Below are 72,089 nucleotides of genomic sequence, written 5' to 3' on the forward strand. Positions count from 1 at the left end.
GTCTTCCATGATCACGTCTTGTCTTCCTAGTCATTCTCTCCTAGGATTTTTTTTTATAATAGAGATATTTATATATACACACACACATACTCACACACAAACACACACTACCTGTGCTACCCATCTATCCATCCATTATCCAACCCGCTATATCCTAACTACAGAGTCACGTGGGTCTGCTGGAGCCAATCCCAGCCAAAACAGGGCTCAAGGCAGGAAACAAACCCTGGGCAGGACACCAGCTTACTGCAAGGCGCGCTCACACACACCCACACACCAAGCACACACTAGGGACAATTTAGGATCGCCAATGCACCTAACCTGCATGTCTTTGGGCTGTGGGAGGAAACCAGAGTACCCGGAGGAAACCCACGCAGACACGGGGAGAACATGCAAACTCCACGCAGGGAGGACCCGCTACCCATCTAAAACAGTTTAAAATTAAGTAATCAATGCAGACCTCAGTGTTAATGTTTGCAATGCATCATTTATTGGAATGTACTTTGTCACGCACATAGTAATAGAATGCATTGCATTTGTCATTTCAACAGATGGCGCATCACATACATTTGAAGAAATATAATGTATTACTACAAATGTTTGTGATGTGCCATCTGCTGGAATGACAGAGAGCAACAGGAAAGGCATATTAATATAAATAAAAGAATGTACTGTAATACACATTATATACACATACAGTATATTACCGTGTCTCGGCTTCTTTTCACTATAATTTATAGTATTTTCAATTTGAAAATAAAATAATTAAACGGTTAAAAGAGCATGATTAACCAGACAAAAAAAAAGATCATATTTTCAAAATATTAAATTCTTTAAATTGATTCTTATTATTAATACATATAAACTAATATATATCTTTTTTGTTAATGTGTCAAATGTTAGGTACAAAGTAAAGACTAATTGGCTTAATTCTGAGTCAAATTCAGCCCTTTAGGCAATCAGAAAGTATCCCAATTGCAAGTAGGTGTTAGTTAATTTTCATCTTAGATTCTTCTGTAATAGAAATTACTTAGTAATTAATGTTACATCGCTGGATTACTTACAAACCAAAAATAAATATTAAGCATGTCCAAAATTATAACTTTCAGTCCTGTATGTTGGGAGAATAAACTGAGTTTTTTATATGCCTGATGTCACGTCATTGGTAGTCAATGAGAGATGAGCAATATATCTTTTAAAAACATTGTGGTGAAGAAGAAAAGCCTCTTTCTCCCAAATGAGATGGACTTTTTTCATTTTCATTTTTGACTATAAAATAATGAATACACTATCACAGCATGTCAAGCTAGACTGTCATCCACCACATTTATTTTGAAATCACGTTTTTGTTCAGGTCAGGAGTCAGGACTCTCTTAATCAGGAATATAAACTGTTAACGTGCAATGTTTTTTGTGGACACAATCTTCTAGTGTATGTGACAGATTGGTGAAGTCTGTCATTACATACGTGGTCTCTAATTTTTCAACATTGGTACAATTTCAAAAAAATCAGGCATTAGTAATTACATTCTTAACTGTAGTCTAACCCAGGAGATATGCACACAAGAACTGAACTCATTTAATGTTGCATAAACTGTATGTCTCTGGGCTGTATAGAGAACCAAAAGCACCAAGGGAGAATAAATAAAGTTCATAATGTAAAACTACACCAGGATTTAAACCCAGCATTCTGAAGATTACAGACAGCAGCACTAAACTGTGCACCACTGTACTGCCTCCAAATGCATACAAAACAAAATTGTAAAATCAGTATTTGTGGCTTGTGGGGATGCTGGAGCTTATTTCTTCAGCATAGACTGCAAGACAGAAGGCTACCTTTGATGAAATGCCAGTCCAGCCATTCTCATCATCACATCGGGACAAGTTTGAATGATTTTTTTCACAAAATATTTTGACTGTTCGAGGCAAACAAAAAACATACTCACTCAGGCACATTAAGATTCTGTATACAGACTGACCACAGTATTATAAATTTCAGGTGCATGAACAAAATGTGATCAAAATCTTATTTTAGCCAAAAGCACAGGTAAACATTTTTTCACTATTTCATTTTTGGCAATAAGCCCTTTTTAAGTTTTTTCATTCAGAAATTTAAAAATGTATCTATAGTACAACACTATTTAATGAATAAGCAGAAACCTATGGCATGATCATGATACTGGCAATATTTTCCAAGCTTGATTAAGGGATATCTGAGAAAAGTCTGTTTGTCATGCACAACTAACCGAATGCTCCCAGTAAAACGAAAGAATGAGCTGGAAAGCCCACACTTTGCAGCCTGTAACATTTCAGTTCCTTTGATGGAGTATTCCTGAAGCACCTGAACAAGACAGGTACTGAGACTGAGCAAAATTGGACCTGTGTAGTAAATGATTTGTTCATATGAATGGCAGAAGGTCCCCAATTAAAAGTAAGTGACTCAATTCTTTGGTGAAAGTTTGATACCTGTAAGAGTAAATACAAAAAAAAAAAATCACATTCTTGCATCTGGAAGAAAAAGTTAAACTCTCCTGGTAAACTGCGTATCAGTAATGCAATCCGAGATTAACCACCAGATCATAAAAAGTGAAAAAGATTACAGTTCAGGCAGCGGAGGAGCTATACTCTAATAAAAACCATGACTAATTTATCTTACAACTTACCACAGAGTCGGTTCTTTGGCATGATCCCCATATGACAGGGGAGGGCAGCTCTAGTCTGGGAGGGCCACAGTGCTTTTCTTTCAACCAGTTCCTTCATTTAAAATCAATCTTGCTGTTCATTAGGGCCACTTACATTACTGTGTTAAGTTTAATACGAGTTATATTTTATATACTTGAAACTCTGAAATAATAAATGTTCCTCAAATATTTCCTTTAGTTTTAATAGTATTTTTTGCTTAATTTTACTCCACTTGTCAAAAATAAGTATATTTTTTTAAATTTTATTATCCAGAAAGTAATTTACTAATATTTGCAAATAAGACAGAAAACAGCTAATTAGCAAAACTGCTTTCATTTTCACATGTATGTGTGTTCATCAATCAGTAGCAGATTTCAATAAAATATTCTGAAGGAAAAAGTAAGCAAAGTTGAAGGATTAAAGGACTTAAATTCTCCTGGGTTGAATTAATTTTTCCAAAAAAAGTATGGTGCAGTCTGGAAGGAAGCAGTTACAAGAAGAAAAATATCTAATTAGACAGCATACTGCAAAAACAATTGATTCATAATTTAAAAATTGGTTTTAAGAAAAACATGCAGATTCCCTTTAAGATTAGGATTGGATTGCCCACCTCTGCTTCACCATAAAGCAAAGTTGTCAAACTCAGATCCTGGAAGGTCACTGAGACAGCAGGTTTTCGTTACTGCCAATTTCTTCATTAGTAACCAATTATTATCGCTATTCAAACTTACTATTTTACCTTAACTTTAATTGACCTGCTTTGTATGACTGGGACTGCTTAATGATTTTCCCATTAATCATCAACCAATCAGTATAAGATACAACCAACATATGAGCAGCTTAATCAGCTGTTTTATACTGTGTTCCTATTAGCCCAACATTTTTTCCCCTATTTATTAATTCATATCCAAATCCTGGATATTAATGAAACATGTTACTGAATTCTATGGCTTGCCTTGTGTAGCATAATAAGAACCTTAATGTTTCCAGTTGATTTTCCAGTGAACAAACTGGTGCAAATGAGATTAACTTTCCTGGTTGTCATTAAGGTTTCTGAATCTTAAAAAAGAAGTGAATTAAAATTAAGGCAAAGAGTATGTTCCATTTGCAGCAGTAATTGTTAAGAAAGTGGTAGAAATGAAAACCGGCGGCCACTGCTGGCCTCCAGGATCTAAGTTTGACACTCCTCCAGTAAAGAAAGCAACACAAAGATTCTGCATGATAGCAGCTAGGAGTGCTCACTTTTAATACCAGATGTCCATTTTAATTGCGATACAGAAAAATACATGATTCTGCACACAAAAAAAAGTGAAAGAATCTATGGACGTTCATACAAGTACAACAAAATGCAGCAATGGAATAACTCAATAAATGGCCCTGTTTAAACAATGGTTAACATTCATCAGCAGACTCACTTAAAAGACTGGTATTATCTCTGTCTGTCTGTCTGTCTGTCTTCATAATTATGCAGCTCAATAAATTTAACACATCAATCCTGATAAACACACGTAATAATTACTGTTTGACCAATCATTATATTAATCTAGCGAATCAAATTTTAAAATAAAATCGGAAAACGTATCATTGTCCTCACTGTCACTGAATTCTTTCAGTGACCATGCTGCATTATAATGAGGACTGTGAGCGAGTTGCTTCCTGACTTGCACAATATGTTATCGGGATAGTCTCCGGCCTCCGCGATCCTAACCTGTATTAAGCGAGTTTAATAATGGAAGGCTGAATCGTTAACATGCCAATCGCCCCTTTGTTCAACACTTTTGTTTGACTCTGTAATAATACTCTTTAATTTAACTATTTTCTGCAGCTATAATCAATTTTGGTAAAGTTTTGGTAAATCTGATTCTGGCGAAATAAACAATCGTAATTATTTATTTAACACCTCATTCAGTAGTTTAGTGAAAGGACGCTTCGGAACAAACATCAGGATATTAAATCATCTTATTTCTCACCTTTAATAGGTCGGGACGAGTCCATCTTAAAATTATATAGATTTTTTAGAAGCAACTTCAATAATTCAACTATAGAGACATTTCGTATATTATTATATGCACTATAATTATTTGTCTATTTATACGTATTTTAACAACACTAATTCCGCTTGACCACCGCACGCAAAAGCCCGTGAGGCGGATATATCCATATATGGCGCTAAGGCGCCTCCCACAACGTTCCACCTCAGTAGGCGGGGCTGAACGACTTCTAAATGAGGTGTCTCTCACTTTCTTGTTCATAGGTAAATCAATTGAGGAGCTGAGAGTGGTTTACAGGAGGGAAGGAGATACGCAATCGTTCTCTGAGTGTTTGTGTTTTTTTGGACTTATATATTGGAGGTTTATAGGATTTTTTCATCGTACAGCATCTGGGAACCAAGATTAACTAAAGATGAAGAAAATTAGAATGTTTAATGGAATAGTAGTTTTCGTCTGTTTGGCAACGATATGGATCCCTCTTGCCTATTCGGTGAGTGCTTCTTCAGTATATCCCCTGTGTTTAAAAGTTAACGTACTCTGATTTCCTTTGTTAATAGGTTGCTAACACTAAATGTGTATGAGTTGGGCCAGCACGCGCTACGTGGTTTCGGTAGGAGGCTTCTTAACCCGGGAAAAGAAATGTTTCTCCTATTTAAACGCGTGTTGTGTTAGCACGTCATGTTATTTAGTAACATAAAAAGCAAAAAAAAAAGAGAGTATAGTGGGATAATCGGGCGAGAAGGCGCAGCCGGTGGGTATAATGTATACTGAACGAGGAGAGTGTGGTTCCCTTGTCCTTCCAGTTATCACTTTTTCATGTGAATTAGCTCTTTTCCCACTTACTGCCTAAGTCTCTATCAAGTCCGCACGATAATGAGGCTAGCGCAAACGTGTGAACCTGGGCAGGGTCGCGCCTTGCGGACATGACGCGGTTGGCAGGTAAATATTTTGACAGAAACCAATTTGTGAGGCGCTTGTTAAGGTACCCTGATCTGGGTTGTGCTTTTTTTTTTTTTTTTTTTAAGCCAGTAGGGGGCAGGAGTAGTCCCCTGTTCCTCTTCATAACGGAAGGACAAAGTGGGGAAAAATCGTCTCTCTTCTGGATTTTTATGTGCTTTAATGGTTTGCCGTAAATTTCGGGCTCCCAAGTCTTCGCGCCTTAACGTAGTGCCGAGTTACTTTTTTTTCTCTCGTTAGGGATTGTGAAAGACTTGTCTTTGGGATTGATGTAGGATGTTAGTCAGTAAATGATGACAAGTTTGAGTTTAAGATCCATATACTTGTTTTCTTTCGATTGAAGCCTGTTTATCCACATCCTGAATATGCTTAAGCCAGCACCGTCCTGATTTTTTTTGTGACGTTTTTTCCTCCGCTTGTTAATTCTGAAAAATGTATGCTTGTTTTGCAGATTTTAAACAGTTTGCCACATTGTATTCCTGTTAATATAGTATGTGTTTGGTGATTTATGAGCGTTTTCCTGATGGGAGTTAGTCACTATTATGCATCATGTATTTGTCTCATAAATGGCAAGTCTACCCAGTGTTCCTAGTAAAATGTACGTGTCCGATTCTAGTATCGTAGGTACTGAATTAATTATTCAACCCTGATTTACCGATTTATATTACAATTATACCTCACAATGAGTTGAGTGAATTGCATATCTGGGAGTCACGTCTGTTACAGGTAATAAGCATACTAGATTGTAGTGGCTCAGGGTTGCCGTTTTGTTTTCTCCGGTTCATTTTAAACTTGGGTAACTAATGATGTGTTGTTTAATTTCTGGAATCTTGTGCCAAATGGTTTATCTTTGGGCAGCACCAAAGTAAAGTTCATCAAGACAAACTAAGTACAAAACTCTGGAATTACACAGCTTGGCTCAAAAATGTGTTGGTTGATCTGAAAGGTCTTTGCACTTTGTAGAGTCCAAAAGCCCTTAACTTGGATGAATATGTTTGGGTGATTGTTTTGGCTGTAGCACACAAGGGAAAAGCATAGCCGTGCCTGCTGTAAAACCAAAAAAAGTTTCATACTAGCTGACTAATGCTTCCAGTGACTATATAGCTTTGTTGTATTTATTTGCTTTCATAATGCTGAGTCAAGGACGTGTGGAAAGTCTTTAGAAGGATTTTTTTTAGCAAGATTTACTTTTAGGTTTAGTTTGTGCCTTCTGTACAGCTTGCTGGAAAGTTGCTCTCTCTCTCTATCTATCTATCTATCTATCTATCTATCTATCTATCTATCTATCTATCTATCTATCTATCTATCTATCTATCTATCTATCTATCTATATATAATCTATATATATATAGATATATATATATATATATATAGATATATAGATAGATATATATATATAGATATATAGATATATATATATATATATATATATATAATCTCAAACTAAATTTTGTTTGCAGACATGTTAAATGTAAAATTGTTAAACTTTTTTTTTTTTTTTTTTTTTTTTTTTTTTTTTTTGTAGTGGTGTACATTTGTTCACATCAGAACCTTGTGTTCTTCTATGAAACATTTTAAAAGGGAGCTGGACTTCTGTGAATTTCTCATTTATGATTTTCTTAGAACAATATGGATATGCACATTCCCAAGTTGTTCATCTTTGAAGCCTAAATATTACCAATGTGTATGCAGTTCCGATTAGACATTACTGGGCCAACCACATCCATGGAAGGCTTTATTTTTTTTTGTTAGGCTTTTTATATTTAAAAAAAAAAAAAAAGGCTGCAGGTGTTGCCTGTTCAGACTTTGTCCCTTAAAAGCCTGATACATCTTGTATGATTTCACTAAAATAGATTTTCTTGCCATTTAAGTGCACAGGATAACTGATCCATTTTTCAGACTTTCTTTAAAGGCCAATATTCCTGTCTTTCTCTTGTAAAGTCTGCCTGTTCTTGGTCTGTAGCACAAGCTACATAGCTCAACTACCATAATTGATCATCCATCCTACTTTAATACTGATTAGGAATGGTTTCTTTTAATGTATCTGATATGAATGTTGCGACTAAACAGAAATACCAGAAGTTCATATAACCTGTGCTTAGAAGAGTAAGTGGGTCTGTTGTGATGGTGATCAGTTCTCTTGGTGAAACCAGAGCTGATATATGTGGTAATAACATGTGGCATAACTGAGCTTCTTAATTTGATGCTTTCTTTGACCAAAACACTATCCTGTTTCTGTAAAAGCTATACGTATACAAACAACCCCCAAAAATCTAAAATTGATGTGTATATTTTGACCCTCAATGCAATATTTGGTGTTTCCTAATGTAATCAAAGCATTATATAGACCTGTTTGTTTACACACTTTCTATATAGAGTACAAAACCTGGTGTATAGTTTTCTTCTGTCAAAATTATATGAATATTTGTGCCTCAAAGAAACTGCACTGTCCAATTTGAATATACCACCATTTTTTAGTTGAGTGCTCAAGTAAAACTGTTGAATATTTGACTTCCTTTTAAATAACCTGAACAGGTTGAAAGATCACCAAGACAAACTGTACTTGAATGTCTTTTACACTGAATATCAAATTATTGTAAATAAGAAGCTCAATACAGTAAGATGCAAAAGTTGTTCTGTCCTTCCACCGTGTTGCCTAGTGTAGAAGCAGACAACAAAGCTTTGGTGTAAGGGGTGGTGAGGAAATTACAAGTATTGTCAAAACATACAAATAGTGTCCTTTCAGTTTAAACTACCTTTTAAGGCAACTTGGAGGCATTTTATGATGAATATCAAAAGAAGTATTAAAGTAAAAGAGATGCAATAACTGTTGTTTTGTATTTGGTGTTCAAGGAAAGATTGTTTAGGGTGTGTGACAATTTTGATAAATTCTAAACAAATTCACTTGCTTTGTTTGGCTGTGTTAATGTTGTAGCATTTCTACATTTAAACATGTGTTTTTGTTTTTTTATTCAATTATTTTATGAAACTTTGTTCAAGGGCCCATTCTGCAAAGGAGGCAGTGGGCATGTTCCAGGCGCTGCACTTGTATTGCCTAGGTGGCCCCTTGACATGCAACTTTTTGTCTTTCAATGCTGTACTGTATGCTCTGTCATCCAGGTAAAACCTGTAAACGGCATAGCTAACCCTATCTGTTCTAAACTTTATCTACTGACCCTTGCCCCATTTGTTTTTTTCCCTCTTTCATCACCATTGAACAACCTGGGTGGAGTCGATTTTAGATATGCTTAGAAACCAGATTTGTGGTAATTGGTCTAACTGCAGCTAAAATGTGTCCGTTACAATCTCTCTAGGTGTTTTACTGAAAGATTCTTATGGCTTGGGACACTTAGTTTTTTGATTGGTGGCTTCATTTTAAAATTAAATGGATGAGTAAGTTTGCCAATGTATTGTGCGTGCGTGTATTTGTAGTATAATACATTTTATTTGTAGGTGCCTTTCTAAACCCTCAAGGACACCAAACAATAGATGAAACAGATTATAAACAAAACTATAAAATACAAAAATTCAGACAGACCAATTGTAATCCGAGAAAAAGCAGTCTTAAACAAATGAGTTAAGTTTAGATTTTGAAAATGATTCAATATTTCTAAGCTCGGTAATGGTAGTGAGTTCCAGAGCTGGGGAGCAGAGCAACTGAATGCTCTGCTCCCCATAGTGGTAAGATGGACAAAGGGGACAGTCGAGTGGATGGAGGAAGAGGATCTAAGGGTGTGGGAGGTAATGGCAACATGGAGGTCAGACAGATATGGAGGGGCAAGGTTGTAGATAGCCTTAAAAGTTAACAGAAGAATTTTTAATTGAATGTGGAACTTAACTGGAAGCCAGTGAAGCTGCTGCAAAACAGGAGTGATATGGTAAATAGAGGGGGTTTTTGTAATGATGCGGGCAGCTGAATTCTGGACCAGTTGAAGCTTATAGATTTGCGAGAAAGACCAAAGAAAAGGGAATTTCAATAATCCAGGTGAGATGTGACAAGGCTATGAACAAGGATAGCAGTGGTGTGGGGAGTGAGGGAGGGGTGAGTACGATTGATGTTACGCAAGTGGAAATATGCAGACCGGGAGATGTTATTGATGTGGGACTGAAAGGATAATGTACTGTCAAGGATGACACCCAGACTTCTTAACCTGTGGGGAAGGGGAGACAGAGGAATTATCAATAACAAATGAAAAATGATCAATTTTGGATAATGTTGATTTTGTACCAAAGAGGAGAACCTCAGTTTTTGTCACTATTTAATTTAAGGCAAGTCTTTGCAAACATTTATAGACTGTGGTGCAGCTCCAGAGTTTATACAAATACAATCTTGAAGACCTCCTAAACTTTTATATATTATTGTGGTAATTTTCTTTTAGTTGCTGTTTTTTCAAATAGGGGTAAAAAGAAAATATCTGCTGAAGGTAAGAGTGTAGTTACTGTCATTTCATTGTTGGAAGTTACACCCATGACATGGCTGACAGACTTGAAGCGGCTTAAATTTTGAATGTGTGGAAATAAAATTAAATGCTAAACCCACTGCTCTCTTGATTAAATTGTCATGGTGGTAGTGAACCCAAGAATAGGTTGCTGGTTTTCCCAGATTAGGTTCTGGGGTTGGAGGATTGGCTTAGTTTTGTATTTTAATTGTAGATATGTCTTGATGCATATGTCAAAAATTGCACTTAAATGACATATCTAGCTTAAATGAGCTGCAAGAATCTTTGTATATGGCAGACATGGTATAGAAATAGATGATTTTCAATGTTTTGGATATCTTATAAATGTAGCCTGTTCTTGTATAATCTATAATACAAAATTTTTTAGCAGGTTTACAGATTCTGGCACAATGTGAATGAACATGTCTGCAGTGGAGTAATGAAATGCTAATTACAGTAGGTTTTTCTTTGCTCCAGTAATGGTTCTGTGGAATTCCTGACCCCTGCAGGTAGTGCCAGTTTTAAAAAGTATGAATTTTTATTTATTTATTTTTTGTTTATAAATTAAAGTCTGACCGCCTATTCTCATACCATGTAGAATAGGATGTTGCTTGTGACACTCTGGAAGTAAATTTGCTGATGAAGACTGCAGTAGCAGGTTTTGTTAAGTCTGTGTGATGTGGTGTGTGTTCTTGCTGTTAAATTTTCAGCTGAGAGGTAATGTGAGAGGATTGAACATTGGATTTAAGAGTATGTGAATCCTAGTACGGTATGCACCGAATGGTCTTAGTGCAGTGGGTAGCTCAGAATCTGGAGTGTAAAGATCTGCAAATGTTTGAGAATTTGTATGTTTGTACTTCAAGACAGTTGAGCTGTAACTGTCTTGAAAAATTAATTCTACTGTGTGTGTTGCATGTGTTCCTTTTTTAATTTCATTAACCTGTAAGCAAAGCACTTGTAAAATCTCTTGTCCAAATATTTTCATGACCTTATCCTATGTGAAACCTTTCATTTTTACTTGGCACAAGTTTTATTTATAAATAAAAAAAGGACAATCTGTAGTTAAAATGCAAATTGCAGTTTTAATATCAATGTTAAACTGGTTTCCTCCTGTTTTAATGTAGCTTTAGATCATTTCAAAAACTTTGACTTTAAAAAGTTTGATCTTATTTATTCAACCACAGCTTTATTCATGTGGATATCTAACTCTTGTACCCCTCTTGTAAGTGGCTGTAACAGGCTTTTTGTAAGTCTTAGTCCTGGGCTTGTCCATTTATTTGCTTATTTCAGAAGATGTTACATATTAACTATTGAGCTGTTTATTTACTAGATAACAATGAACCTGGTATAGCCTTGGTCATTTCTCTGGACTGACAGACACTGCATTTGTGAGAGACCAAGGTAGTGAAAGAATATTTTATTGAGGTAGCGGAGACTACTCTGCTTGTTGAATGATTTTTCCAGAGTCTGTTAATACTTTGTATGAAAAAGTTGAATAGGTCTGTTGACTTGTACTGACTTTTAACATTTTGTTTCTTTTCAATTCCTTGATATCTGAATATGCAGGTGGGCAAAAATCAATACACTTGCAACATACTAATCTCCTGCATAGTTGGCAAAAATGGAAAGACTGACTGTCTTTTTGTAAATGAAGCTTAATTCAAGAGCTTTGTATCGTGTATATAATTTTTAACCTAAACATGTCACATTTGAAAATGTGGAAAATTGATTCAGTTACACTCTTGTAACACAAATTTAAACTTTTTGTTTTCCTCATAGACAAATGTTAATTTTATACCCAAACTTATGACAAAACATGTAGTCATTAACACCGATTTCCCAGCCATAAACTTTGGGGTGGCTGAATCAGGATTTCTCCACACCACCCACACATCCATTTTCATTTAGCATTTTCTGAGGAGGGTCTTGGAGGCTTAATAGGCCTCCCTGTTCTCCAACCTCCTCCAATCCTTTTGGAGAATAGCCAGACACTCCCAGGAGAATCAAGAGATTCCCTCATCATATCCTGGGTCTGTCCTTGATCTCGATAGGCCATGTCTAATACGTAAACTAGGACTCCTTGTAACCAAATGGCCAAAGTGCCTCTGTTCACTTATATTAATCTGGTGAAGCAGTGGGATAAGCAGAATTTGTTGTGAGGGAAACTGGTGGCAGGGCAAAGTTACGCTGGCATTCAGTTTCTCAGAATTATGACCTAACCCCCCACCAAGAGTTACATATCCAAGAGTTAGGAAGTCTACTAGTCAGAGGGCTTCTCTAGGCCTGAACCAGCACTGCGCCAAGATGTGTGTCTGATGTCGCTATATTAACGAGAAGTGCATTCTCAAGTTGAAGAGATCTGACAGCAAAGCATTGCCTGAAGCTGTTGTGGGAAGATCGGACCACTGAGCTTTGCAGGTTGCCGCCAATAATGATATGCACATAAATAAAGGATGAAAAGTTCACTGCATAACTTTCCCGAGTAGTGAAAGTGTAGCTGGTGCAATGTAATTTGTGATCAGTAGAATATATTGTCATTACTAGCACTCGCTAACTCCTTTATCAAAGCCATACAAATAGATTGGTATGCAGCTATAAAATGAACCATAATCATGATTGTTTTTTACTGAAGTAAAGTAGCCTAAAGTCAGGCTTATTTATAACATCTTAATGCTGGCATTGAATAAAATGCTGTATCTGTGTATTTAGTTATTTGTCAGGTGCAGGGATTTTTGGCTGTTGGTCTAATGCGATAGTGTCCATGGTGAGAATTTTTAGTGCAGATTCTAAGGTGGTCCGAGAAGAGAAAAAGCAAAACTTCTGTGACCAAGACAGAGAAGTATAAGGGGTGTGGGGTTTTTTTTTTTTTTTTTTTTTTTTTTTCCCTCTTTTCCTTCTCCATTATAAACAAGTGTTCTAGCAATTTAAGGGTACAGCCTTCAAAACCCTTCCCTTTAGATATGTGGCCAATTATTTTAATGATTGCACATAGATGTAGAAAGTGAAATGTTAGATAAATGTTGTTTCTCTGTAGTTCGCATCCAGAGTGATGTGGTCTTTTCATCTGTCTTAATAAAAGGACCAGTAGCTGTGTGCCTGTGCGTTTGCTGTGTGTGTTATGCCGTTTGGTATGCGATTCATAAAAGCAGTGCTAATGTTTGACGTGCCATCTGTTGAATGAAAATACAGTGAAACCTCGGTTTGCGAGTAACTTGGTTTACGAGTGTTTTGCAAGACGAGCTAAAATTTTTAATAAATTTTGACTTGATAAACGAGCGAGGTCTTGCAATACATGTAGTATGTGTATGCTTTGTCTGCTGAGTGTCATGTGATCACAACTGAGCTGATGGTTCCTCTCTTGCTCGCTCGCTGCAGGATTGTGGGCAATTGTTTCCTATTCTCCATCTGAGTCGGCGTGCCTCACTCATATTGTCAACATCCGTACAAGCGTATACTGTTTACTACAGCATTGTGACTGTGTGTGCTGTGATGTGCGAGTCCCTGTCTTGCACCCCAAAACACGAAGCCGAGTCTCAGTACTTTAGCAACATCAGCTTTATTCAGCTTGACACAGCACGGTTATTTATTGTAGCGGGATCTGCCACTCTCCTATACACGCGCAGCAGTCAGGCAGGGTCGTGGCCAAGTAATACTGTGCTCTGCGCATTTATAATGTTCCCACTTCTAGCATGTCCGCGATCTTTTCAGATTCGCTTTTACGGTGAACTGCTACAGTGCTGGGAGACTGCAATTTGCTTTGGGACACTCTTCCGCGTGTCGTCCCGTTGGATGGAATCCTACAAGAGTTTAGAAACTCGCTCACACCAGCCATGATTCCTTTCAAAGGTAAAGTGCAGGTTAATTTGTTTTATGTGTTTTTACTTTATATTTTGTATTAATCATTTTTATATGAATAGTTTTGGGTTGTGGAACGAATCATCTGAGTTTCCATTATTTCTTATGGGGAAATTCACTTTGATATACGTATGAGTGCTTTGGACTGTGAGCACGTTTCCGGAACGAATTATGCTCGCAAACCGAGGTTCCACTGTAATTCATTTTATTACTATATGGATTCCAAAATATTCCAATTACATTGCATGTTATCTTGTACATTAACACTGTGGTCTGAGTTGATTAGACATCAGACTGTTTTAGATTTATTAAATAACTACCTTTTGTTAATGTGTATTTGAACTGGGGAGAAGATGCATAGAATTTCTGGTCAGATGTCTGTTTCTGTATCGGTAGATACCTAAAGGAAGATTCATGAATGCCATTAATGCCCTGGGGGGTTGGGTGGGTGTGTATACATATAAAAATTATACAGGATTGTGTGTGTGTGTTTGGGTTTTTTTGATATAGAAATCTAGAGATAAGGTGGGCCATAAGTTTCAATACATAGGAAAAATATTTTTGTATGAAAAGATGAAAAAAAAATCTTTATATATAATCTTCATTTGGATCTTGATCTTTGTTTGTCCGCGAATTCACTGCCTTGTGTGGTGTTCCTGCTGTGTTCAGTAGAGGGCAGTAGTAAAGGAGGAGGAAAGGAAGTGAGGGGGGGGATCGTTGGATGAGGTTGGAGTGTGGTGATTAAAGAGGATTGAACTAAAGGAGACTATGTGCTGTTTGTACTGGCTGAATACACAACACCTTGGTTGTTACTTTTATTTACAAACACTGTCGACACCACTGTTTGTGTTTTAGATCTGGCGTCGACACCTGCTTCGTTGTCGAGACTGTGGTTTTTTTGTGTTTCTATCGACCGTCGTTGGCAGCACTTCGTTCAAATCGAATGTTCACCCACTTCTTGGAGGCAGCAGTCAGAGTATATGTCAGGCACACTTCTGTGATTTTCCATCAGTCGGCGTTTGGAGTTCAAGAAAGAAGCATTGGTTCTTCCTTACTCTTTTGGATTCCCACAAAGCAACCTGCGAGATTGGAGAAAGGTTGAGAAGAGATCGTGAGAGGAAACGACCGCGTCATGAAAACGAGACGGACTGTGAACGGAGAGAAGCAGAAATGCTCCTCCACCACCACATAATTACTATTCGGACAGTGATTCTGAGTAGGTCGTTCCTATCGAATCAATGTCCAAGGGTTTTGTTTTGTAATTTTGTTTCCCTTACAAAAAAATCCATAATGCTGTGCGACGAAGGGCCCAGTTCACAACTGGCAGCCGCGTTTAAACAGGGAGCCCTTCACAGACAACTTTAACACGCGCAACGTAGTTGGGCGCACATGGCTAGTATATATATATATATATATATATAATATGCAATATGCACTTTTAAGATGCTCAAATTTACCTGATCTATACTCTGGGCTTCTAACAAATGTACTGGATATTGTGAAAATGCTCCCTGATATTAACCCAAAAACAGTCTTGTCTTTAATAAAGGACATGTAACATTTGTGGTAGCCCAGCAGACTACCATATGTATTTACAATTTGCAAAGCACCCCCACCCGCTTTGGGGTACTTTTGGGATGCCTCTGAACTGTATTAGCAGACTTTATGCTCTTCAAGCATTTCAAAAAAAACAAAACTTGGAAATCCCAGCTAGCATAAGTAATACTAAATAAAATGCAGGTTCTCCCTTGTAAACCAAAATATTGCAATTTGCTGATCTGCTTATTTGTAGGTGTATCATTGAGGATAAATGGAATTTTTTTTTTTTTGCGAGTTTTGCAACCTGTTGCGGAAAACCACAGATGACAGTATAGCAGAGTTACTTCAATAAACTGTAAATCCCAGCTGCCCTGGGAGTATTGTGCCTTTGCTCAACTTTGGAGAGGGCTGCTGGGTTAAAAGGGAGCTGTAAGATCTGGTGTCTGTTTCAACACTTCACAGTTGGATCACATATACACCCACTGGATTAGTTTTCTCTAGGACTGATGTCCTGGTTCTGTGCCTTCTCCTTCATGTGCTTTTGTATGAGTAAGATAACGTCTTAGTCTGAGGAGTGCTCCCGAATACTTCAAATCTTCCCTTGCATCATAATAACTGGAGGACAAAACACTTAATTAATACAGTGGGTGTAATTGTGAAACATGTTTTAAATAGTTTGGGTTGTCAAGTTCAGTCAGGCTGTCTCCAACACTTTAGAAGTCCATGAGCTTTGAAAATGTTGTTAAAATCAAAGAAAATGAAAACCTACTAATGTATAGCAGTAACTGCTTTTTTTTTTTTTTTTAGTTGGAGCTTGAGCACCTGCATGCTAATTTTAATTCACTGCGCCTACAAAATTTGCATGATACTTATTTGATACTACCTCATGGCTCCAAACTCCAGCAGTTTGCATTCGGTGTAGTCATTGTTCTATGTGGACTTTGCTTCTTCTGTCCAGGTCGTTTTTTTGGTTTTTCAATGATCTTGACCACACAAATATCTACTGCTTCCCTAAATGTGAAAGGTAGGTAAATAGATTTTAAAGTGGCCTGATACAGGTGAGGCTGTTTGCAGGAGTACATTTTGTGATGGAATACTAACACCATCCAGCATTGGGTCTTGCAGTTCAAGACAATGCCCCAATACTGCATGTGCAAGAAGAAGCTTAAACTGGTGGGGGTGTTTAGTTGGTTTAAAAGAATGACCTTCCCATTGCCCTTGGGTGTCTTCAGATTGACCTGATTGCCAGTTTCAATTAAGGTGTGAATGGTGTAGGTGGCTTAAGGATGAAATTTGACATTGCTTGCAAAGGAAAAACCTTTTCATTGCTGCCAGTGGTTGGTTATCTTGGCATTGGTGATACATTCAAATTCTGTGTTTATTTTAGTGAAAGTGTGTTTTAAGTGTTGTCTATTAGTTGGAGTTCCTTCATCAGGATCTGCTCATTTCATGGATTTTGTTCTGTTGGAGAAAATCCCAGGATTATTTTAAATTAACATGACTTCTTCAGCTTTAAGAAGTTTTTATAGTATTTATTTTGCATGTTTGTATTTAAATTTACTGAAGTTGGATCTATATTGCCCTTATGGCAATATACTGTATATGTATGCAAGACCAAAAGTTAAGTGTGTATTTGTATACTGTATATTCAAACTATTTTTTATAAGTGATTTTAATGTCAATTACTGGCTGGTATCCCAACTACAAACAAGCACTGATCTCAAAGATTTACCTAGCATAAAGGTCAGATTCTGGATTCTGTACCAATGTGTCTATTAAACTGAAACTAAATATCAAGAGTCTTAATCTTGAAAATGCAGTCCCTCCCTTTAAAATTGATTTGGTAATGACGAATTGAGCGAATTGTTTTTACACCTAAATCAAAGAAACCTTTTGATATGTTTGCATATCAGTGAAAAGGGGCATCTGGCCACAAATTTGTCTACTCCACTAGCCACTTTTAAAGGTGCACCTGACTGGAGGTGTTTATTTAGGGGCCCAACAAGCTATTATCGGACTTTGACATTTTAAATTGTCTCTTTATTATAAACAATAACTGGCGTTTATGATGCCATATGCAAACTTGCTTATTGATCCCATGAGTATCATTCAAGTATTTGATTAACTGTACAGTAAAATTAGGCTTTGACTTGTCTCTGAGGCCACCATCTCCCTCACAAAATTTGGGGGAGGGTTATAGAGAGAAGGCTTGGGGAGGAGACCACCTAGTAGAGGGAGCAGTTCATTTTTCTTGTTGCATATCTAGGTACTGTCTCAATACAAAGACTTCATCAGTTGTTCCTTTCTCTGGCAAAAAATGACTGCCACATCAAGAGGTCTGGAGGTGCATGAGAGAGAGAGGAGTATATGAGAAATATGTGAAGATTGTCCAGGATATGTGTGAGGGAGTGAGGACTCTGGTTAAAAGTAGCGTTTGTGTAATGGATAAGATTCCACTTAGATAGGTTTAATGATCTGCTCTACTTCAGGATTCAGAAGTTAGCCTGCAGGGAAACCTGTTGATAAGAGTGGTTAATTTTTAAATATCTAGCATCAATGGTAGCCCAAGATGGAAAAACTAGAAGCAGAGATGACCCAGTGTGGCTGGAACAATTGTAAAAAGGCATTGGAAGTATCATTGATCAAATAAGGAAAATATTTAAAGGTAAGGCTTTTAAGATGGCGGTAAGACTGGAAATGATGTATGAAGCCAGGGGTGCGGAAATCCAACGCCCGACTCATCCGACACGGGTAAATTGACCGTCGGACAAGCGTGTTTTTCTGGTTTCAGTTGTCTGCGGACAAGTGCAAGAGACAAGAGGAAAAAGAATTATATGTGCTGTGCAGGGCACATCTTTACCGCTACTTTCAAATTTTAAACATCTGGGTATGTACTTCGTGCGGAAACGGTCTACTTAAGCATGTTCTTCATGTCTCAAATTGGTCTTCAATATTGTTTGAAAAATCAGCCGTCATTTTGTAAAGGGGAAGCACTCTTATGGTCTTAAGTATTTTACCCTACTATTTACACGCTTGGAGATGCTGTCATTTTTTTTCATGCTGACATTACGATGTAATCTGACGATTTTTCATTATAATCGATAACTTTTATATATTACCAGTAACGGCGTACTGCACGATAACATGCAGTGAATACACTTGACTTGAGCATTCCTAGTTTTCATCCTGTTTCTCTGTCTCTGTTTAGCATTCGTTTGCTCAGAGGTTGATGCGCTTGCTGCTTCCTGAGCAGCTGCTCTTTTCCTCACCCTAGCAGTTCACTGCTTCTCTTCTTTCATTGGCATCTTTTCGCGTTAAAACTGATTGTTAGTTTTTGTGTTGCAATTACTTAGTACGTTTTCTTTACTTTTTCCACTTAAACTGGCACTTAAGTCTTCAATCTGCCACAAGAATGATTAGTGAAGGTGGTGGGGAATGAGAACGGCGCATATACGCATGCACTGCACGGCCGCCCTGCTGCGCGGTGCTGAGAGTTGATTCAACAATAAAATTGAAAATGAAAAGAGTAATACAAATCATCACCCTGAAAGCGGATAGTAGACGTCGCATAGTATATGTGTACCAAATTTCAAGTCAATAGGTGAAACGGTTTGTGAGCTACAGGTGATTTAAAATCCTGGACAGACAAATGAACAGCCACGGTAGCGTATTATAGAAGACGATTGATAAAATTCATTGTTTCTAAATAAAAATGCGGTCATTTTACTTACAATGCAAATGTTTTCACCACATAACAAAGCTTGTTAGGCAGTTAATCTTTCCTGAAATTTGCGATTTCGCATAGGTAGTGATATATTGAGGAGTTAAGAAATCTATTGCGTGACAACATCAATTTTGATGAGCTGTCTATAGATCGTTTTTTGATTAGAGAATTTTTCATGTAAAACAAGTTGGTTTTGCGCTGTCAGTTTATTAAAAATAAAGAAGAAAACATTCTAACGGTTTCCAAATGTTATGAAATATCTATAAAAATCTTCACTTAGGCGTGATTATTTTTTCTTCTTGTGAGAGATTATTCTCCAATATGAATTTAGTAAAGAGTTCTCTAAGAACCCGTCTGACTCAGGAAAACCTTCAAAAACAGATGCGCATTGTTGTTGATGGCAAACCTTTAGAAGAGTTTGACCCACTACCAGCTTTGGAATTCTGGCTGTCATCTGGCAACAGGCACATCACTTCTAAAAACCTGAAAAGTCATCAGCAATCCACTTCTGCAGGACCATCAGTCCAGGAACCATGCAGTTCAGCTCAAGCAGAAATGAACAGCATTCAGCCCATTCTGTCTGAGATGGTAAAGATTCTTGGGGGAGAAGATGTTGCAAGACAAAAGCTGAAGAACATGGCAGAAAATGAATCGGGACAGTGTTCTGTTATGTAACTAATATGTGAAACAGAACTAGTGTAGCTATAATGAAGGCATGGTTTATTAGTGAGTTAAAATGATAAGGGAATCTTTTTTTTATTTCAGAGAGTAGTATTTTGCCACCTTGCTCTAGAACATTATATAACTTTTTTCAGTTTTAAAATGGAAGGCAGTTTTGGTATCAATAAGAGAGATCAGAAAAAATAAACTATTTTTCACTTTTGTTGTTTGTTTATGGGCTAGTGAATTTAACTGGCAGACAAGTGGATTTTCTAAGTTTACTTGTCCGTGGACAAGTAGAAAAAAATTTGATTTCCACACCCCTGATGAAGCAGTAAAGGAGTGCAGTAGACATAACTGGATGTGACATAAATGAAAATGTTGATCTGTGTAATAAGTACAGAATAGGAAATAATTGGATGTACAACAAAAGTGGGAGCGGGATCAAACTCCAGGAATGTAGGTTGAAGTGGTATTGACACGTGAGGAGTTGAGATTGAATTTGTGGGGAAATTGACATACAGGGAAAGAAAGCAAGGGAGGCCAAAGTAGAGGTGGTACTGAACTGTATGGAGCAGGTTGATAAATTGCATCAGTCCTACATGGAAATGGAAAATGGACCATGATTCGTCCCGAGCGGTATGATCAAAATTCTATATCACAGTATTTTCAAAATTTATACTGGTTTCACGGTATTCAACGGTATTTTTTTTTTCCCCCCATGCATGAGTGGATGTTAACCACATTTTACACTGCAATTACTGCAGTAGACTGGCTAAAAATAACCTATTCCACTGTCATGAGAATTGTACAAAAAAAAAAAAACATTTTAATGTGCACACAAGTATGAATACAGGTTTGCATGGCCCCTTTAAAGTGATAGTTTTCAAAGGGGTGGCACTAATGAAGAGAAGTAATCACATTGCATGACAGTTGCAGTCAAAATGTAGAACCTTTTTATTGAACAAATTTTGCAAACAACTTAAACTAAAATTTTGACAACATATTTTCAACCATCCAAAGATGGTTAAAAATATCCAGTGGTGCTTGTCAAAAGTTGTATTGCACTGAACATGTCTTAGAAAAGGAATAATTAGTAAATATTTTTTGTAAACCAACTACACTTTCTGTTAATGTTAATCTCTGTCCACTGTTACGTTAAAGTGTCTTTTTAAACAACTTTACCATCCTTAAACTGCATAATATTTAAATAGTATTACTTCAAGCCCAGGTGCATTACACAGTATTCACCAAATAAAATAAGTGCAACTTGGTGATGACATCTTTACCAACTGAACCATCATTTAGGCAAATTGCATTAATATGGACCTTGCTTCAAGCGAAGCTATATACATAAATCATAAAACTGCAACTTGCATTTATAATGCTATTTGTGGTATAGCCTTACAGAATCGTATTAGGGCCACGGTGAAGAAAAAAAAATGGACACAGGGATACGGGGGGGGGGGTGGGGACTGAGAATAAAGTCAACATGTCGACTTTATTCTCGACAGATTTTATAATATAAAGTAGAATGTCGTAAACTAAACTTAATCCTAAAATCAATGTTTAATTTACTAGATTTTCTCAAACCCCGTCATAAGTTAATGTAGCATATTAAATGCTTTGTGTTCCCCAACCCAGTTGTTAATCACTGCATGCTTCTTTAAACTGACTTCCTCCACACTAAGAGGAGGCGCCAGCAGCGATCATCGCACAGAATACATTAATTTCATGATATTCCTGCTCTCTGAAAATTTAGAATGCTAAAATATATACTTGCATTTCATCCTGAAAATGATATCATTAAAGCAGGTATTAAACATGCACGGTAGTGTCGCGGTAGTATATATATATAATATGGTTGAAATAGTTTACTGTCAAATAAATGCAAAGAGTACACGACACGTGTTTCGCCCTCATTCTGGGCTCATCAGGCGTACACACTCCACTGCACTCCCTCTTGGGAATCGGACGTCAGCGCCAGAGGCGATGCCCCTAACGTTGCGCCATGGCGTGTGGTTTGTTTATTTGACAGCAAATAAACATCATGTTCAACTTTATCGTCTGCTACTGTTTGTTTCAGAATGTTCTGTCCATTTTCACTGCACATGTACTCCGTTGCATGCCTATTTAGCAATGTAGCAGTGAAAAAGGTCCCCCTTTAGTTTCCCGCTGCGCCACATTCCGAACGTTGTTTAGGCAAGTTTAAACCAGTGTTGCGATATAAGAAAAATCCATATAACAAAAATTAAAAAACGGTTTTCGGTATGAACTGGTATACCGCCCAGCACTAACCATGATAAAGAATTCATGTTTTCCACTTCAGTGGTGTGACATGTTAGGAAGTTGAAATTTTAAAGTCTTTATTAGATTTCAAAATTCTAATATCGCACCGAGGGAGAATTTTACAAATTATATACAGTTTACTGTGCAGATTTTTTTTTTTTTTTTTTCTCTCCCCTCACCCACCCCAAATTTAGCATTATTTGTTCACTCTGCTTTTGCTTGTTTCCCATAGGGACTCCAAATAACTACACCAGATATGGACCACTAAACAGACTTCACTTTATGGTATATGTACGAATGGATGTCTGTCACCATACAAAACCATTGAAACATAGTTTTTTAGGTGGCATTGATCTGGTCAGTCTGATGTAGCCCTCATTTACTTCTGAGATTGGCCACAATTCAGATATTATTCCTAACCTCCATAAAGAAAGTTAGAAAATGTATGCATGATGTAACATTTTGGTATCATTTAGAGACTTGATTAGCTATTTAAACAGGAGTTTTATTAAATGTTTATAGCAATGAGTTGCATTCAAAAATACAATCATCTCTTGTTAGTAGAGTACATAAAAAATGCACATTAACCCAGTTTAATATGTTTCATTTTTGGCAGTGTTCTGCTATGTTGATTTAACTGGTCATAATTCTGTCATACTTTAAACAGTGGCAAGCCCACTGCTGTGACTACCAGGTGTGTAATGCAACATCCCCAGCTGTAATTTTTGTTTTTATTTTAAGTCCTTTTGACTGGCTGATGTTGGTTGTCTGCTCTTGACCACCAGTGCTCCCCCAAAGTACAACATGGCTGCAAAGAGAAAACTGTTTTGAACAATGCATGCAAAATGGTTTTGTCTGTTTTTGGTCAACAGTTTGCCATACAATGAAAGAATTGAAATGGGTTGGGGGAGTGGGTTAAGGGCTGAGAATGTGGCTTCATTTGCCATACCTGGCAAGTATTCATTCAGCTACGGACGCTGTCAGGCAGCATGTTAATTGGCCGTTAGAATGTGGCTAGCTAATGATACTTTGGAAACTTGACACTGTGGTGAAATTTTTGAGGGAATTGTAATCAGTTGTTCTCTGCAGTTTCTAGTCATGTAATGTCCAGGATAACCGCTGCAGTTAAGAGGCTGATGTAGAAGTTATTGGCAATGAAAGTTGCCTGTTGGGTATTTCCAAATAGCCTTAATGCTATTTGACTGCCAAAAATCCATTTTTTATTTATTGGATAAATCTGTGTATTGAAAGAGAGGTCATCATACTTTTACAGAAAAATAGCTACACATCTGCACCCATCTAACAACCAAACCCCCCACACTAACTTGTGCTATATACCAGGCGGATACTAGAATGACCTCTAATGGCTCTTTGGAAACCATGAAGGCTTAGGGATTTTAGTTGTCTGAATGAATAGTGACCTGCACATGCCTTCATAATGAAAATGGGTGCTAGAATGGGGCACATGAACACTTTTTTTTTTTTTTTTTTTTTTTTTTTTTTTTAACCCCCCTAATTATTTTCACTGGGTTAATGTCTGACCTAATGAAAAGATTTTGGTTATTAGCCTAGCTCCCCACTCCCTAAAGAGTCAACTGTATAGTGGCAGGCTGCGAAGATAATGGGTATCATTGAATAGGGAACTTGGAAAGGAAAAAAGTTGAAGTTCAAGTATAACTGAGTAAACAAATGGGATACAGTTAATTTTCAATGATTCAGTTGTCAAAATCTCAGGTTTTTTGAGTGGTATAATGTACATCAGTCAATGCATTTTTCCTTAAGTTCAAGTTTTCTTTCTGTGATCCATGTATGAAACTGATCTTTGATCTGCATTGTAATTTTCTGGTGTCGTGCTTTGTGTGTTTTATGTTTGCTGGGTGCACAGATAGAACTTAAAGGACACCGTTCTATATGTAAATAGAAGCTGTATTTTTTTTTTTTTTTTTCCCCCCCCCTCAGTTAGTAAAAATGAGGGAAAAACTGTTTTTGTTTGAAACAAACTTCATCACATTTGGATGAATGTTTTTAAAAGACTGCTTTTTTAGTGAATTTACTCTAGGACTAGTATAAATCTGATCAAGACCTATTTAATCTAAATGGTTTTCTTGACCAATAGCTCATCTTCACTGGTGACCAAATCGGCTGTCCTGCATGATGTATTCATTCCAAAAATAGTGTTTTTAAACTTTCCAACTAATCGGGCACTTGCATGGCACAGCTGATTGTTTTACTATTTTTTTTTTTTACTCTGGTCAATTACTCGCTGTAAAAGTTGGGTCTATTATGCATATGTAACAATGTGGTATAGTGGGTCTGCAGCTCCAAAAAAAAGGGCCAGGTTTTAAATCTGTATAGCCGTGTTGTTCTCAGTGGGCGCGGGGAATTAATGAGGTAGTTGGAGCAAGTCGCACCTGCATGTGTGGGTGCGATTGTTCTCCATTGCTTCATTGGCTTCCTGCAGCATGTGATTTAAGAGGCACAGGGGTATACACTAGGAAAGGGGGATGGATATAGATGAAGAAAATGAAAGAGGTTAGACATGAAGAGCGGTCTTAGCTGGAGGATCTGGCCACCTAGAAGGAGGAGACGAAATGAGCTGGGGCCCCACGAAGGAGTGTTTGGTTGTGGCACTTTAGAATTTGAGAATTGTCCTCGTATGTCCGCTCATCTCGGTGACATTACCAATGGTGTTGGGTTCAGGGCTCCCGAACACAAGATGGGAGCATGAAGCGAACCTGCATCATTACAAACAATTCCCATGAAAATTTAAAATCTGTTTAAATTGTACACCCCCTTCCCTATACATGAGCAGCAGAGCTGTGAAGTGGCTAGCGTGTAGCCACCCAAGTGGGGGTTGGTGAGCGAAGCAAGCAGGGGGCAGAGCCTGTGTGTGTGTGTGTGTGTGTGTGTTCAATAAATACACCCACTCACTCTCTCTGGCCACCTTTAGTGCTAGAAGCATTCTTCTGGGATTTTGGTCCATAGTGACATGATCACATCACACAGTTATAGATTTGCTGCTGCACATCTATGATACAAAGCTCTCATTCCACCATATTCGAAAGGTGCTGTGTTGGATTGAGATCTGCTGACTGGAGGATATTTGATTACAGTGAACTCCTTGTCATGTCCCAGAAACCAGTTTGAGATGATTTGAGCTTTGTGACATGCTGTTATCCTGCTTGAAGTAGCCATCAGAAGATGGGTACACTGCGGTCATAAAGGTATAGACATGGTCAGCAGTAATACTCCGGTAGGCTGTTGCATTTGAGCAATCCTCATTTGGTACTACTTGGCCCAAAGTATGTCAGGGAAATGTCCACCACACCGTTACATCACCACCAGCCTGACCTGTTGATATAAGACCACCCGGTTTGGTCTCCTGCTGCTGTAGCCCTTCTGCTTCAAGGTTCAATGTGTTGTGCATTGAGATGCTCTTCTCCGTACCTCTGTTGTAACGAGTAGCTGTTTGAGGTACCGTTGAGTTTCTATCGGCTAGAACTAGTCTGGCCATTCTCCTCTGACCTATGGACCCCAAATGCCTTATTTAAGCCAGAGAACTAACACTGGTGTTTCTCTTTTTCAGACCATTTTCTGGTTGTGCCTGGAAAATCCCAGTAGATCAGCAGTGTCTGAAATGCTAAGACTAGCCCATTTGGCACCAACAACCACGCTATGTTCAAAGTCGCTTAAATCACCTTTCTTCTCTGTTCTGATGCTCTATTTGAGCTTGACACAGATATCTAATCAATCATGTGGCAACAACTCAATAAATTTATGGATGTAGACATTGTCAAGACAATCTGGTGAAGAAGCAGTTGAAACAGGTTTACCTAATAGTGGCCTGTGTGTATATAGTGTCTATAATGTATAGGTAACGTTTTTTCTCCTTCTTTTAACCAGGGGCTGCTAATTCACTTGCTTCTTTCTGTTGAGCATGCTACTTGCAATCCTTGGTGGTGCCGGTGTGAAAGATTGACACTGAACTCTGTAAAATTAGTGAATACCACTTTAATACAAAGGTGGTTTAAAGTTGATTCATTCAAAGCTAAAAATATTGACTTAGCATCAAAATCTAAAATTAGTATTGCCTGTGTATATGGTGGATTTGAATGTCTATCAACAAAAATTACTTCATTAGTACTGTCTAGTTTTCTTTTCTGCACATTTTGGAAAAAATGCATCTGCATCAGCTAAACAAAAATCGTGCTTTGTTCTTTTCAAATGTGGCTTGGCTCCCTCAGTTTGTGGTGTGGGCGTTTTTCTCTTCCCACCCCCCACCCCAATTAGTTTTAAACTTCAAAGTGCATAAAGCTGATCATCAATTCTTATTGTGAACTTAATGTTGATGTCCTGGTGAACAACAGTGTTGGCTTTTTCAAGAATGCAAAGCTATGCACTGCTTTGTCTTTGTCTTTTACACACGTGACACCTGGGGGGTATTTTTCATATGTGGATTACTCGTTTAGCTGGATGTAATTGTTGACGATTTGGCCTGATCCTGGATCTGTCGGTTTTTTCGAAACTCTTGCTGGATGTGTTGTCATAGCAGCACATCCAAATCCTCAAACCTGCTCGGAGCAGGTTTGTTCTATGTAAACAAGAATTAGCTCACACACTTAATCAGTGTCCGTACATGGAATTCATTCAGTCATGGCTTCGTCGCTCATGAATGAGCGACCAATTGATATCGGTGCACAAATTATAAAAAGAGAATTCCATATAGAGAGAGTTTTGTGCTATCGGCAAGATCTTTTATTGCTCCCGGAGGAAATTCTTTTCGAAAGATACCGATTTTAGCTTTAGCTGGAATTGACATATTAAATAATTAATCTGACACATAGGAAATGACACTGCATTCAGTAAATACAATGCACGCTACTTAGCGTTTAATTTGTCGGCCACTCTTTGCCAGCCGTCTTTTCTGGTTTAGGTTGCTTTTGCAGTGTTACCCCTTGTGCATATTAAATCTTGAAATTCTTCATGTCCTTCGAATAAAAGGTCTTGCTCCGCTTGTGTGGGAAGGGGAAAAAAAAAATGCTCCCATTCTTTCGTCATTACATAATAAGTTACAAGCAGGATAGTTACAGCCTATCAAAGACTTGCTGATCATTTTTTCTAGACTCCATATATATAGGCTTTTCAATCAGCGTGGGCGCGCGTATTCTTCTCGGATGATTAGATCCAGCTAGACTAATCTACTACACGGCTGCGATTGAAAAACCGACTTATCCCGGATGAGTTTCACTGGCATTAACTCATCCAAGATGAGGCATCTGATCTCGGATGATTTAAGCGACATTCGGAAAATACCCCCTGGTCCGCTGAAGCAATTGACAATGCCGTGAGTATTTTTCCCCTGGTTTTCAACAGTGCTCACTTTTATTATGGGGACCCTCCCTGTTCTTGCTCATCTAATTGTGCTTAATTCATGAAAGGAGCTACCATCCCTGGTCTGCAAATGCTATATGTGGGTTGTTAATGAATTTATACATTTAAAATTGGGTACCATGTACACAGAACACTGAGAAATGCTGTATCCAAGAAAAAGTGAAATTATCCCAAAATAGTTGAGGGAGGGGAGTAACCCATCATCAGTACTGTTCGATGACATGGTGCTTTTATTGATGCTGTTTAAACTTTGAGTGCTTTGAGCAGTGCACTGGCTGAATTGAATTGAATTGTTGTCCCCATGTCAATATTTGCACAGGATTTTTGTCATGTGTGGTGGTTTTAAAACTGGACCAGTTATACAAAATTGACTACTGCATCTTATGAGGTTTACCGATCTTTGCTCCTTTCACTTCACTTTTGCAGATCACTTTTGCATGAACCAACATGCCTTATTTCTCCATGTGATTGCTGTCAACAATTTAATGAAATCAAGAGTACTGTGCATGCGTCTCTGTCTTTCACTCTCACTCTCTAAAAAATTGTAGAGTGTTGAAAAGGAGATGCCAGATAGACAGGCTTCTAAAACAAATTTGAAAATGCTAAATTTGTGGCCTTCCAAGTTTTTGTTGGACGTTTTGTGACTGCACTAATGGGTAAGAAACAAACTGTACGTATTTGAATAGTAGGGCACAAAGTGAAGGAGTCTTTGATTGCAAATATATTGGTTACTGATTCAGGCCACGCCTATTCTAGAATCAAATGTGTAGTTTCTGTTCTCAATTGTCCAGGCTGTGCCCTTTCAAATGAGTGTTTGTGTTTGTTTGTTTTGCCTTTTGTGTTTATCTGTATTTTTCCAAAGAATTTTGTAAACAAGCATCTTCACGTGCTTGTGTTTTGTGTGGAATAGCTTCTGCAAGAAATGTAAAGCCCATATTTTCTAATGGTGATAAGGGTGGGAATAATGTGCCCTCTGTTACATAGTGTAGGGGCATTCCTGGTTCATACATTCTTCCGTTTTATCAGCAATGTCTGTGATGGTATTGATGGCAAATGTACAATTGTGTTTGTATATTTTTTTTTTTTTTTTTAATCTTTTAATGGGTGTGCCCCTCTATTTGTCGGAACTGCTGCACCCTTACGTACCGTCTCGCTCTCTCAGGTCAGCAGACCAGATGCTTTTATGCGTTCCCAAGGCACGATGCAAACTCCGAGGCGATCGAGCTTTTTCAGTTGCAGCCCCAAAACTCTGGAACGATTTGCCGTTGCACGTTAGGCAGGCTCCTTCGCTAGCTGCCTTTTAAATCCTATTTAAAAACACATTTTTACTCTCTCTGGCTTTTAACCCTGTATAATATGTTGGCTATTTGTATACTTAAGAATCTCTTCAGTTCTTATGTGTTTATGTGTTGTTTTTCTTTGTACAGCACTTTGGTCAGCCTTGAGGTTGTTTTTAAAGTGCTTTATAAATAAATAAAATTGTGTGTGTAAAATCATACAATACCTTACTGAAATACATAAAGCGGTAATGGCAGAGAAATTTTGTGGATGCAGTGTGTGCTTTTTCTATTATAATTTTTTTTTTTTTTTTTAATTTATACATCCTTTTTGTTCCTGTCAGTCTGGAAGTGCATTCTGTATCTTGTGTAACTTTTTTCTTTTGGTAAGAACATGGTTTGAGATTGCAACTTTATTATGCTGTACTTTTATATAAGGGTTTTTTTTTGGTTTTTTTTTCCCCCCACCAGTTGTATATGCAGGGGAACCTCGGTTCATGACCATAATTCATTCCAAAACTCTGGTCGTAAACCGATTTGGTCGTGAACCAAAGAAATTTCCCCCATAGGATTGTATGTAAATACAATTAATCTGTTCCAGACCATATGAACTGTATGTAAATATATAAAGTTTTTAAGCACAAATATAGTTAAACCATAGAATGCACAGCGTAATAGTAAACTAAATGTAAAAACATTGAATAACACTGAGAAAACCTTGAACAGAGAAAACTAACACTGTAATAGTTCGCGCTATAGCACTACCAACCTCTGGCTAAAAACACTTTTTTATTTTTTTTTATTTTTTTTATTTTTTTTAAATGAGTTTTAAGCACAGGGAAAATTTAATGAGCATTTGAAAAAAAATCCATAATTTAATAAACCACCAAGAAAGTAACATTGCAACAATGCACACCAATCGCTATAAACAGAAGTGAAAACCAAATCAAGCCCAGTGCATTCTTTAACTGCCTTCCTACCTTATGCATCCAGCTCTCTCTCGTGCTGCCTGTGTGTGTGTCCGTCTCTCTCTCTTGGGCTGTGTGTGTGTGTGTGTGTCGCGCGCTCTCTCTTGCTCGCTGCACAAGAAATGCACAGGGAGAGACTGAACATGTACAAACCGAAAGGGAAACTGGCTTGTTCGTATACCGTGTGTGGTCGTGAACCGTGGCAAAAGTTTGGCGAACTTTTTGGTCATAAACTGATTTGTATGTGTACCGAGACGTTCGTGAACAGAGGTTCCACTGTATTCTGAAAGACCTTTCATTGCAATCTTTACTGAAGGCATGTACCATACATCCAAGTTTAGTTCATAATGTAGTTAATTTGCATAAACAGGAAAGGTAAATTTTCTCAAGCCCCTGCCCACCCCACATAATTTTATTGTAGGGCAGCATCAGTTGAAGCTGCACCAATATTAGGATGCTAAAACCTTTTCCAAGCAAAGCACATTAAGTTGTTCTAGTGTAAAAGGCCTGGGTTTGAAAAAAATTTTCCATTGACTGTAATGCACAATGATGGTAACTAATTGAGCTATGTTAATGCACATGTTAAATAATTCAATGGTGTTTTTTTGTTTTTCTAGAAAAATGCATACGGTTTGTTTTTCTGTGTTTTTACCAATTTGTTTTCACCGTGGCCAAATTTCCACTGAGCAGCCTTCTCCAGGCATGCACAAGGGTTTTCAATCTAAGGTTGACCTTTGAAACAGACTGGCACGCTTTTTTTTTTTTTTTTTTTTTTTTTTTTTTTTTTTTTTTTTTTCTCCTTCTTCCCTTCTAGTAAGAAACTGCCAAATGTTTGTGTGCAATTCCTTGATAGAGCACTTAAGCTGTGAGAGTTTGAATATTAGCGATTATCTGCCAGTGTACCTGAAGTGGTGATATTGTTCTGTGTTTTGTTTTGAATCCCCAGTCTGTCAGATCAGTGTGTGTGTTTTTTTTTTTTTTTTTTATAAGGTGTATATACAGCCTTGCCCCCTCATTGTAGCTTTTTTCCTTGACAGGACCATTTGTTTATAATTGCACTCTAACCTGTTTTGTATCATCCATTCAATTGCATGTTTTCAAACCATTCCTTTTTCCCCAAAAAGTAAGTGCTTTGTTCTGGGAAGTGCTTGCACATGTTACTCTGGATCTTGAGCAAATCACATCTGTTCTACAAATTAGCTTTGGTAGTAATATTTATTTAGATGTAATATAATAAATCCCTCAAAGGCCTATACTGTTGACCCTTATTGAGTGCACTATAGTAAACTAAATTCCTTCACTAAAATAGGTTTAGCTGAACTTCTTCATAGAGTAATTAAAACTTTCCACATTTACCCTTGACCCAGTCCCAACATGCTGTGGGTTTTTTTTTTACATATATAATATAATATAAAAATTATGGCCAGGTTTTAAATCCGTATAGCCGTGTCATTCTCCGGGGTCACACTTGCACGACTGCGTGGAGTTAATGGGGTAGATGGAGCGAGTCGCATCTGCACGACGTGGATGCGATCATTCTCGATTGCTTCATTGGCTTCCTGCGGCGTGTGATTGAGGTGCGGGTAGATGTATATTATGGATCGACACTAGGAAAGGGGATGAATAGATTGATTGAGAAAGAAACCAGACTGTTTTGGAAGTACGATCTGGCCATCTGTAAGGACACCACACGAGCTGGGGCCCCGTGAAGGAGCGTTTGTTGGTAGCATTCTAGGGGCTAGTTCGCCCCACTGAATGTTCAGTTGGAGTAGGGTGAGCAAGGCAGGTGTCCTCCCGAGGGATCTGAGGAGCGACTGTGAGCGCGAAGGATGAAGGAAGGAGAGTCGACCTGGAATTGTCTGGCAGTGTTGTCCGTAGGGAAGCCAAGACTGAGGTCGGCCAAAAGGAGCTTGTGGCTGTTGGGTCTCCGCCGGCTGTGGGAGCAATGGGTGAGCTGGGGAGAATGAGAGACGGAGGTGGGCTGTGATCGTAATAAGTGACTGCATTTTAACCTCGGATATTAATGGATTTGTTTTTATCCCCACTGAGCACTTGCTTTTATGTATTTATTGGAACCGTGGAAGCACTGCACTAACGGTTTGTTTTTGTTTGCTGATTTTTAATAAAAGCACCTTTGCACTGATTGCACTATCCCCTGGCTTCATTTGAGATGTCACTGAGATGAGCTGACAAATGAACACATTACCGACAGTGTCTGGTTCAGGGCTCTAGAACGCAAGATGGGAGCATGGAGCGGACCTGCATCGTCACAAAGGACATTTCTGGAAAAAGCAGTTTTTAACCAGTTAAATAATTAGTTGGATAAACATGCCATTTTTGATAAGTTTCAGTTGGGATTGACCAGAGGAAATTTTTTATTCTGATTTATTGTGCAAGGATCCATGATATTTTATATGGTGTACCACAAGGATCTATTCTGTGCCATCATTTTCGGCTTACATGCTCCCATTTGTCTATGTTATCAAAACACAAGGTGAGTTACTAGTTATGTAGACACACAGATTTACTTACCTGTAGCATGCGATGACCTGCACTGTCTGAGCCCTTTTGATCCAATGTCTGTACTGTATTTATTGTATTACTGAATTGGTTTAATTTTCCCAAGCTAAATAAGTGGGGGGAGGAAAAATTTTAATTTTGCTGGGAATAGTGAAAATCTTAAAGAAGCTTGATCTCTTGGCACTCCAAGTCAAGGTTGGAAGTTTAAACTTGGGTGTGATCATGGATTCTAAACTTTAAATCGCACATTAGCTGTTTTAATAGGACTTTTTTTTTTGCGTTTGAAATCCTGTAAGTGTTGGACCTCTTACATTTTCCAGCACCTTGCAAATGTTAACACTTTTTTGTTTTTTTTTTTTTTTTGTTTTTTAAAGTTGACTCACAAAAACGACCATAAGATGCTGAGAAGGTTTGGGGCAGCCACCCGTATAATTTTTCCCGGCTGCAAAATTGAGTCCAAAGAACAGACATGTTCACACAACGGAGTCCAAAACAGAACTGACTAACTGGAAGCAAGATGGTGGCTTTAAAGGCCAGTGGATGGCAGGATGTCCCTAGAATGGTCTGCAAAAGATCGAGAGGGAGAATTGGTGCACTTCACTACCCCCTGGTCTGGCGTGGAATTACATATACTCAAGCCCTTTAGTGTCACACACGCGTGTTTAGGAGACAACTAGATTACTGTAATGCTCTCCTAATAGGACTACCCAAGAAAGACATCAACCGGTTGCAGTTTGTGAAAGCTGCAGAAGCTAAAATCTTAACCAGCAAAAGAGAATCGCTGCACATCTTGCCGGTTTTACAATTACATTGGTTACCTGTGTCCTTTTAGAAAAGATTTAAAAATTCTGCAAAAGGTATAAAGCTCTGAATAATCTTGCTCCCTTGTATATTTGGGAGTGCCCGTCCCTTTATATTCCCAGTCATAACCATGGGTTGGCTTACACTGGTTTATTATCCTGAGAGCCAAGCATTAAAGCGATGAGGCAGACTTTTGCTGTCCTGCGCCTAACATTTGGAGTACTTGACCAATCAAGATATGCCAGGGTAATACCATTGATCAAACTGTTTAAATTCCCAGTTTTTCAATTTAGACTTAATTCACTTATGTTCTACTAGATTACATATGCATTGCGACATCCTATACTTCCTGGCCATCTGACTGTGGGATAGAACTTATCTTTGGTTTAAGTACATTATCTTCAAATTAGGATTGTACTACTTTTATAACAGTTTATGCAAGTGCATATTGATTCTTTACAATTTTTATTTAGTTATATGTAACTCTTAATTGCTGTTTTTTCTCTTGTAATTTTTTTTTTTTTTTTTTAATCTATATATTGAGTAGTACACTTTGAGCTACATTCCTTGTATGAAAATGTCCTATGGAATTAATTTTACTGTCAGTTGTTTCTTATGCATCAAATAAACTGTCATGTTAAACATCCTTGAAAAGCAGATACAGTATGTTTACACAGAGCTGTAATGAGTGGTTTTATTTATTTTTCGGTGCTCGCCCAGTATGTATTACATGGTTCCTACTGGCCCTGTATACGCTGCAAGAGAAACTGACATATCAGTTTTTGTGTGTTTCCTAGCTGAACATATTGCAGTGTGTTGGGGGTGTGTGGTTTTTTTTTTTTTTTTTTTTTTTTTTTTTTAAATAAAACATCTTATGATAGCATTCAAAAGCTGTTAGTTTTGTGATGGCTATTCATCTTGTTTTCAAACCTGCTGTCTTGGCTTATCCTTTATTTTTAATGTAAGTCTGGGAGAGCTGCAATTTTGAATATTCTAATAGGTTTTAAAGTCTAAACGCCCATCATAATGTGTGCAAGTTTAAAGGCAGAAAATTTAAAGCTGGATAAACCTATGGCAAGCACACTCCTGGTTATATAACAACCTGCATTAAACACTACACATTATGCAAATATATACACAAATTTAGTTTAATTTCATTAGTGCCTGTACCACTTGATGTTTAGTTTATCTATTTACTGAATACAATTCATCTCCCATTTAAATTTTAAATTAACCAAATCTTAATTTTTTCAGATTTTTTTTTTTTTGGTAGGAAAATGTAATAGTTAAACATACCAGCAAGATCTGTACAATATTTATTAATAATTGGTCATCTTTGCTGTCCCCAGTTCAGTGTTAATTGTTATATGTGTGTGTGTGTGTGTGTGTGTGTGTGTGTGTGTGTGTATATGTGTATATATGTGTGTGTGTGTGTGTGTATGTGTATATATATATATATATATATATATATATATATATATATATATATATATATAAAATATACAGTAATCCCTCGCTACTTCGCGGTTCACTTTTCGCGGATTCACGATTTCGCAGATTTTTAAATACAAGTGATTGCCCGCCTATCGCGGAAGTTATGTTCCAGACCCATCAGCAACAGGAGAAAATCCGCGATATAGAAAGACCATATAAATAAACATTTTTATAGTTTAAGCCTTAAAATACCCATCCCACATGCTTTAAACATATGTAAACTTATAAAACACACTTTGTTAACACATATGATATGTGGATGTCGGGCTAAGGATATGAGTAACATCTCACTATTATAAAACATTTTAATTTCACGCAAGACAAGACAGTGAGACAGGAAAATTGGTGATGTACAGGCTTTTAAATTATTGACACGCAGAGCGACAAGCAGCACAAAGTCCACTTCTCCTTAGCGTTCATTCAGCTCCCCACCCCCTTGACAATGCGAAGTGGCAGGAGCGTACTGCGCTTCCGGGGAGGGGGGGGTTTGAGCGAAGGTGCGTTCAGCTCTCACACACCCACACACACACACACTCCTCAGGAAGAGGGACAAGCAGGCATTTTGGCAGAAGCAGCACAAAGTTCATTTCTGCTCAGCGTGAGTTAAGCTGCCCCCCTTCACAAAGCGAGTGCAGACACATTGACGTCTGATCGCTGCGTGCGGTGTTGGTCTGAGGTGTTTAAGAATGTAGAAAGTGTTTAAGAGCATAGGAAGTGTTTATAAGAGCGTGGGAAGGGTTTATAAAGCCTTAAAATATGTATAAATAATGAAATAAATATAGGTCGCTACTTCGTGGATTTTCACCTATTGCGGGGGGCTCTGGAACGTAACCCCCGCAATAGGTGAGGGATTACTGTACACTCTATATATATATATATATATATATATATATATATATATATATATATATATATATAAAATAAATAAATATAAAAATACAGAATGGAGCTTTATTGATAAGTATTACTTTGTTTGAAAGCTTATTCCATTAAGAACTTTCAAAGTGCATTTTTGGTAGCCGTTGTGTTGTAAAGAAGTAAATATTCTGCAGGAGAAATGTCTGCTCTTCAGTTTGATGTAAGAAACATGTAATTTTGAGTTTAATTATGAAGAACTTGTGGCTGATTTTAAAGTAGCAGAACAATGCAAAATCCAAGCCTGATATTAAAGGTTTAATGGACTTTTTTTTTTTTTTTTTTTTTTTTTTATTAGGATTTAATTCCCCCTGAAGATCTGGATACCTCAGGAGATGATTTGGAGTTTTCTGGGTCTGGAGAAGGTATTTTATAATTTCTCTGTAAAATGGAGTCTCTGTAGTGTAATGCTTCTTTTAAAGAAAAGTGGTTATGTTTAAACTTGTAAATGTCTGACAGTACACGTGAGCAGCTGTAAGGAATTTGTTTTCTTGGATGGTTTCAAACAAAACATTGCATGTGAAACATTTTTTGTAAGCAGTAAATCCCACAGTATGTACCATATGTATATCTAATGTTTTGACTACTTCTATTGGATTTTAATTTATTTTTCTTGTGCTATCCCAAAATTGTTTTGTTTTTATTCTGTTTGAGGTGTTATTCATTGATACTGGTTTGCATAAAGCTTTGAGTCTTTAAAGAATAAAAAAAAAAAAAAAAAATTTATACCCTTTCAAAACACTTAATAAATATTAGATATAACTTAGAGGTAGTGGTAAAGCAGGGAATGTGTTCCTAAGCCCTTAGGACTCCATGGGGTCGTCTTTCAAGAGGCGGTACCAGGAAGTCTGTTTACGAACTTTCTGCATGACGCATCAGATTTCATAAATTGTTAAATTACTGAAGTTAATGTGATGTCTGTGTAGATGTGTATATTCACTTTTTTCACAATTTTCAAATTTTTAAAACTGTTTCATAGTCTGTCTTGCTTGCTGGCCTTTCTGGTTTTCTATCATTTCAATGTTTAAAGTTGGCTTTTATATGCTTATGCAGCCAATTTTTAGTTTTCTATTAAACATGAGCTTTTTCTGCCTACATTTTACAACTTGCATCTTTTGATTTTGTCATTTTTTGTTTTTGAGTTGAACAGGGTTCACAATAATTAACTGATAGATGCATGCACACACTGTCTACTGCAAGATTGATACCATTTACAAGTTTGGTTCAAGATTGGAGAAATTAATTGTAATTGGACAATAATTTTTGACAAGCACTTCCCTTCATCTGCCCCCAGATTGGTGATTGTAAACTTCTTGACTGCTATGGCAGTGTCTTTTGCACACTGTTATGAAGGACCGACCAGTACACAATGCACATATTGGTTTTATACAGATACTTTAATGTAAAATCACATTTTGATAAACTTGGAGCAAATTTAGTGTATTTCTGGATAGTTTCGAGGCTGGGGTACATTTTGAGATCCACAGACTTGAACAAATATACTGTTTCTTTGACAATACCATCCATTAGTTTTTTGAAGCCAGTAAAAACGGCAACCCAATAACTTGGAAGTTCACTAAATTTAGTATTTTTTGAGTTTAATCTAAAAAGTAGTCCCAACTCCAAAGACCCCTCAATTAGATGTAATGTCTAACGTCTTTATTAAATCATTACTAGGTGTGTTGTTGGTACTTTAGTTTGGGAGGGGTGGGAGTGTTTGTGACTTTAGAACTTGACACCTGATTTGGATTGTTTTGGTGTGTGGTGGTTTTTTTTTTTTTTTTTTTGTCCTCCCAAGACTGTCCCAGCTACATAAAGGCAAGGGTGGGTTATTGCTCCTTTTCTGATTTTTAACATGATTAATGCAACCATAAATTCCTTGTGAATGTAGTTATTGGTGTATTGATTGATTGATTTGTTCATATTTAGACCAAAAAAATCCACATTTTGTATTTTGCTACATGAAGAAAAAATATTAAACGATTCATTGAAGTTGTACCGTGCATGTATGTTGGTATATACATGCCATATACTGCATTTGTTGTAAATCTGGAGAATGTAAAGTGCTGGCCACTTTATTTATTTATTTATTTATTTACTTGCTAGCACATTTGTAATTGGTTTTCTAATTTTTGGCGGGGAGAAGTTTGCAAAAACTATGGGTTCTGTCTTTAAGTCTTCTACATGTTAGTATATTTGTGACACTACCACCCCTGCACATAGAGGTGTTTTTCTTCAGGTTTTACAGATGGAGAAAATGTCCAATATTTTATGTTGGGGTTATGCATGTGTATGGTGGGGTGTTTTTTATTTTAAGTTTTTGTATCTGCTCCAAAGGCAGATGTTTAAAACATGAACTTGTTTTGCATTTACCCATCTTTTTTCCTTTGTCTATACAACCATTAATGTGTCTCCTACAATGCTGTATAACCTTTTAACTATGACCAAAACAATTGCTCATTCCCAAATCATGTTTTTGAATTGCACAAATCTGTTAGTATATTAAATCAATGTAACGGAGTAATCTTGACTTGCATTTCAGTATGTTTAGCATCTGTTTTGTACTGCTTGTTCATCGGGTATGGCTATTTTACAATTTTTTTTTTTTTTTTTTTTCCCCCTCAACAACTTAGGTCTCGATGTAGACTCTACCATTTCATCTTTGACTCCGCCTTTTACTTATCCAAATGTATCTACAACATCCATATCATCAACCATTGTACAAACAGACGAAAAGGAAGTACCCACAGTGCAGACCGAGCTTGCTTCCACTGTAGCAGGTTATGTACATAATTATGAAATAACTAACCTGGCAGTAGGGGAAACCATTTCATCATCTGTGTTTCCACTGGAAGAAAATGAGGGTACCATTAACAAGAGTATTGCTTCACCGTCTTCAACCACAGAACATTTGGATAGCTCTAATATGGAATCCTCATCTTTGACTCCTGGTAGCTTACCGGAACATCCTCGAGAAAAGAACTTTGAAATGCACACTGAAAGCATTACTCCAACTGCTGATGTAACAACAACCTTTAATTTTGTCAATGAAGAAACTGACTTGGCATCCACCCCAGTTGCACCTGAGCTTAGCAATGCTGCAGGAGGTGCTGATGAGATTTTTGTCCAGGAAATCATGCCGGTATGAAAATAGATTTCTGTTGCACATTGATAAATTTAATAATTGGAAATATTTTGGAACAATTCATGTGGGAATCCAGAAAATATGAATTGAGCTTCATTTAAGGAGCAATAGTAAACTCTCAAGACATGTAACTGCGCGTGTGTGTGCGTGTGTGTGTGTTTGTTGGATAGTCTTCCACATCATAAACAAGTGACACACACATTATGTGGAGGGGATTATACCATTTAGTTATTTACCAAAAAATATTACCACTGAAGTGCAAACATGCATAATTTTATATTTCAAAATTAAACTTGTTTATCTTTTTGTTCACACAAACCGTTCAGCATTAGCTCTCATCCATGTGTTTTTTTTTTTTTTTTTTTTTTTTTTTTTAGTTTTTTTTTTTAATGTGTGGTCTGTATCCAGCTTTGTGTTGCTTAAAGATCCCTGTATTAATCTACAAATAAGAGCCTTGGGTGATTTAATATGGAAGTTCAGTAGCATCTCTGTAGTTTTGCATGCCCAGCCACTCCTAGTCAAACAAGTTTTGTACATATCTTTCAGCCTGTTTTATCAGTGTTTTTCACTCTGTATGCTGCTTGGCTACATCACAGAAACTGTGACAAAATCACAACAGTTTTGTTCTAAACTTCTTGAGATTCTCAGAATGTAAATTCAATGAAATAAGAACTGCATATGAATATTAATTTCAAAAACTTCACTTTTTTTTTTTTTTTTTTTTGAAAATTTGTGCTGTGCTATATATGCTTTACCTCTACCATTTTTTTTAATTCTGTCCAGTGGTAGACCATCTTATTCATCTGGGGTGGGAAAACTGCAGCCATGTAATAGGTTTCAATTCTTGAGCACAACCATTTTATTCTTTGAAGACTGAATGTAATTTTAGATTAAGGGAGCCAGATTTCAGAGGCAATTTACATACTGTAAATGCATATGGAATCTGCTGTGAATATTTAGTGTCATAGTGACTATTTTTAAGGACTATTAAAATGGTGGTATTCACACTGCTTGCCTGACTGTCCATAGAATTAGTGCTGTTAGGTATTCCAAAAAAAAAAAAACTGTCCACCTCCTCAAGCTTGCAAACTCCCCAAAACCCATCCAGTCAAGTTTTTACACAAGTTTCCGTATCAGCAGTGCAAACTATCCTACATTGTTAAACATTATGCAGCAACTGTTTGTTTTTGTTTTACAGTATATAATGTGTGTATGTGTATATGCACCTATTTGTCAGGGTTCTGTTTATGATATAAACACAGGATTTCTTGTATAGAAATTAGTGAATATCATTGCACATTCTTAAATCTGTATTGCTGCACACTTTTGCTTTTTCAGTAATTTGACCTTCTCTGCTGCATCATATTCTAGAAGCTGAAATCATGCACTTCACCAGAGTTTTGAGAATATTGTTCTCATAAGCAGAGCAGTCAGTCTTTTTGTGAAGAACATAGTCTGATCCTTCAGTGAATTCCCAAACACCAAAGCGCTCTGAAGAGATCTGAACTTCGTTACACTTTTTTGCAACCCACCTTGTATAGTAATAAAGTATACTTTCATAACGGAGGACTGGTAGACTAGTGCAAATCTGTTTTAATCTTGCCAGTAAGTGAGTGAAGTAAATATTGTGGCCTCTGACTATGTTAGTGTATTTGTCAAGGTTTCATTTTGAGCAAGCAGTGTTTGTACTGAAGATCTTCTATGCACTCAACATTTGGCATTTTTTCTTAGTACTGCATATTAAGACTTTTTCTGGGGTTGATGGATGTGGTGCTTTTTAATACGTTTTTTGGTTTAATTAAATGGATATCTAAGCTTTGTTACTGCATGCTTATACGATTGCCAGTATCCTTAAGGGACATAGCATATTATTGCTTAAATATTGTTTTTTTTGTATTTAAAGAAAATTGAGACAGTACCAGATGTGAAATCTGCCTCAGCAGCTACAGAGACTGACCCTCCTCTTTCTGAATCCGGAGATAATGAAAGGAGTCGTAGTTTTCTGGAGAGAAAAGAAGTTCTTGGAGGTAATAGAAATTCATAACATTGTGGTGATTTCTTGCATTAGCTTTTTAAAAAAAAAAAAAAAAAAAAAAAAAAAAAAATGACCATGAAAAATGGTTATATTAACTGATAAGTATTGGTTGATTGTGTGGAGGAAATCTTTGGTAAATTTTCAAATTGTTTTTTTTAATCTATATGGGGGAAAATTAGCTTAACTAAATGTTCTTTAGATGTCTGATTTTCATGTGCAACAAACATGGATCAGCATGTATGTGGTAGTTGGTATGGAGCAGCAAGATTGTATGTTCTTTACTATAACAAAGTAAACTTTGTATAGTATGTGGTACTTGGAGCGTCCATTAAAGGCTTCCCCATGAGAACTGAATTTTTTATTTTTTAAAAGTGCAATCAGAGGCTGCTTTTTGGCTGGCTTGATTATAGAACAGCTATCCACCCTAAAAAACATGGGGAAATGTGTTCCTGGAAGTGATGTATAAAGACTATTCGGTGCATAAAATTAAAATATGACAGTTTGTTGTACTCGAGCACTTCTGTGTAAATATGGCTTTATTTTAAAGTTGTTTTTTTTTTTCTTAAACTGGGCAGTAACTAAATTGTAGCACAGAAAACTGTAAAAGCTTGAATTTTAGCTGAATCATAAAATTGGCAGATTTAACCTTTTGTCAAATACTTTAATATAAGTATAGTTGTTAGTTGGGTTTTTTTTTTTCTTCTAAATACAAAAGCATTATCTTTCAGTTTGTGTTCCGACTTTGAAAGTTAACCACTTTACCAACTAAGGATACTTGAATGTTAAATCCCCGTTCAATGGCCTGTGAGGTCTGTGTGGGTGGTTTTTTTTTTTTTTTGGTTTTTTTAAATAAATTTTCACACTTTGAATATTTTTTTTTATTTACATCGGTGTGTAACTTCCAGTATTGAATTGGTGTCTGAGAATATATTTTTAATATTTTTAAATGGTGAAAGCTACTTTTTTTTTTTTTTGTTTTCAGGCAAGTACATTAGATTGCCATCTTGTTTAATTTCTTCTGTAATTATGAGCTTTTTTCTTTAATGCTGTGTAGATTATGGATGAATATTTTCTATACATATTAATGTATTTTAAGGGAATTTTATTTTGGATTTTATGGTAACAATTTTTTTTAAATAAAAAATGAGCAGGTAACTCCCGTGATCAATAGCTTAATTTTAAAAATGCCAAAGTTAACACTTCATTAGAATATGTGGCTTTTCTGTGTGTGGTTATACAGGAGCTTAGTGTGAAGTTTTTAAAGAAATGGCGCCAAAAAAAAAAAAACGAATTTCTATCGGATTTGGCTGATGCAGATAGCTGATTGTTACTGGATCAGCCTACTTAACCCCCAATCTCCAGCCCCCCACCCCCCAAATTAACGTATAATGTAGACTCCTTAGTTTGTAGTAATGAGAAGGATATTTAATTCCAGTTGGGGGTTGAGGGAAATGCATGTTTGCTTAGGTATTCAGTGCCATACTTTTTTTTAATTTGTCATGCCAGCTTTTGCATCAGTAACGGCTTCAATCTTTTGGAGTGAGTGTGTACTGACTTTGCATGCAGTTTTGCCTTGTTGGCTGTGGTGGTTTTGTTCATTTGTTCCAGGTAAATTTGCTTGTTCAGGTTAGTTTAATGTGAAGTACAGTTTTTCAAATTGTCTGAGATCCGAGTACTGACTAGGCTATTGTAGAATATTCACCTTTTATCCTTGAGCTATTACCATACCTTACTGTGCAAACTCTAGGGTTTTTTTTTTTTTTTTTTTTTTTTTTGTATAACCACTTTTGTTCAACTCTCACTTTAAAGACCAGTATTTTATTTTATTTTTTTTTTTAAAAGGTCTTGATATGGTAGACTGGTGCATCTTTACTACACTAATAGCTACTGAGTTGTCATCTATTCTAAAGTACTTTAACTTCCTAAGGAGTAACGACCATTAAATAAGCACGAACCAATTGGAGCCCAATTAGTATCTTTTGCAGAAAACCATATTTACACCTACCATGTCTGTGTTTTCAAAGGTATAGGGCTCTGGAGAGAGTTTTTAAAAAGTCTGTTTTCAGGGTTCAAAAACTATTGGATATTATGGAAAACTAGGTGGCTCTGCCACCGGGTTTGGTTTACCGGATAAACAATTTTAAAGAGTGTTATCTTCATGGGAATTGTAACATATGCATTATTTTTCAAAAGCAATATTTTGTCCTTTTAATTCCTTCCCCAGGCGTGGTTTAAATCTTTATTGCAGGACATATAATGCTGCTCACGTTGTGAAGGGGGTGGGCGGGGTGGGGGCTGAGCGCACGCTAAAGAGATACTGTTGGTTAAGCTGATGCCTTGCTGCTGGCATGCTGTGTGTTCTGCTTGTCGTGCTTTGCTTTGATCATTTAAAAGCCTGTACAGCAGCTGTCCTTCTGTCTCGCATGATGTTAGTGTCTCTCGCAGGATGTCAAATTGTCTTCTGAGAAGATCACATGTGGTCTAATAGCCAAGATTTATTTATGTATTTTATAATAGAGAGGCAAAAACTTAGACAAATGTATTTTTTGAAAGCACATTAGTATGGATGGGGCTTTAGTCGTGTTTGTAAACTTTTAGTCTTGCAGGTCCCATCTGTATGACCTCTTCTCTGAGAAGGAATATATTAGTCTATCTGTGTCCTTTGAGGAAACCAGCTTCCTTAGTATGGTGATGGTAGGTTTGTGGGTATGTAATGAATGAAAATATTATATAAAGAAATGACGTGCTCATGATACAATTCCAAAAACCGTGTCAGAAGCCATCTCTCTAGTACCCTGTTTTTGTATATAATTGAAAGCACAATATGAACTTTCTTGTTTTGAAATGTGCACTTGGCTAGAGTCATCTTTTTCACTTTGTCGTAAATGTGAATTGGGTTTGAACAAATAATAATTTTTTTTTTTTTTTTGCCTTTCTACAGGTGTCATTGTGGGAGGAATTATTGGCTTGCTTTTTGCAGTTGTTCTGGTTGTCCTAATGGTTTACAGAATGAAAAAGAAAGATGAAGGCAGTTATGCATTGGATGATCCCAAACATTCTAATGGAGGTTATCAAAAACCACACAAGCAAGAGGAGTTTTTGGCCTGAATATGTGCAGAATTTTTTTTTTTTGAGGTTTTCCCCATCAGTTTAAAATTCCCATCTTCTTGAACTGGTGCCTTTTTCTATGTACATACAAGGACCTGGGTTTCCATGACTTTTGGATTTTCAAAAAATCTAAAATACAAAGTAATGTTTCATTCACACTAGCCTTTTGTGATGTTTTTGTACTTTCCAACCCGAATGTATCAATAGTAGAACTTCATGAGGGGTTTGTATGGGGTTTATTTATTATTTTTTTACTTTTTGCTCTTCTCCCCTCAGTTGTTCTTTCATTACTTCTGAGCCAGTCCCTGCACCATATTGGGGTTGTGTGGGTTTTTTTCCCCATTTAAGTGAGATTTACCCTGAAATAACTTGGGTTTATGAATATGTCATTTGTGGAACTACTTCGATTTGGATAATTCAGAGGCTTGATTGCTGCATTCCTATGATTAGTATTTAAACAGTGACATTTTCTGGTTTCGACGTTCAGTAACATTTGGGGGGGAAAAGATTTTTTTTCCCATTACTGAATTGTTACCTGTGAAAATAGAAGTAAAGCATTTGTGAAAGAACATGGACATTTTGGGACTTGTGGAAGCAAATGAAAAACTTGTAGTGGAACAAAATGTTACAATATTGAAATCCATGTCTTTTTACTAGGTGTATATTTCTAGTAACAATTTCCTCACCACTTCAACACCAGCAAGGTTTGAGGCATGTTTTTTGAATGCTTAAAACATACTCTTTCAAGGTGTGTGGTATGGGGAGGGTGTGTGTGTGTGTGTATTGCAGCTTGGGCTGTAATTCAGTTTATAGTTTTTAATCATTTTTCCAAAGTCCCTTTTTCAAACATCCAAGTATTAAAATGAAATTTGTTTAAATTGTAGGTACAGCTTTCAGTTCGTTAAACATCTGTGTGAAACCCTTTCATGTTCTTTGATTTACTTAAGAACATATAAATTCTAATTGTAATGTAGTTTATGTATATAAGAATATTCTGTGCACTGCCTTGGGTGTTTGTGGGGGAAATCCATTGTTTGTGATTTCTTGTGGGTTTTTTTTTTTTTTAATCATTTAAAGCTTAACTCAAAGCAGTTTGCTGGCTTTAAAAGATGCAAGACATGTCTTTTCAAAAAAGACCTAAGCTAACCTGTAAGCCAAAAAGGCCCAGTAAGTGGGGCTCTAGTTTGTACATTTAGTGCCTTTTTTGATTATGTAAAGCAGACCTTGCAAGCATGTCATCTAAAATCTATCAATCTGGAGCATTTGGAAGATCGAATGTAATACCAAACATTCGGTGGTTAAGCATACGATACTTTGCTGAAAGGAGCACTTTCAAAAATGCTTTTTTTTGGGGGGGGGGGGGGGGGGGTAGAGGTTTATAGAATATTAATTTTAATCAGTATATCTGGTTAATACTGTAAATATTGTATTCACTATGTTAAAAGACTGAAACATTCAACAAATGTTCATTTTAACTAACACATTTTGAATTTTCCTGACTTCCTTTTTGCTGATGTTCAGTTAGTGCATATACAGTTAATTTTCCTTTAATTTATTTTATTTCAAACATAGTCTACTGTGTAATTGAATTTTACTGCTCTATCTATGCAAAATATTTAAGGGATTCTAAAATGCCTTAAACTTTCACTTTACACTGTTTTTCCTTTGTACAAGCAGTGGTTCAGACTTAAAGTGGCTTCAGTAGATTAAGATTAGTTGCATTAATGTACACTGGCATTAAATGTGAAAGCAGGGTTTTACTTATTTCGTCAATGAACTCCCACCTATCTGGACTGTATGTAGACTGGTTAGTTTTAGAATAAGTTTCCATTATAGCATGGATGGGAAAGGGAGTTCCACCCTTTTATTTCTGGTAAGTAGTTCTTTTGATAATGGCTGTTTTTTGTGAACAGTTTCATCAAATATTAAATACGCTTGTGTTTCAAGTGTTGCAACCCCTAAAGAGTCTACCGTGTAAGAGGTATGCATATTTCCACTTTAATTTTTACTATTTTGTATCTTTCTGTTATTGTATTACTACATCACCCCTAGTATCACAGAGTGCATGCATAGATACAACTGGACAATCTTGTCTACTGTTTGTGGTCATAATGAGATTTTGCTTTTGAGGGATATATTTTTTTTTTTTTTTTTTTTATTCATTCTAGAGGCAAGTTTCGAATTTCAGTATTTAATATGTTGCAGTGTTGGTCATACGTAAACTGGTACAATAGTTACAAGTATATAACAAATTGCATATTTTCAATTTCTTCCATTTAGATTTTCTGAAATTTGTTCAGATGGAACCCATACTGACTGACATAAAAAATAAAGTAGCTGACTATGTGCAGCAGTAATCAGTAATGTGTTGTCTGTTCTGTAAGGTTTCTTGCCACCTCCAAGAACCCATCATATTTCTTGATCTACTGTCAAAACTGATTGCCCTCAAAGTGTATATAATTCTAATAAATGCATTTTTAACTACAAATGTGCTCTGTTCCTTTTAATACATCTGAATTGCTATTTTAAACTAAAGGCTGTTGCTTTCATGTATCATAAACTGAGAAAGTAACATTAGCTAGATTTTCAATACTTTTTCATTCTCCAAAGTGTCCATCTACCATGGAGGTGCTAAATTCATTCTCTCAGTGTTGCCTGATAAGCAAACCCTAACATGGAAACTTTCCAGTCTGTTACCAGGTAACCATACAGAGTAGGCTTTTCTTTTTGCCCAATCCCCCCCAAAAAAAAAGTTCCTGGAAGGTAATTGCTAATCCATCTTTGTTCAGGTTTCACTGGAGGAAATGTCACCGAGTCCCCCGATCTCAGTTGAAACACTTGTAACTGCTAATCCTGCTTTTACTGTATTTTTTTTTTTTTTTTTTTTTTTGTAAGTGAAATTCAAAATCTATGCAATTTTTAGTGCTTTTTTTCTGTAATTTTCATGTTTTAGTCCTCTGATCCATTATCAGCCCATGCCGGGTTCTATATTCTAATAATCTATGTTGTTTGTCTGCACGTAGGCTTCTGGGCCTAATTATAGTAACTTGATCTGGGTGGAAGTATCTGCACCAAACCCACATTTACACAAAATGATTATAAAAATCTTCTGTAACAGCTAATAAAGACAACCGTTAGAAGCTTCATTGCTGTGGTTGTATCTTGGATCCAACAGGAAAATGTTTGATAACTGGCTGTCTTCAGCATATCTAGATTGGTCTTCTGATATTCTTATAGGGAGCATTTTAATTCTTTTTGTTAGTAATTTGGCCAAAGCCTTGCATTTTATTCAGTTAGTGAAGTTGGTCTGTATGACTGCACAAGGTGTTTAGTGTCCTTCCAAGCAAAAATAATCTATACCTGGTGTAAATTATGGGTTATGAGGTAGTCTTTAGCTGATTCAAACATGACATTGTGCTAGTTTGCCGGACATCTTTTTTGTAAAATTCTGATGTATGATAATCTTCAAACTGGAAAAGCTGAAGGTTCAATGAATTATACGATCCTGAATATCAATAAGCCTTGGTGGTTCGTCCAGTTCATGTACAAGCAGTACACCAGGTTGTGGAAGGTTCATCTAGAAAAAGCATAAGATAGACATTTTTATTAGTCCGTTTAGAATCATGCAAGTTCTGTTTCATTGGTACTGCAGGCTATGATTCTTCATGACGCAAGGTTATTACAGCAATTTTGGACAATGCAGCCATGGTTGTCGTTCACTGATATAAAATGGTTTAAAGTTCTTGCAGTAATTCCTAATTAGCTTTCATAATTCCATGAAATGTTAGTGTTTAGGATTTTTTGCCAGTTTGAGGCATATGTTGACCAGAGCTATTGCTACTTTCTCCATTTTGATTTCTCCACCATAATGGTAATGTCTTTGATGATCCACTATTGTCTCCATACTATAAAAGGGATTGGCCTACAGATAATAAATCCCTGCACCCTGTTTGTGGAATATAATACTTGGCCAAGCTAGTCTCTCTTAAACCAAAACTGATTTCTGGTAGTTTACTAAGGCATCACGCTAAATTTAATCTAGTCTCAACATTGTAATGCTAGGAACTCACCCCAACCCCCCCTTTGTTATCCAACTAATGAGCAACCAATATTCTGTGACCAAACAGTTCAGGGGAGGAAATGTCATTGGTTTTGGTGAGATTTTATATTTGTCTAGAATCACTGTTGATTGCATATCCGGACATCTGCACCATAAGAAAAAATGAAATACAATTAGTGAGCCCGTAAGAGCAAGTTAATGTTAGCAGATCAAGAATAAGACTACTTTAAGAATATTTAAATACTATAATAGTTTGTTCAATTTGGAGTGGTGATGTTGCATCTTACCACTCTAGCCAATGTAGGAGAAAACTAGATTTAATGTATAGATGAATCTTCCTTGGGGGGAGGAAACTAGTTTTAATAGGATCTCTGCTACTTTTAAAAATCTGCATCGACTTCCATCCATCCATCCATTTTCCAACGCGCTGAATCCGAACACAGGGTCACGGGGGGTCTGCTGAAGCCAATCCCAGCCAACACAGGGCCCAAGGCAGGAACCAATCCCGGGCAGGGTGCCAATCCACCGCAGTCTGCATAGACTTGCGTGTGTATATTGACTTGTATGTCCTCTTACCAATGCTTTAAATGTGAGTGCCATTAGTAAGCTATGAATGCACAGCCATCCGCTTTGTGAGTCATGCAGCATTAGAATGACTGACTTGCCAATGATTTGCAATATTTTAAGGGCATTGGATACATCTGTGGATTGGGCATAATGAAGTTTAAGCTTCAAAGTGAATAGTAAAAAATAGACACAAAGTTTTTAGATTTTATTTAACCTTGGTGTGCAAGGTGAGTGAATGTTAACAAAAGTGCTTAGAGAAAATGTTTTTCTTTTAGAGCAAGTTGAAACGAAATAAAAATTTAAAAAATGCTGGGAAGATGATCTACAGGCATGTCCCCTACTCCCCATAAAAGATAGATGGTGCATACAAATTATTTACCCCCTTGGAAGTTTTCATTTTATTATACAACATTGAATTACAGGGCATTTCATTTTTTTTGGCAATCAACAAACTCTTAATTTCAAAGTGACAACAAATATTTAGTGGTTTGCTTTACAAATATAAAACACATGCTCTCATGCTGCAAGTATTCACCCTTTTTATTTGGGTGTGTTAGATGAATCATTAGAGCAGCCTTTTAGTTGTAGAAGTCACATTTGTTCATTGGAGCTCATCTGGCTGGGGTTTTATTTGTAATATACGAATGCACCTTAGGGGGGGGGGGGGGAGGACAATGTCATGGACTAACCTTTACACAATGAGGATGCAAAGAACACTTCAGGTAACTTGGGTGGGGGGGTGGAGGTTATTGAAAATCACAAGTCAGAGGAAGGGTGCAGTAATTTGTTCTATAATATTTATATAATCTGTGGAGGCCATTTAAATTAATCATTAAGAAATGGAGAATGGCACAGCAGTAAATCAACCCCGGAGCCAGGTTGTCCACAAAAACAATGTGCATGAAGACTAGTGAAGGAGACCACTAAGAGGCCTGTAACTCTGAAGGGATTACAAGCTATAATGCAGGGATCTCAAACTCCAGTCCTGGAGGGCCGCAGTGGCTGCAGGTTTTCATTCTAACCCTTCATTAGACTTTTTTTTAATTTTTTTTTATTTTATTTTTTTTTTCGATTCATTCCCTGGAATTTCTTCAATCCTCCTCTGAATTGGTTCATTTCTTTCCTTAAACAGAAATGAAATGTGAAGTAAGTGAGCCAACAGAAGACAACCTAAGTCAGGTCCTCAAACTCCAACCAGTTGCTTAATTAGGCACCAAGTCTTGTTGATTAAACCTGTTCTTTAATTCCATGTCTTATTGCTGCTCCCATTGTGCAGTAGCATACGTTTTCAAATTTTTTTTTTTTACTTTTTTAAGAGCACTGTTCTTGTTTTGGGAACCAGAGCAAAATAAAATTGCCGAGACCTCCACCCTTTTTATTTTCAAATAGTGAAAGTTGAAAAAGGAAGACTGCAAGGTTGAGTTTAGGGAGATGGTGAGTCAGGCACTGGGTGGTAGTGAAGAATTACCAGACAGTTGGGAAACTACAGCAGATGTAGTAAGGGTGACAGCAAGAAGAGTTCTTGGCATGACATCTGGAAAGAGGAAGGAGGAAAAGGAAACCTGGTGGTGGAATGGGGAAATACAGGAGAGTATAGAGAGGAAGAGAATGGCAAAGAAGTGGGATAGTCAGAGATGCAGAAAGTAGATGAGTACAAAGAGATAAGGCACAAGGTGAAGAGAGAGGTGGTGAAGGCTAAAAAGCGTCTGATGAGTTGTATGAGAGGTTGGACACTAAAGAGGGTGAAATGGACCTGTATCGATTGGCTAGACAGAGAGACCGAGCTGGGAAAGATGTGCAGCAGGTTAGGGTGATAAAGGATAAAGATGGAAATATACTCGCAAGTGAGGAGAGTGTTGAGCAGATGGAAAGAGTACTTTGACAGGCTCATGAATGAAGAGAAAGAAGAGATTGGATGATAGTAAATCAGGAAGTGCAATGGATTAGCAAGGAGGAAGTAAGAACAGCTATGAAGAATGGAAAAGCTGTTGGACCAAATGACATACCTGTGGAAGCATGGAGGTGTTTAGGAGAGATGGCAGTGGAGTTTTTAACCAGATTGTTTAATGGAATCTTGGAAAGTGAGAGGATGCCTGAAGAGTGGAGAAGTGTACTGGTGCCGATATTTAAGAATAAGGGGGAAAAAATTGATGAGCCACAGCATAAAGTTAAGGGAAAGAGTAGTGGAAGCTAGGTTAAGAAGTGAGGTGATGATTAGTGAGCACCACGGATGCAATGTTTGCTCTGAGGGTGTTGATGGAGAAGTATAGAGAAGGCCAGGAGTTGCATTGCGTCTTTGTGGACCTGAAGAAAACATATGACAGGGTGCCTCTGGAGGAGCTGTGGTATTGTATGAGGAAGTCGGGAGTGGCAGAGAAGTATGTAAGAGTTGTACAGGATATGTACGAGGGAAGTGTGACTATGATGAGGTCTGCAGTAGAAGTGACTGATGCATTCAAGGTGGAGGTGGGATTACATCAGGGATCGGCTCTGAGCCCTTTATTTGCAATGGTGATGGACAGGTTGAGAGACGAGATTAGATAGGAGTCCCCGTGGACTATGATGATTGCTGATGACATTTTGATCTGTAGTGATAGTAGGGAGCAGGTTGAGGAGACCCTGGAGAGGTGGAGATATGCTCTAGAGAGGAGAGGAACGAAGATCAGTAGGAACAAGACAGAATACGTGTGTAAATGAGAGGGAGGTCAGTGGAATGGTAAGGATGCAGGAAGTAGAGTTGGTGAAGGTGGATGAATTGAAATACTTGGCATCAACAGTACAGAGTAATGGGGATTGTGGAAGAGAGGTGAAAAAGAGAGTGCAGGCAGGGTGGAGTGGGTGGAGAAGAGTGTCAGGAGAGATTTGTGACAGACTGATATCCGCAAGAGTGATGGAAGGTCTACAAGACAGTAGTGAGACCAGCTATGTTATATGGTTTGGAGAAGGTGGCACTGACCAGAAAGCAGGAGACAGAGCTGGAGGTAGCAGAGTTAAAGATGCTAAGATTTGCATTGGGTGTGATGAGGATGGATAGGATTAGAAATGAGTACATTAGAGGGTCCGCTCAGGTTGGACAGGTGGGAGACAAAGTCGGAGAGGCGAGATTGTGTTGGTTTGGACATGTGCAGAGGAGAGATGCTGGGTATATTGGGAGAAGGATGCTAAGGATAGAGCTGCCAGGCAAGAGAAAAAGAGGAAATCCTAAGAGAAGGTTTATGGATGGGGTGAGAGAGAGGACATGCAGGTGATGGGTGTAACAGAACAAGATGCAGAGGACAGAAAGATATGGAAGATGATCCACTGTGGCAACCCCTAATGGGAGTAGCCGAAATAAGATTGTTTGATGGTCACAGTTTACTGGACATGTTTTGCTTCATTTTGTATCTCATTATTGCTTGGCTGCTAATTAAGGAAAATACAATTTTTTGGTTTGAGTCTTCAAGAACAAGTCAATTAAAATTTATTCAAATGAAGTTAATTAGCAGAAACAGGTCACCAATTAAGAAAAGGGTTAGAATGAAAACCTGCAGCCCTCCAGGACTGGATTTTGAAATCCTTGCTATATTATTAAGATTGGAGAGACTTCATACTGTATCAACTGTTGCCATGATCTCTCACGAGTCACAGCCTTATGGGAGAGTGGAAATGAGTCCCATCTTTTTTTAAAAAGCACATGATCACTTGTTAAGAGGTTACCAGAAGGCACAAGGTAGAATTAGGCAGGAAGAAGGTCCTAGGGTTGGAGGAAACAACTAAGTTTTACATCCATCAGACTAATTCCTATGTTTGGCACTGTACAGTATCAAAAACTTACCATCCCAACATGAAACATGGTGATGGCAGTATCATTCTTTGCTGATGCTACTCACCAGTAGGCCCTGGAAGGCTTGTTGAGGGTCAAGGGTAAAAAGAATTCCAGACAATACAAAAAAATCCAGGAGATACCTGCAGGTACTATTTCTTCATCCTAGTGGTGCTCCACTGTATGAGTAAAGGGTTTCATAATAAGATGTCAATATTGAAAATTTTTGGTGTTCAGTGTTGAACACAAAGCTCTTGTGACAATGTCCAGTGTGTCCCAATCATTCAATTCAACAGTAGCTGTGTCTTTAGTTGTCTTAGAATTATGGTCATTTAAAAAAAACAAAAAAAAAAAAAACATCCATACCTCTTATCCTCAAATTAGCTGTAAACCACCTAAACTCACCGAGGTTACACAGGTGATGAACCAGCTAAGGGTAGGGATGGCTTCAGGGATCTGTGGTATCTGGGCTGAACTTTTCCAGGCTGGTGATAAGGCTGTCCCCTGGGCATTGCAAGCAATCTTTGCTTCTATTTGGGAGACTGGCGTCATCCCAACTGACTGGAAAACCGGACTTGTCTTCCCTATCTGGAAAGGGAAGGGTGATTGTCTAGTTTGCAGCAATTACAGGGGGATAACCCTGCTCTCTGTGCAAGGTAAGGTACTTGCTAGGGTCGTCCTCAATAGGATCTATGATCACTTGCTCACCTACCACCGACTGGAGCAGTCTGGTTTTAAGAGGTCTACAATTGAACTCATCCTGGCACTGCGGGGTCTCATGAAACACAAACATGAATATCAGTAGAGAATCTTTGTAGCCTTTGTCGGTTTTTGGTAAAGCGTTCAACTAAGTTGCTCAAGCTACTTTGTTGGAACATTCTGAGACTTCGTGGGATCCCTTCAAGGTTGCTGGATATCATGACTGGCCTGTACACTGGTTCTGAGTGCTGTGCAGTGTGGAGGCAGAACCTCTGCATTTTTTCCAGCTGATTCTCCAGTTTGCCAGGGGTGTGTTCTTGTTCCTACTCTGTTCAATGCTAGCATGGACTGGGTATTGGGAAAGCGGCTGTGGGGCATCTGTTAGTGAAGAAAGATTCACTGATCTTGACTTTGTCGACGATGCTGTGATCGTTGTGGAGCCAATGGGGGCCCTGATTAGGTCTCTCAAGACACCAAGTGAGGAGTCTGAAGTGTCTGGGTTTGCCAAAAAAAACAAACAAACAAACAAGATCTAGGCCTTTAATGACCTCTTGGACACCGCCATCTGCAGTGTGTTTGTCTGCAGAGAGTGTCAACCACATCAAGAGGTTTGCTTACCATGGCGGTGATATTCATGTCTCTTGTGACTCTTGCTATGAAGTCGGTAGACTGGTGGGGGCGGTGGGTGTCATAAGGTCACTAGAAAGGGGGTGTGGCACTCCTGATATCTCTGTAAAAGGACAAAGGTCAAAGACTTTAGAGTCCGATGCCCCATAGTAGCTTATTAAAATGCAGTCAAATTAAGCCGGTATTGGCAATGCTAGAAATACGGTTGGGGCCATGTGTGTGCTGAACAGAAACATTTACATTCTAAAACCCAAAAATTGATCTTTGCAGCACATTACACCACTTAACAATAACTGTCCATGATGCCAGTTTTGCTTTAGTATAGTAGCTGTGTTGGATTGTTTGGCTCTAGTGCCTGCAAAAGTATTAATATTGAGTTCCAATCTTTATCTTACTAATATGCAGGGATTTTTTTTTTTTTTTTTTGCTTTTAACCTTTTCTGATAGAACAGTAATAAACTATTTGTTCTTACAAAATAAATTCAATGATTTGCTTATGGTGTGTTAGGTTAGGTTCCCATGTTTTCCCTCATCAGTTCTAACATTCTTTTTAAGGTTCGTTAAAATCTAGCCACTGAAAATTGTATGGTGTATTGCTTTGAAGTGTTTTAGTTTCTTTCTCTGCTCCTGTATAATATGGAATTGTATCTAAGCATGTACTGACTGTTTGTGTAGCAGACTCTATAGATGTGTGTGTTAAGCCAACTATTTTTTAATTATCAGATTTTGTGCTTTTTTTGTAAATTGGTAATTTACGGTTAGGGTTAGGGAGCAATAACACATAGTTGTTAAGGCTTTATGAATATTGCCAGTGGCAGCAGAATGTTTAAAATCCTATGTCTGCTCTTTGCCTGTATAGGGTTCACATGTCCACCCCATGTCTACATGGGTTTTCCTACAACACCCGCAAAGATTTGTGTTTTAGTTTATTTGGGAACTCTAAATTGATCCTAATGTGTGTGTGTGTTGGTTGGCCTTGTAATGGGCCTGTACCCTACGCTGCCATGATAGACTGTACCTTTCCTGGCAGTCCCAAATTGGATTAAGTGAATTTAAAAATGTCATTCTTTGGGGAGGCTAAGATGAATATGTTTAGGTCCTGGTACTGGGGGGTATGTTTCTTTGTCACCAATTTCCATCTAACATCCAAGTTGTTGAAACTGCATTGAATATTTTATGTAACTACTTTACCTCAGTGGAGATCTATTATTTCTCCTAATGCCTTTAAATCTAGTATAAAGAATCCTAGCAGATGTACAGTGTCAGTGGAGAAAGTAGAGAGAGACCAGCTGCATCAGTCAGGCAGCATTTCTGGGGATCTTAGCCAGCAAGTGTTAAAAGTAGCCTGGCTATGAAATAAACAACCATCTGTACAAGGCAAGTAACAAACCTGTCAGAGAAAGCTTGGATCTTGTGAATTTGGTAAAGAGAGGACCAACAAGATTAAGTCAATGACGTGTGTTCATTTTAAAGGAGTGTGCGTTCTTCAAGGTCATACAGACATTTCTGGCAATAGCTAATGGTCAGAGGGTTATGTTATTTGGAGCAATATTAATCAGAGAAAAACTGAGAGAAGCACACTGTGGTTAAAGATGTTTGCTCAAAGGTGGGCGATTATTTGTTCAGCTATAAGATGTTTCTGTTTGCAAGGGAAAACCTACTGTTTGGAGGTAATAGTTCGTATGAGTATTGTGGCAGAATAAGAATTCTGCGCTAACTATCCATGCGTTCTCTGAGATGCATGAATTCAAGTTTAGGGTTGTGTTAGGCCCAGAAGGATTAGGTACACAATAGGACCCACCGTGAGGTGAATCTGATATTGTTTGGTTTATGTTTGCTCACCTTGAACCAGTCAGCTTTAAACTTTGCCTTTAACATCAGAAAGCAGGTGAGTACACGGAAATGAATGCAAACTCTTTTTTTAGTTCTTCAAAACAAGAGACTTTTCCATTCTCATTCATAAAAACGCATGCAAAATCCTTTACGTATGGATGAAAATACCTCTCATTTACATTCTTATGGAAACCAGTGTGTTTTTTTTATGTTATATATAGCATAACACTGTTTCCAGGCATTAAGTCCCTCCTTTATTCTGTTAGAAGCTAACTTTGAAGTTGACTCGGAAATATCCAGTTGACCACAATGGATAAGAAGCTTGTACACCACACACTCACACCAGCTAAATTTAGAAGTAGAAGTTGATTCAATTTGTCCATCAAGAGAATGCAGGAGTATGGCAGGAATACATGAAGGACTGCAGCCACCACAGAAGTGTACACTCTTTTTAACCCCAATGTTATTGGTGTGCATTAGAGTTGTCAAATATTTTCATAGGAAAAAAAACATCTAATATAAAATATTTCAGAAACACCAGATACTTTTATTTTGGTAAGTTTGGAACACCACAACTCTTACTAGAGCTGATTACCCAGCCAAACTGAGCAATCTGGGGAAAAGGGTCTTGGTGAGAAAGGTGACCAAAAGTCCACTCTGAGCTCCCGAGAACCTGTGTGGAAATTATAGAAACTTTCAGAAGGACTACCCCCACTGCAATGCTTCACTAATCTGGGATTTGTGAAAGAGGTGTCCGATAACACATGAAAACCCACTTGGAGTTTTTGCAAAAATGCACCTAAAGGACTCTTGGTCTGTGAGTAACAAGATTCTTTGGTGTGAAGAAACCAAGATTGAACTGTTGAACCTCAAATCTAAGTGTCACATGTAGAACAAAGCAGGCATCACTCATTTAATGCCATTTCAATGTTTAAGCAGGGTGGTGGCTGCATCATGCTGTGGGGTTGTCTGTCAGTGGCATGGACTAGGAGACTAGTAGGGTTTGAGAGAAAGCTGAAAAGAGCAAAGGGCAGAATGAAAACCTGCTCTTTAGCACTCTGAACCTTAGACTGTTCAGCTTCCTAATGGACAATAGCCCTAAGGACAAAGCAAAGACTACACAGGTGTGACTTAAGAATATTTTATAGAGTTGACCTTAAGTGGTCAGGTGAGATCATACTTAAACCCAGTCAAACATCTCTGGAGAGATGTGAAAAAAGCTGTCCACTCACTTGTCTTCCTTCACCCTGACAGAGCTTTCCAGGTATGTGACGCTTGTCACGTCAAACCCAAGACAATTGCTACCAAAGGGGTGTCAATAAAGTACTGGGTTAAGGATCTAAATACTTGCCAATGTGGCATTTTCAATTTTTACTTTTTTTTTTTTTATAAATCTGCAAAAATTTCTTAATCTTTGTTTTTGCTTTATCATTCTGGGATAGTGACTACTTCTTGAATTTTGACCATTTCAACGTAAGGTTGCAACATGATATGTAAAATGAAGGAAAATGAAAATGACTTAAAAAATGACTTAAACCACCTACAACTGAACACCAGCAAAACCAAGGAACTGGTGGTGGATTTTAGGAGACCCAGGCCCCTCATGGACCCCGTGATCATCAGAGGTGACTGTGTGCAGAGGGTGCAGACCTATAAATACCTGGGAGTGCAGCTGGACGATAAATTGGACTGGACTGCCAATACTGATTCTCTGTGCAAGAAAGGACAGAGCCGCCTGTACTTCCTTAGAAGACTGGCATCCTTCAACATCTGCAGTAAGATGCTGCAGATGTTCTATCAGATGGTTGTGGCGAGTGCCCTCTTCTACGCAGTGGTGTGCTGGGGAGGCAGCATTAAGAAGAAGGATGCCTCACGCCTGGACAAACTAGTGAGGAAGGCAGGCTCTATTGTTGGCATAGAGCTGGACGGTTTGACATCCGTAGCAGAGCAGCGGGCACTCAGCAGGCTCCTATCAATTATGGAGAATCCACTACATCTATTAAACAGTTTCATCTCCAGACAGAGGAGCAGTTTCAGCGACAGACTGCTGTCACTGTCCTGCTCCACTGACAGACTGAGAAGATCATTCCTCCCCCAAACTATGCGACTCTTCAATTCCACCAGAGGGGGTAAACGTTGAACATTATTCAAGTTATTGTCTGTTTTTTACCTGCATTTTTTATTACTCTTTAATATTTTTTGCTGCTGGAGTATGTGAATTTCCCCCTGGGATTAATAAAGTATCTATCTATCTATCTATCTATCTATCTATCTATCTATCTATCTATCTATCTATCTATCTATCTATCTATCTATCTAAATGGCCTGAATACTTTCTATAGGTGCAGTAGATCCAAGTACAGGAATCTCTGAGGTGTTAGGAGCCATGACTGCATTTATTTTACTAGAAGATTTCTTGAGTTACACAGAGAGTCTGTCTTTTCCAGCCCCGATGAATAGCGGCTCCTGACTTGCTGGATTCATCGAGCCATCTGTCTAGACCCTGATCTGGATCTACTATACCTAATAATGCTATTTCAGTGGATTTCCACATTCTCTTTGCTTTATGTTGCTTGCTACATGCACCTTTCTGAGGGATCTTGCAGACAAGATGGGAGAATCTCTACCTCCTGTCAGATGAATTATGCCAGCGTTTGGTAACCTGCTTTTGCCACGATGCTTACACCCTAAACTGTAGTACATTTTGTTTTTTTCAATAACAAAACTGTTCATGGCACCAAATAAGATATCTGCTGTAGCCTCTCCCTGTGTCATCGGAACCTCTTTTACATTTGGTGGGCGATAGTTGTTTCTATGTACTATACTCTGGACTTGACATTTGCTTGCCGCTAGTTAATCAGGAATTCTTTCTTGCCATGTATTTGACAAGATATAAGGATATTTAGGTGGAGCTGACAAGCTTGTCTTCGCGTGTACAGACTTAAGCTTTGTGATTCATAAACTTGCCAAGAGCGAGAACGATACAGACATTTTAGAAATCATTTGTAGGAATTTTCAAAAAAGATTAATACCTTTTAAATTTAGGATCATTCTACAAATGATGAATGCTTATCCCTTAAGCCAGTGGTCTCAAACTCCAGTGCTGGAGGACCGCAGTGGCTGCAGGTTTTCATTCTAGCCCCTTTCTTAATTTGTGACCTGTTTTTGCTGCTAATTAACGTCTTTTGAATCTATTTTAATTGACTTGCTCTTGAAGACTCCATTTAATTATTTTTTTTCCTTAATTAGCAGCCTACCAATAATAAGAAACAGAATGAGCCAAAACATGACCAGCAAACTGTGTCCATCATACAATATCTGAAAATAAAGAAAGATGAAAATCTCAGGAATGTTGATCTGCTCAGGTCCCTAAAACATTTTAACAGTGCTCTTAGAAAAGAGAAAAATCAACAATTTTGGGAATGTGTGCTATTGGACAATGAGAGCAAGCCATGGAATTAAAGAACGGGTTTAATTAATGACAAGACCTGGCCCCTAATTAAACATCTGTTTGGAGTTGAAGGCTCTGACATAGTGGATCTTGTGTTGGCTCACTCACGTCACATTTCATTTATGTTCGGGTGCCTTTTAAGGAAAGAAATGAAGCAATTCAGAGGAACGATCAGGGGAAAAATCTTAAAAAGCAAGTCAAATAAAATAAAAGAAAAAGGAGTTAATTAGCAGCAAAAACTGGTCACCAATTAAGAATAGGGTTAGAATGAAAACCTGCAGCCACTGCGGCCCTCCAGGACTAGAGTTTGAGACCACTGCCTTAAACCATGTCTAACTTGACTGACACAATACTAATCCATTCATTCTTTGCATTAGAAGCTCTTGGAATGCACAAGGAAATAAGCAGGACCTGAAATGGGGTGCCTAATTCCTGTAAGGTAAACCAGGCTATTTGAAATTTCCACTTAAACCTAATATCCGCCAAAGTGAGCAGATTTTGACCAGACTGAGATCTGTACCTCTGATTCAATGTCTATAGCTTTTTTATTTTTGTCTTTCCATCTTCTTTTAAGTTTCAGTGGTCAGAGAAAGTCTGAATAGGACTTCTCTTTTCACACTACGTTCATGTGCTATCAGACAAAGGAGAAAGAATTAGAAATTTCGAACACCCTTCAAAGTTGGAGCTCGGAGTCTGACCATTATTAGAAAAAAAGCAAAGCTACCTGAATTCTTTGAGTTGATGTAACACTGCTGTTTTACCTCAGTCAGTTGTATAATATTAAAAAAAAAAACCCAGAAAACCAGGAATGGCATTTTTGTATTTGAATTGCAGTTGTAGCAACATTTTACACCTTTATGTTACATGTTTAGTTTGCTTTTTATTTTCATGAGAAACATTTTGCAGAACAATGAACAAATCAAGAGTGACCTCACATTTCTCCCAAAAATCCAACCAGAAACTTGCGTGAATGCACTGAAGTGAGAAAGTGAATCGTCATACTGAGTTTCGAAAACTCCGTTAACATGTGAATGTAGCACTAGATCATCCAAAATGCCTAATGAGCCTTAACTGGATCTCTTCAACTGAAATGGGTCACTTTCTTTTGGCTTTTAGTGGGAATAATAAACAGACCAGTAGTTATGGAATGCATCATTGGTGCACATATTTACACCTATTTGGCCATTTTGGTAGATCCATTAACCTCATAGCAAACTGGTCCTTAAATTGTCCACTGAAAAGACTGTTTATCTTTGGGGTATAAATGTTATGTTGTGGGGCTGCTAGCCCATGTCTGATTCAGTGTATCCTGGAGTTGCTCTCTGCTTTTATCTGTAGCTTGTTTTATCTTAAACTACAGATGCTGCCATCCACTGCATTTAGCTGCTTTCAGTTTTGTGTCCCTGTGAACCTTTCTAAGCTCTGTGGCAAGGTCTATGGTTCTTGTATAGGTAAACTGCTGTCAATTAGTATTTTGATATTCTTCACAATCCAAATGTTAATGTAACCCTATCAAGAGTTAAAGGATATGCAACCTCTGTCAAGGCACAGCAGCATTGATCCATGGGCTGTTGGAATTTGTGTTAAATCTTGCTCCTATCATCAGTATGAATGAACAGGAATCAGGATTGATCAGATCAGTGTGCGATCACCATTTCCAAATTATATTTTCCCCAGAGCTCACTGCAAGGACACCACTTTGTTTCTGGGGGGATGGGATGGGTTATACTGTTCACTACCCTACCCCAGTTGTGACAATTTGCCAGTTCTGATATGTCTGTGTGTTTGTCTCTTGGTACAATTATCCTCTATTAATGGTTATGTCCAGTCTCAGAAGTGTTATTAACTGCATATTTTCTAAGTAGTGGTAGACTTTCAATATACCCGCCATGCATTAAAACTCTTCCTGGGGTGGTATTCCAAAAAACTGCAGTTTAGCCCATTTTTCTTCTGTAAATCAAACACATACATGCTTGCTTTTCTAACCATTCAAGTGCAGGCACGGGTTTGGAGGATCATTACTGTCATAATGCTCTCACTGAATGAATAAGAATTGATATTGCAAGGGCAAGCATATAAAGATATACAGTGATCCCTCGCTATATCGCGCTTCGCCTTTCGCGGCTTCACTCTATCGCGGATTTTATATGTAAGCATATTTAAATATATATCGCGGATTTTTTGCTGGTTCGCGGATTTCTGAGGACAATGGGTCTTTTAATTTCTGGTACATGCTTCCTCAGTTGGTTTGCCCAGTTGATTTCATACAAGGGACGCTATTGGCAGATGGCTGAGAAGCTACCCAACTTTCTTTTCTCTTTCTCTCTCTTGCGCTTTCTCTGATCCTGACGTAGGGGGTGTGAGCAGGGGGGCTGTTCGCACACCTAGACGATACGGACGCTCGTCTAAAAATGCTGAAAGATTATCTTCACATTGCTACCTTCTGTGCAGCTGCTTAGTGAAGTGACATGCTGCACGGTGCTTCGCATACTTAAAAGCTCGAAGGGCACGTATTGATTTTTGCTTGTTTGTTTTTCTCTGTCTCTCTCTCTCTTTGTCTGCTCCTGACGGAGGGGGTGTGAGCTGCCGCCTTCAACAGCTTTGTGCCGCGGTGCTTCGCATACTTAAAAGCCAAACAGCCCTGTTGATTTGTTTGCTAGAGATTGTTTTCTCTATCTATGTGACATTCTGTGCTCCTGACACGCACTCCTTTGAAGAGGAAGATATGTTTGCATTCTTTTAATTGTGAGACGGAACTGTGATCTCTGTCTTGTCATGGAGCACAGTTTAAACTTTTGAAAAAGAGACAAATGTTTGTTTGCAGTGTTTGAATAACGTTCCTGTCTCTCTACAACCTCCTGTGTTTCTGCGCAAATCTGTGACCCAAGCATGACAATATAAAAATAACCATATAAACATATGGTTTCTACTTCGCGGATTTTCTTATTTCGCGGGTGGCTCTGGAACGCAACCCCCGCGATGGAGGAGGGATTACTGTACAGAAAACAGAAATGAATATATGGAAACCAATACTTTTGACACAGTTAAACAACTCTCACTTTTGGACACACTTTTTTAAGCTAACACCCTATGGATAATGGAGGCGCTTGCCAAGCAGTTCTCTGAGAACTTGCCTATGCTAAGATTCCTGTTTTGGTGCCACTTTTTCCAGTTACCTTCTTGTTGTTTTATTACTTCTTGGCAGCCGCAAGTAGTGTATTGTTTAACTCCTTTAAAACAGTTCAAAAGTCCTTAAATGCCACCTGATCATTGTACTTTATGAAAGCCTGCTCACTTGCCCAGCCGGAAAAGTGAAGCAACTGCCAGCGGTGAGTCATTGGACAAACAAGGCGTTCTGCAGGTTCCAAGCAGCTGTTTGGTGCAGTTGCTACCTGTGGTGGCTGAGCAGAGTTTACTGCTCTTGACACTCTGTTTATCCACTTGGATTTCGAAGTCTGACTTACCGTTAAAAGGTGTGGGCACTTCTGAAAAGTACAGAACATGGAACTTTATGGCCTTCTGGAAGCGCTGAAGCTATTTTGGCAAACTCTTTGAATCTTGGGTACAGCACAAGCGGCATAGAGTTTCAGTCCTCAGCCATAAAACAACAATGTTCCAGTTTTCAAACGCTCTTATTCTTGCAGTAATGTGGCATTTCGGTTTTGCAAAATTTCTTCCAGACTGGCAGCAATGAAAGCTGATGTAGTAATGAAGTGTGAAAGGTTTACAATGGTAGCAGCAGGCTGTGAGGAACTGGCTACATGTAACGAGCAGACAGGAAAGTAGCAGCATTTTATTTTCTCTCCCAAAGTGTTTGCATTTCAGTCTTGTTTTTCCAATAAAAAAACAAGCCAAAGTTATTTGATTTGGTAACTTCATGTGTATAACAGTTTTATCCCAAACAAATTAAGTCTGGACCTTTTTCACAATCAAGTGTGTTTCTTTACACTTTGTGAGTATTCTTAAGGGATAGGTTTGGAATTTTTCAAGTTGAAGCTATCATAATATATAAATTTACTACATGAAATTGTGCTCTAAGGTGAACTGGTTTTTATAAATTTTTAAAAGCATAATGTCTCTTCTTGCAATTTAAAATGGTTTTCTTTGGGCACAAATCCAAAACTTGAAAGCAAAAGCCTTCAGACTTATTGAATACATCCATTTTTCAAGGCAAGAGAGTTATTGAGTATTGATTAGTATGTTTACCATACTGTAAAAATGTGAATCCAGGTCATTTTTAGGAAAGGGAGAAAAAAATAAACATTTTAGTGAGATTCGGCCATTGTAAAAGAAGGCTGGCTGTGCACTTCACCTGACTGCTCATCTCCCTCTGTGGCTACCTTTCAGAGCCAATGGCAAGGTTTCTTCTAACTTGTCTTTTTAACCTTGAAAAGTCCTTTCTTGCTGCTTTTGTAACTGACATTATTTCAATGTTACTGCCTGGGGGCAAACTGCTGTCTCCATTCTGTGGACATCTAAACAAAATCACCAAAAGAAATCCCACGCTTACAATCACTTACCGTGATATCTGTGATGAAGATTATCAACAAATCTTAAAAAGTCTACCAAGAAGAAACCATGCAACTTACTGATTATGTTTACTCGCTCAAAAACATTGTCGTTAGTTGTTCTTTTATTACTATACTAGCCATGTTAGCTGTAGGCAACAGAATAATTAAAAGAATTTGCTATCTCTTGCCATATTTTCACTTTAAGCTACTTTCCTTGGTATCTGCGTGTGTGTGAACGTTTCTTCACCGACGTTCCCTTCCTTGAACATGTTCCCATAAAGCCTGCTTCTCAGCCTCTGTCATTATTTTTGGGGCATCCTGTCCGCTCTTCTATTTTCCATCTTTGAAGGTGACTCTCCACATGCCTCCCATCTTGTTTCTACTCCACATGTGTCTCACACTTGCACTTCCTGTTTCTTCGCATCACCAATGTCAAACTGACCAATTGGATTGCTCAGAGGGACCTGGCCCACATATAGGTGATCCGCCACCATGATTTCACCACTCTTGAGCCCTTCCTCTGCCTATTTAACCAGAGCAGAAGAGGCTCAGGAACAGGAGAAAATTATGGAAGGAGGAGTTAACATTGTTGTTTTCTTTAGGTTTTCTGGTTTTCTTGAATTATTTTGCTATGCATCTGGAATTTGGTTTTATACTTGTTTGTTTAGGTTTGACAACTCATTTTTGCCTGTTATTGCAATCTTTCATATTTTTCCATATACATCCTTTATTTATAATGGTTCTTTGGTTACTGTGTTGTCCTGAAGCCGAGGGTTTACAGTTATCTTTTTTTCTTGCTTCCCATTTCTGAGTTCTGCTAGACTGGATGCCTGCAGTTAGTAGTTTTAAGGCTAGCTGGATTTGGGGTGAGTCTCCTTAAACAGACTGTTTAGGTTGTGGCCCTGCCTTTATGGTCCTTTTAGGAGGCCTCATTCCCATTTTACTATGTTTGGGACTCCATATCATACCAGTATTGACATGCAGGTGGCCTTGGCCATTTCAAAATGGTAAAGCTTTGATTAAAAAACAAATAAAACAAAGTACAATATAACTGTCATTTGCACGCTTAACCAGTGTAAACTACACTGCCACTTGTTGTGAATGACACTCCATAGACTATGTAACATTTAATAACACAGAAGCAAAAGGAGAAAAGCAATCCCTGCCACAATCACTTCACCCTGCTGGTTCCATAGTTGATGTTTCCAGCTGGGTGAAACCATAAATAGAATCATCAGGAACTACATGGAACCCAAATGTATATGGTGCCATTTAGAATAAAATAATCATATGGCTTGAGTGTGCCTCTGCTATTAAACTGTGTTATGTGATTAGGTATCTGTACTAACACTGCATATAAAGAATGATTTTAGTATCGATGTGCCTGTAGTACCAGTACATGTTTTGAATTATGTAAAGTCAAAATGGTTTGATGGCAGACGTGTACTTATATTAGATGATTTTATTGTATGAGTGCCTGTGCCACTATATCAGATATGGTGCAGAGCATTGCTTTGTTACAAGCCACGGCAATCCACTACCGTTTAAAGAAACAGAACTGAAAAGACAAAAGGAGAAAAATATGCAACCAGAAGCTATGATGAGGCAGCAGACAGTTGGCATATGGGTGGTATCAAGTCAAGTCAAGGAGCATGCACTGGTACAGTGTGTTGCTGCACCCACTACATGACAAAACAGCTCGGGATCCCGGTTGGCAATCCCCCAGGCAGATACGCGGTCCAGTCCCACCCTCCGGAAATGACCGTCTACCTGCCGCAGCCAGGTGTTACGTGGGTGACCCCTTGGCCTGGTCCAGCCACTTGGGTCCCCGACAATGAGGATCTTATGAGCCGGATCACTCTCTGGGAAATGTGCCACATGACCGTAGTGCCATAATTGACGTTCCCTCACAATGTATGTAATGTGCCTCATTCGGGACTCCATGAGCAACTGCTCATTTGACACAAAGTCAAACCAATGGTACCCAAGGATTTTCCGGAGAGACACAGTACCAAAGGAGTCCAGTCTTCATCTCAGGTCACTGGATAGCGTCCATGTCTCACAACCATATAGCAAGATAGGAAGCACCAGGACTCTAAAGACTTGGACCTTTGTCCTTTTGCATAGATATCGGGAGCGCCACACACCCCTTTCCAGTGACCTCATGACCCCCCCATGCTCTCCCAATCAGTCTATTGACTTCATAGGAAGAGTTACCAGAGACATGAATGTCACTGCCAAAGTAAATAAACCTCTCGACAAGTTCGACACTCTCTCCACAAACAGACACACTGCTAATGGCTGTGTCCAAGAGGTCATTAAAGGCCTTGATCTTGGTTTTTAATCAGGACGCTTGCAAACCTAGACACTCAGTCTCTCGAGTGCCCCAATCAGAGCCTCTATTGACTCTGCGAAGATCACAGCATTGTCAGCAAAGTCAAGATCCATGAATCTTTCTTCACCAACAGATGCCCCACAGCCACTGGACCCCATGACCTTGCCCAAAACCCAGTCCATACAAGCATTGAACAGAGTAGTAGCAAGAACACACCCCTGACGAACCCGAGAATCAACTGGGAAAAACACAGAGGTTCTGTCTCCACTCTGCACAGCACTCACAGTACCAGTGTACAGGCCAGCCATGATATCCAGCAACCTCGAGGGGATCCCGCGAACCCTCAGGATGGCCTACTGGGAAGCTCGATCAACTGAGTTGAACGCTTTATGAAAATCTACAAAGGCTGCAAAGAAACTCTACCGATATTTGCGTTTGCACTCCATGAGATCCCTCAGTGTCAGGAAAGGTCGATGGTAGACTTCTTAGACGTAAAGCCAGACTGTTCCAGTCGCTGGTAGGTGAGCAAGTGATCACGGATCCTACTTAGGACGACCCTAGCAAGGACCTTACCCGGCACTGAGAGCAGTGTTATCCCCCTGTAGTTTCTGCAATCCAGGCGATCACCCTTCCCTTTCCAGATAGGGACAATAAGTCCCGTTTTCCAGTCATTTGGGATGATGCCAGTCTCCCAAATGGAACCAAAGATTGCTTTCAATGCCAAGAGGACAACCTTACCACCAACCTGGAGAAGTTCACCCTGGATACCACAGATCCCTGTAGCCTTTCTTACCCTCAGCTGGTTCACCACCTGTGCAATCTCAGTGAGAGTGGGTGGTTCACAGTTAATTGGAGGATCAGCTTCAAGGACCATGGACCCAGAGATATCCAACGTCCTAGCCGGAGGATCAGCTTTGAACAACTGCTCAAAGTATTCAGCCCAGTGGGTCACAACTGCAGTGTCATCCGTAAGGACCGTTCCATCAGCTGCCCTGAGTGCGACCCTCCGAGGAACAGATTCGGATGTGCGTAATGCTTCAGTTCCTCTGTAAGCAGGACCTGGGTTGCTAGACCACAGATAGTGTGTCACTTGCTCACAGATTCCTTTAACAAATGCCTTTTTATCTGCCCTCATAGCCTTCGCAGCCGTCCTTCTCAGTTCCCGGTACAGACCAGAGTTGCCATTGAGCCGTGCGAAGCAACTGCTCTCGATGATATCCAGGGTGCCCTGTGAGATGAAACACCTCCTTCTGGGAACACCGGTAACACCAACACAACCCTCAGCAACCTTCAGGGTCTTGTCACGGAAGGTCTCCGACATCACCTTAGGATCGGCAGTCATACCCAAATCTGGGGGGTATGCCTGTGGAAAATTGTCAAAACTCTACCTACAATGGTGGCTATGAGCAGACAAGCAAATAGGAAATGTATACTTACCTTAAGAAAACTACTGCCAAGATTTTGTAATAAAATTGACTACTTTTAGTTTTTTTTGTATTGTCACAAGCATAGCTCTTAGATATGGACAATCTAAACCTTTAACATTTCAAAGTTTAAGGCTTTTATTTTCCCATTTGGACTTGTGCCCTTTGAGCACCAATTTGAACATAAGAACAGGCTAGGTATTTTTAATTTACAAAAAAATTCACTTTACAGTACAAGTCAATATGGCAAATTAATATGTACTCTGATTGTGAATAAATAACTTCAACTAGATAGGTTCCAAACTTACTCTGAAAAGTTCAATCTATCTTAGAGAGGCAAGCAATAAATGCAGAGAATCTGTAAATTTCCAGACAGAGAAGGATATATGCATATGAGCCACTGACTGGGATTAGGGGAAAAATGATGAATATCATTGGTTTTGTTTTTATAGCTTGTGGGTTTTGTTTGTGGCAACCCATTAGTATAGGAGGAAGGGCTGTGCTCATTGGAGTTGAGAGAGCTCCTGTGTTTCTGTGGAATCCTTTCAGGGTCTTTGGTTTCTTCCAGTTCAGATGTTTATGAAAAGGGCTTGCAACCCTGTCTAGATAGTCCCTACCTTGTGACAAAATACATACATCTTAACTGAAATAATAAGCAAAAAAAAATTTGTTACATTTCTGTTAAGCTCACTTATACTCACTTATACTCATAAGCCCAGCCTGAAAGGTTTATAAAAATATTAAGTAAAAGAAAAAGTTACATTTCCGTAAAGCTCACTTACACTCATAGGCCCAGCCTACAAGGTTTATAAAAAAAACACCTGAATGAAGTGATTTAAGCAAGTATTTTTGATATTAAGCATTCCCAATCTTTTAATCCAATTCAGGGTTGCAGGCTCATGTTTTGTTAGGGTTGATTTTCTCTTGCATCTCAATGTTGTGCTAATGAGGTTTATTGACGTCTCTAAATGACATGGCTTCCCGTGACGTTAAAGTGGAATTAGGGTATTCGGAAAATGGATTGGGTTGGTGAAGCAAATATTTGCACCTATATTATGTGTGCGGCATTGTCCAAAATAAAGATCTTAAAGTTATTTGTTGTTGGAATAGGATCCTTTCATGTTTGCTTCTTAAATTGTATGCATGTTGAGTATAAGACCATTACAACTTGTGCACACATTCCTATATTTACCCACACTACCCTGATTTATTTTGAGGTGTGTTTTACTTTAAGTTTTTTGTTTGTTTTGACCTTATGTTTGAAATTGGGTTGTTAATTATATTAAAAAAATGTTTGAATTGAATGAACTACACCTTGGCAGACATGTGCTGTGAATATGTTTCATGTGTGTTGGCGGTGTTTACATCATCTGCAGGACCAGAGCATTTTAATGGCCATATTAATCAGAGTGAAAGCTGGGCTTCATATTTGTAGTCTGTTATCATAATTATCAGGACTTGACACTTCCGCAAATCATTTTTATATGTGTTCCTTTGATATTTCATATTTGTTCCTTTTAATATCTTGCTAATGAGTATTTTGTAGAAGAGACCTGACTGAACTGCGGTGGGTTGGCACCCTGCCCGGGATTGGTTCCTGCCTTGTGCCCTGTGTTGGCTGGGATTGGCTCCAGTAGACCCCCGTGACCCTGTGTTCGGATTCAGCGGGTTGGAAAATGGATGGATGGATGGACCTGACTGAAAAAGTACTGTGCCAATTTACAATGATCTGATACATTTAATATTAGCATGTCTTTTCAAAAGGTGCATAACTGATTCAAACATAATTTTAAAATAAATTTAAGAATGCCTGACACGTCAGATCTTATAATGTTCTTTTATATGCACAAGAGGAGGAAATAAAGCATCTTCTCCTACTGTGGATATGACATTTGGAATGACAGTAATAGTCAGACACAAGCATTGCTCACTCTGTTTCAGAATACAAAATAAAAAAAAGTTTCAATTGTGATCTAGCATAGTAATGTTACAAAATAAAATTGTGTTGATTCTTGGTTTACAAGTAGCCATAGGTGTATTAAAGTATGTAAGATGGGTGTTAGTACTGAGCTGCAAGGAATAAAAAATGTCCATGGCTTTCAAGTAAAGGCCCTGCTAAGTTGTTTTAGGAGCCCACATATCACATTATGTGAACTTCCTCTTTAACATGGGCGTTGTTCAGAAAACCTTGTCATCTACATGTTCACTCTAAACCTGATCGTGCAAAGGAGTGATTTATTTTTTTATGCATTATTGTATTTATTCCTTTCATTCTTAAACACAACCAACATACAGCAGACAGGTTAATTAATAGAAGTGTGAAAAATTAACCATGAAGGCAGATTTACTGCCAGCTCTGAAATGCATTTTAATATTTGTTAACATAAATGTTCATATTCAAGTATGAATCTCCTAATAGCTGTGCAGATTAAAATTGTGCTATGCACTGACATGTATTGAGCGTTGCTTTGGAGATGTTAATTGACCTAATATATAAATGTAACTGCACACCTTGCTTTAAAAAAAAAATAACATTAAAGTGTTGTACATACAGTGTCTATAAAAAGTATTCACCCCTTTGGATGTTTTCAGATTTTAATATTATACAACGTTTAGTCGCAGTGGATTTAATTTGGCCTTTTTGATACTGGTCAGCAGAAAAAGTCCCATTAATGTCAAATTACAAACAGATCTCTGAAAAGTGGTCTAAATGAATTACAAATATTAAACACAAAATCATTAATTGTGCAAGGATTAATATGCTGCACCTAAATCAGCACGGATACAGCCAATAGGTTTTAGAAGTGACATCATTAGTTCAATGGAGATCACCTGCCTGTGGTTTCAATTGATTTCAGTCACAATTTACCTCATCTGAAAGGTCCCACTTGTGGTGATTCAGTATTGTGGCTTAACCAACACAATGAAGACCAAAGAACACCTTGAGCAGCTCGTTGAAAACATAACCGAAAAGCACAAGCCGTGGGACGGAGGCAAGAAAATATCAATGTCACAAAAAATATCCCTTGTATTCCAATTAAATCAGTTATCAAGATTGCAAGAGTATGGCACGGCTGTAAGTCTGTCTATAGCAGGCTCTCCACAAAAAGTGAGTGGCAGTGTAAAAACAAGGCCAGTGAGGCAGGCCACCAACAGACCTGTGTTAACAACACTGAAGAATGTGTGCAGACAACAACTGTTGCAAGGTACTTTCACAGTCACAGTTTTATGGAGAAAGACACTATAAAAAAACACTGATGTCAGCCACACTGAAGTCAGCTGGAAGAAGGTTCTATGGTTTGATGAGCCCAAAACTAAACTTCTTGTTCAGACTAATGGCCTTGTTTGGCACACATTATCAAAAACACACCTTTCCCATTGTGAAGATCGGTGATGGAAACATCAAGAATGCGGCAACATAAAGGGAAAACCTCATGCAGCCTGCAAGAAAGCAGCACCTTGAGCAAAGATTTGTTTTCCAACTTGAAAGCGACCCCAAGCATAAAGCCAAAACTATGCAGGAATAGCTTAAGAACAACAATATAATAGTCCTGGAGTGGCCAAGTCAGAGTCTAGATCTCAATCCAATTGACATCTTGTGGCTGCTGTTCATGATCCCCATGCAGCCTGACAGAGCTTGAGTAGATTTGCAAAGATGAATGAGGGAAAGAATGCAGTGTCCAGATGAGCAAAGCCCATAGGGACCTATATACACAGACTGAAGGCTGTCATGGCTGCCAAAGGTGCATTTACTAAATATAGGCTTAAAGAGGGCGAATACTGCAATTAATCATTTAGTGTTTCAGATGGGACCATTTTGCAAATAACTGTTTCTTACTTTGACATTAAAGAGCCTTTTTCTGACGGTCAGTGTCAAAAAAGGAAAATTAAATCCACTGTTTTGCAATTTTGTATAAATGTGAACAAATTTTATAGGCACTGTTCAGTCACTCCTGCAAAAAGACTTCACAAAAGCTTAGTAACATGGGTTCTGAAAATCAGCATTAATGCTCTTAACTAAAAGACTTAATGTTATTAATGTCGTGTCTCTGGTAAGTAACTCCGTGCAAGGCAGCACTCACAACAAAAAGTTAATGGGAGCCCGGAGACCAGTCCAACTGACAACTGCTTTATTTCAAACATGATCTTCAATATACAAATAACAGACTGATGCAATCTAATTAACATTGAATAGATGTATTACCTTTATTTGGATATACTCTACTGTACACCAAGTAAATAACTGAAAACAACTGAAATGAACAACCCTTTTATTGCCAAAATAAAAGTCCCTTTTAAAACAGACAAGACAACAAAGAAGTCCTATCCAACAATTAATAGGAGCTAAGAGCGGTTAGGAGCAAACGCTGATACAGCACATTGCCGTACCCAACACATGACAAACCAACTCAGGATCCAGATTAGGACCCGAGTGCAGCCATGCAATGGGTGACACCTCAGTACCACACTAGTTCAGATGGAGTGGAACCAGTGTGAAATTTTTTTATGGTGGCTTGAGTGCCAATTCTGCCACCAACCCTCAGGATTTTCCCTACAGATTGGAGGGCCTAAAGTATTTGATAAACCAACCCAATTTAACTTGCCAATTCCAAAAGAATTGTCCTGTCAAATATCCTGAAGGTGATACTTCAGGGTAAACCCACCTAATGATTGCTGAACACTATAACCATCATCTTTATTTCATTTATACGCAAGTCATTTATATAAATTTAAAAGCAGTGGTCTCACGTATTGAGCACTTTGGATTGTTAGTTTTGATGTTGTCTTGTTAGTAAAAGGCACTGTCACCGTAAATTACTGCTGCTTCAAATGCATACTGTGTTCCTGTCTTTGCTTTTTAGGAGATATTATACCCAAATCTCATGGTCCAAACAGACTGTATTCCTGCAGTTTGCACAAGTAAAGCTACCAAAGTGACACTCCAGCATGTCTCATTTTTTGATTTCACCTTAATTCATTGCAGAATCACA

At 38.0% G+C, this 72,089-nt stretch overlaps 1 protein-coding gene across 1 annotated transcript; it reads left to right on the forward strand.

Annotated features, from left to right (window-relative positions):
* Positions 1–4,853: 4,853 nt before the first annotated feature.
* LOC114648398 (syndecan-1-like) lies at positions 4,854–46,267 on the forward strand. Its single transcript, XM_028797403.2, has 5 exons — positions 4,854–5,162; positions 35,800–35,866; positions 38,135–38,643; positions 40,550–40,673; positions 43,623–46,267. The coding sequence occupies exons 1-5, from the start codon at positions 5,085–5,087 to the stop codon at positions 43,787–43,789; spliced, it is 945 nt and encodes a 314-aa protein (XP_028653236.1). The 5' UTR covers positions 4,854–5,084; the 3' UTR covers positions 43,790–46,267.
* The last annotated feature ends 25,822 nt before the right edge of the window (positions 46,268–72,089 follow it).

This window comes from Erpetoichthys calabaricus, chromosome 3 (genome assembly GCF_900747795.2).
Source record: "Erpetoichthys calabaricus chromosome 3, fErpCal1.3, whole genome shotgun sequence".
Lineage (NCBI taxonomy): Eukaryota > Metazoa > Chordata > Cladistia > Polypteriformes > Polypteridae > Erpetoichthys > Erpetoichthys calabaricus.

Bases quoted from the DNA above. Each gene is read 5' to 3' on its own strand.
- LOC114648398 (XM_028797403.2), top strand. From the start codon at position 5,085: ATGAAGAAAATTAGAATGTTTAATGGAATAGTAGTTTTCGTCTGTTTG. The intron at 35,867-38,134 runs GTATTTTATAAT...TCAACAACTTAG, and splicing joins GTTTTCTGGGTCTGGAGAAG to GTCTCGATGTAGACTCTACC. The intron at 38,644-40,549 runs GTATGAAAATAG...TTGTATTTAAAG, and splicing joins TTGTCCAGGAAATCATGCCG to AAAATTGAGACAGTACCAGA.